The sequence below is a fragment of the Anastrepha ludens genome, chromosome 3 (assembly GCF_028408465.1).
Source record: "Anastrepha ludens isolate Willacy chromosome 3, idAnaLude1.1, whole genome shotgun sequence".
Classification (NCBI taxonomy): domain Eukaryota; kingdom Metazoa; phylum Arthropoda; class Insecta; order Diptera; family Tephritidae; genus Anastrepha; species Anastrepha ludens.
This window is the reverse complement of record NC_071499.1, coordinates 119,824,050-119,896,138: the sequence shown is the minus strand read 5'-3', so window position 1 is coordinate 119,896,138 and position 72,089 is coordinate 119,824,050.

Sequence of the window (72,089 nt, the reverse complement as noted above, 5' to 3'; positions counted from 1 at the left end):
AATTGAAAACGAAAGCAAGGTAAGGAGAGAAATGGGGAGAGGTTGGAGAAAGAATCAAGAATGAGGAAGAGATGAATGAATAAGTAATTAAGAAAGTATGAGAAGGATCAAGAAAGATAAAGAAAGGATGAATAAGGGAAAAGGAGCTAATATGAAAAAAGAAGGAAGAAGAAGGTAGATGGGAGGCTGTTGACAGCAAGAAAAGGATTGAATGAAGAAGGATGAAAGATGAAGAAAGAAAGCAAAAGGTAGATGAAAAGAAAGGAAGGAAGATGAAAGAAGAAGAAATTGGAATGAAGTAAGAAGAGAGAGGACTAAAACATAAATTAAGAAGAACGGTGAAGGAAGAAGGAATGAAGACAAGAAAGAATAAAGACAGAAAGAGGGAAGAATGTGAGACAACGAAGAATAAAGATTTCAATAAGAAGGAAGAAGATGGAAACATTAATTAAAAACCAAGAAGAAAGAGTGAGGAGGGAAATGGGAAGAATGAATAAGACCGAAGAAAGCAGGAATACGGAAGAAGAACGAGGAAAGGCTGTAGAAAGAGAGAAAAGAGAGAATACTCGTTGGTTCGAATCTCTGTGAAAGCAAAATTAATAAAAACATTTTTCTAACAGCGGTCGCCCCTCGGCAGGCAATGGCAAACCTCCGAGTGTATTCCTGCCATGAAAAAGCTCCTAATAAAAATATCTGCCGTTCGGCTGTAGGTCCCTCCATTTGTGGAACAACATCAAGACGCACACCACAAATAGGAGGAGGAGCTCGGCCAAACACCTAACAGAAGTGTACGCGCCAATTACCTACTTACTTAACAGGAACAAGAATGGCGAAAAAGGAATATAGAAAACGAAGGGTAGATGGCAGGCTAATGACAAAAGAAAAAAATAAAGGGTGAACAAAGAAGGTAGAAGGAAAAAAAACAAGAAACGAAAGAAGGGAGATAAAAGGAGGAATATGAAAAGGTAGAATTAGGAAGAAAAGAGGATGTAGGAAGAAGGAAGCAGAAAGCAGGAAGAAGAAAGAACGAAGTAGTGGAATAGAATAAGAAATAAGGAAGGAGGAAAGAGGAAAGAGGAAAGAATAATGAGGAAGGAGGAGAGAAGAGGGAAAAGAACGAAATAGTGGGACAGAATAAAAAATAAGGAAATAGGAAAGAGAAGGAGGAGGGAAAAGTAGGAAGAAGGAGGGAGAAAGTAGGAAGGAGGAGGGAAAGAGTAGAAAGGAGGAAGGATAAGGAAATGAAAGGGAGGAATAATGTAGGAAGAGAAAAAATTAGAAATAATAGGTCTATTTATAAGTTCGTGCGGTTTTACAACAGATGGCGTAACTTGATTATTATTCCATCGATCCACATTTCCAAACATTCATTGGAGAGCTACTGTCGTAAGGCACAAACGTCAGTATAAGTTTTTTATTTGAAGCGTAAACAACAATATTTTTACCACACTTGAAAATGTCGAATTTCGTGCCAAATAATGTGTTTTTGCGGGGAATTCTTCTTCATTATTTTAATATGAAGAAAAAAGCAGCCGAAAGTCATCGTATCTTGGTGGAAGTTTATGGTGAGCATGCTCTATCTGAGCGAACGTGCCAGAAGTGGTTTGCACGCTTTAAAAGTGGTGATTTTGGCTTGGAAGACGAAGAACGCGAGGGTGCGCCGCCAAAGTTCATGGATACCGAATTGGAGGAATTGCTCGATCAAGATCCGGCTCAAACGCAAGAAGAGGTTGCAAAAACTTTGGGAGTTGATCAATCAACCATTTCCAAACGTTTAAAAGCCATGGGAATGATCCGAAAGGTAGGCCATTGGGTGCCGTATAAATTGAAGCCAAGAGACGTTGAACGCCGTTTTATGGCATGCGAACAACTGCTTCAACGGCACAAAAGAAAGGGTTTTTTGCATCGAATTGTGACTGGCGATGAAAAGTGGGTCCATTACGACAATCCAAAACGTCGGGCAACGTATGGATACCCTGGCCATGCTTCAACATCGACGTCGGCGCAGAATATTCATGGCCTGAAGGTTATGCTGTGTATCAGGTGGGACCAGCTGGGTGTTGTGTATTATGAGCTACTGAAACCGAATGAAACGATTACGGGGGATGTCTACCGACGACAATTGATGCGTTTGAGCCGAGCACTGCGAGAAAAACGGCCGCAATACGCCGATAGACACGACAAAGTTATTTTGCAACATGACAATGCTCGGCCACATGTTGCACAAGTGGTCAAAACATACTTAGAAACGCTCAAATGGGATGTCCTACCCCACCCGCCGTATAGTCCAGACCTTGCGCCATCCGATTACTATCTCTTCCGATCGATGCAACATGGCCTGGCTGACCAGCACTTCCGTAATTACGATGAAGTCAAAAAATGGATCGATTCGTGGATTGCGGCAAAACCGACCGAATTTTTCACAAAGGGAATCCGTGAATTGCCAGAAAGATGGGAAAAAGTAGTAGTAAGCGATGGACAATATTTTGAATATTAAATTTGTAACCATTTTACGTTAATAAAGTTTCAAATTTCGAAAAAAACCCACACGAACTTATTCATAGTCCATTAGAAGCTAAACAAAAATAAGAAGGATCGAAAAACACAGTCTAGAAATTCTGCTCAAAGCAGCCGGTTTCTGTAGTTTTAGTTAAAAGTCAGAAATTTAATCGGTGTCGGAGATCATTGCATAAATTTAAACAAAGGTACTTGAAGTACTATTGCGCAAACACGTACTCGATACACATACCCATAAATACATACTCGTACATCTAAATAAATAAAAATGGTATGCTTTTAAATCCACCAGGTATTGTTAACCATTTCTGGCGCTTGTATTACATACTACTTGCCACAAGCAACGGTGCATGCAACAATGGCAAGACCGATAAGTATTGTGATGCTGGCTGAATGAAGTAGTTTTCTTTGTTTCTTACATGCAAACCTACAAACAAACGCATACACATTCACAAAAACAATGTCTACATGTGGCGTTTGAAGCACACAAGATTAGCGAGATGCACGCACACATCCGGACACATTTATTGCAAGTATGTTTGGTTGCTTTGGCACATCTTGAATACCTTTTGGCTCCTAACTTGACTCTAAATGCCGTATTTAAGCCATTTTTAGCGAACAAATCGTAAAGTTGTTTGTAAGCTATACTCGTACGTGGCTATGCCGCTGACTGTGTGTGTGTGTGTGTATTGTTCGCATAGCATTGATGGGCATGCAATATAACATGTTGATGTCAATATCTATGTAAGTAGCTACAATTTCTGAAAAATTGCAGTCTAAATAACGGTTTCGCATTTGGGGAATTTTCGCTTGATTGCCTCCAATGCACGCCAATATTTTTGGTTTTTTTTTGGTACTTTCAAGTTGTAAATTTATTTGATCTTACATGCTAATATTTCTAGGATGTCGATTGCCTGCAAACAGGTAAGTTTGAAAATATTTCTGAAGATTACTTCTGAGCCTGAAACTGGCTCCAAGTGCTTGGCAAAGGACTTACTTATTTAATTCAGAACAGGATTTCATGAAGCCCACCCTCCATTTGTGGGTTATGTTCTTCATGAAATCCTATGCTGCATTAAATAAGTAAGGCAAACCCACCCTCAATTTGTGGGTTACGTTCTTCATGCAACACTATTTAATGTCACCTCCGAACAGCAAATGATTTTAAAAGTAGCTCCTATGGCTAAAAAAGACACCCTTTTATATATGATACTTCAAACCCACCACTTGTTTCTGTTTCTCTCACTTGATAACCAACCTCACCTTTATCTGATATCAAACCCACTCGAACACGATTTTGTCTAGCCCAGGAAGTACAGTCGAAAAGCCAAAATATAGAGCATGACAGAATAAGACCGAAAGAGCTCTTTTCGATATCGCATAACACGACTTCTTTAGTGCATGACTGCTTTCTTAGCCATTTGACTTCAAATGAAATAAGCGATTTTGGTCGAGTTTAACAAAGCGCGCCAATCGTCTTTCTCGTGTTAACCAGCTCCAGTTGAACACATGAAGTGAAGTCCAAGCCCATCCAGTCCTTCCATCCCAGAGGAGGAATCTTCGTCTGCTATCACCCGATGGTACTGCATCGAATACTTTCAGAGCCTGAACGTTTGTATCCGTTCGGACGGCATGACCCAGCCAGCGTAGCCGCTGGATCCTTTATTCCGTGTGATTTGTCTATTTCGTCGTAAAGCTCATGCAGCTCATTGTTCCCTTGCTTACGATACTTGCCGTTGGCCAACGTGCAAAGGTCTAAAAATCTTTCGTTCTCTCAAATACTCCAAGGGGCGCCTCGTCGTCCATCAATTCCACTTAGTGTCGAACTAAATGAATGCCTAAAACTTTTTCACATAGGGATCCAAACCTTTTCGTGGATGGGTCACAATGAAGGCGTCTTACTGTAAGAATAAAAGAATTGCATTACAAGTGAATTATAGTACATCACAAGCCTAGAATGTCTTTGATGATATCGAAATATTCAAAATTGTAGTTCTCTTTGCTTGGCGTCAGATTCACAGATCCCTTTAGAATGGAAAACCATCTACACACCCTTGGGATATGATTCACTGTGGGCCCTGTCGTTTTGGCTACCAATCCGCGGAAAACCCAGTACACCTTCTTCTCGAATGTGATGTTACAGCGAAAAGAAAGATAAAACATCTCGGCCAGATGTGGCCGGAAGGTAGACACATACGCTCTGCCTAGCCCAGCTCCAATCTTCGGGTTATTGAGAGAGCTGGGTTCGGATGAGATACTGCGATGAGTAGAAGGCAGAAAAGACCTTGGGGTTGAAGTGCAAAACCTGAATATCATTCATTCATGCTTTACTCCTTGCCGTGTTAAAATATTTAAAGCTTCGCTTTGCAAAATAAATGAAAAATCCAGCAATTCAAGTGCTACTTTAAAATTAGCTAACCTAGCGCCTCAATGCCATGTGGAAGAGAATTTGTTCACTACAAAAAACTAAGATTATGTTGGTGGTATACAAAAAATTGAATGCAGCCATCGCTCGTAGTCCGTGTCGTCTGAGCAATGGCCGATTGGACGAGTGCGTAACTATGTGTGAAATGAGCGAGCAGAATTCTATTGCCGAATCCGTTTGACGTGACAGCCAAAATTGCTCGTACAATTATGCTTCGAAAGACCGAACCTTGTAATCTATCCTGCATCAAACCTTGTAATCAACAACACTTCTCTCAATATCATTACGAGCTCAGCGGCAGTTCGGCGGCAAATGATGGCCTGCTGCTGGAAGGAGTTCTTTCGTCTCATTAGGTTAAAAATGAAGATAACTGCTTGGCTTTCTATTGATATTTATTGAATTCCATTTGTTGAAGGTTTACTATCACTAACCGTTGTTTAGCATTACTGTTTTATTAAAATGAGTCTTATCCAGTGGTGTATAATTTCTGAAGACGCCACCAAATCCTTATTAACGGAATGCTGCATTTCTATTGAAATCCCCAACTTCTTCCTTTCATCTAGTTCACCAACGAATTCCCATTCCAACAGCGATCTTAGCTGCCGTACAGCGCAATTACCGTAGAAAAAACTTCCAACTACCTACAGAAAAACTACTGACTTCAAGTGGCAATGAAAATGAATTTAGTTTTTTCTCATTTGTATGCAAATTTTTCTGTTTTTTTATTTTTTTGTACTGTGGACGTAACTTATTGGCCACGAAAGCTGTGCAATTGCCACTAATGAAAGCAATCAACATTGATTTCTTTAACGCTGAGAACTAAAAGGAAATTAAATTGAGGTTAACATCTAACAGCGCCCTTCGCGGTTAACCGCAGGTATTTACCACGTTTTTTTTGCAATCACTCAAATGGCGCGAGTTTTGCTTTATTTTTGCAATTTTCACCACTTTATATTTTTGCAATTGATTACTAATGGGATTTTAGAAATTTCCCTGGCATTGAAAGTGCAGAGTGAAGGGTGAGCTACAAAGTGAAACTGTGTGAACAAGGGGAAATATGTGGCGCAGTTGAGAAGCTAAGAAGGGTAAGCGGTAAGGAGACGAGGTAGGCAAAGTTTAGAAGAGGTAGCGCGGTAAATTAAGACAGTAAAACGAAGGGGGAAATAAACAATCTGGAATATATTGGAGAGTAAAAGAGAGTAGCTAAGTAGAGTAAATGTTTGAATAGCCCCGAACAACTCGGCTAATTAAGGCGACAAGGCGACGAAAAAATACGCAAACAACGACAAACTGGAGAGTGATAAGGAAGCCGAGCAGAATACATAATGCAGTAGTAAGATGCCAAGGAAACATAGCGTACCGCTTTTGATAGTAGTCAAAAATTCTATTCAAATTCTGCGCTTTACCGGATTGTTATTTGAAAGTACCACCTAAGCGATTCTCGTTATAGTATGTAGTAGGGTGTCTTCCTTAACAAAGTTTTGAGTAACAGCTTTTGTTTGAGATAGGGAAGGTAATCGCTTTAGAAATTTCTAAGTAATGATTCAATTCAGATTAGGAAGGTTATCCCCCAAACGAAGGAGTACATATTTTAGGAGCTTAAGCCAGTTCGACTTATAAGATAACAAGACGTCGAGGATGCAAGCAATCTAGAGCGAGCTAGTGAGTGACGAAAAGTAAGCCAACAGAGAAAACACACAAGCTGGGACAAAGTGAAGAGTGACAGAGATAAGGAAGCCAAGTAGAGTAAATAATTGAGTAGATTGAGAGTGGGAATCGACAAGGAAATCCCATGTCGGAAACCCCCTTTGGAAACAACCTAGTAACTGGCAAAAAATGTCTGCCGAGCTCTCTGCTTTGCCACAATAACATCTATCGAGTAATCAAAATTCTGAGTAATAATTTTCGATTGACGTGGGAAAGGTATCCCGCTAAAGAAGCTCTAAGTAATGATTTTCGATTGAGATTAGAAGTGTTTCATCGTCCATGTTTGGTAGTTGACTTTACAACCAGGGCCAAACCTGAAAAGAAACTTCCGGCCAAGCTCTCGCTTAACAAGATTGGTACCTGGTGATTATATCCAAGATTTCCCCTGTTGTTCCATAAGGTCACAGTTCTGAGTAACGATATTTGATTCAGATAGGGAGCGTATCCCTTTAATCAAAGGTGTTTACATTTTGGCACGTACACTTCTGTTAGGTTTTTGGCCGAGCTCCTGCTCATATTTGTGGCGTGCGTCTGTCTATGTTGGAGAGACCTACAGCTTTAAGCCGACTCCGAAATGCAAAAGGTTTTTTATGAAGAGCTTCTTCATGGCAGAAATACTTGCCATTACCTGCCGAGGAGCGATCGCTATAACCTTTTTCTATAATTTTCTATAATTGTTTCATGCACGAAGATTTTAACCTACGCACTCCCGAATGGTAGTCACGCATCAATTCATTCGGCTACGGCGGTCGCCTACTACACAACTAGGGTATCAAAAATCGGAACTTAGCCCAAAGAGTTACAGCGGCCTAGCCAAATGGCGCTTTTAGCCACCCGATACTTTCTCTGTATTCTTCTTCTATCCACCCAACTTCCATTTAAGAGTAACGCGGGTAAACTGATGTATTCAGCCGCCAAGCCGACGAGGAAAGGAGAGAAAGGCATGCAGACAAGGCAAGTGCGCCAATGAGCTGAAAGCACAAGCATTTCAGTCTAGAGCTGGGAAGTTGAAGCGAACTGCAGGCAATACGAAAGCTGAAGCAGCTCCCGCAAGTGCGCAACAACACTATAAACCGAATATTCCACACCAACCTAAACAATTGAGTTGTTCCCAACGCTAGCGCAACTAAAGTTCGTCCGTTCATTCGCTTAAGTGGTGTTTATGAAGCTAAAGGCTCATCACCGTCGCAGAAAATGAACATTCAATACTCTCCTAAAGGTAACACCAGGTAGTAGCAAGGGCTTATGATTTGTAGCCGCAGGATGGGAAAGTTGTATGCAGTTAAACGCAGCCAATAAGCTGATGGTGAGCCTGCTTTAGATGTGACTAACTTCGCTGCAAGTGCGCCATAGTTGCCGGACAGCGCTCATTTGGTGGCTTAATGAAGCCTAAAATAGAATTTGCTGATTGACTAACTCGCCGGCTAACTAGCAAAGCTCGAGGGCGGTTAGTATCAGCAATGGCTGTTGGCTCTTTGACTGCTAGCTACTACCAGGCTACGCTGTCTTGCGCTACTTTGCACTGTGCTGTAGTTAATTTGGTTTGACGCTTTGATTGGCGGAACCGAAAAACCGCAAGTCGACAACCGACAACGATCGACCGAGCACGGCCTTTGGCTGCCTAGAACGGATAATGTATGACTACGCAAATTGGGCGCTGGCGTAAGTAACCTTTTTTTTAGCACAAGCATAGCTAATTGTTTGACTGTCGGCGGCCGAGAACGGGTAATTTGAAATTCTCATGGGCACCCACTTATCGCAATGCTGGAATGTGGAAAAGCACAGGGATAAAAATATAAGAACATAGTAAGGAAAAGGAAGAAATTGCAGAGAAGTGTACAACAAACAGCGCGAACAGCAAATTCATAGCAGCCAAGCAACATACCGTTTGCGACACCAACACCACTGATTGCCGGCTGTCGACTGTTGCCCATTGTTGGCTATGGCTTTCTTTGTCTATTCGACAATAATCGTGGCGGCTTTGCTTAGCGACCCATAAAATTATGAATTGCCGACAATTTGTATGATTGATGAAGGCAAGCTACAGCAGGCAGCCAACTTGGCGAGCGCATGAGTGTAGTGGGAACGCCTTGTGGCACAGTTGAGTGCGGTGCGCAAACGGCTGTCGACGACGGACTTAACGATACGGACAATCCTCACGTGGTTTTCAACACTGCAATGCCCCTCCAACCGAATGCTCGTACGGCGCTTGCCACAGCACTCGCACGTTCGCTTGATAATTTACGCTGTCAGCGCGCACGATCGCCGCCAAGCATAGATGCGCGCCAAAGTACATACTTACATTCGCAATATAACAATAGCAAATCACGAGATACCATGAGCTAGAAAAAAAGGGAAAACAAACTCGGTCGAGTGGAAGAATAAACGCCGGCCGTAACAACATCATCATCAACCATGAAAGCTAGATGTCAGCGCGAAGTTGCTAGGTGTGTAGTTGCCTCAACCCGAGCCAATCAGCGGGACATCAACGTCAGTGATTTCGCTAGCATCCCTGCTATGTGCGGTGCCCGCTGTGTTCTCGGCACTCTTTCCTACTCCACTTCGCAGTTGTCTTCGAGTCTCGAGCTTGCTTTTGAATTTGTTATCATGGGTGCTATTGTTGACTTGGTCTGTCAATTAATCAAGGTTCACACCATTTTGGACATAGCGAAATTGAATGCGGAAAATCGAAATATGCACGTCTAAAATTAGTTCGAAAGGAACGAACTCACTGAACGGCGACGACTAGAAATTATGATGCAGAAGCGAATAAGTAGTGAGGCGACGTCAAATAAAGGTGATCGAAGGTGAGACTGGGCGTATGGGAGATGGAGAGAATAATGGGTATCGATGCAGACAGGTAATGAGATGAGTATGGGAGGAAGTGGATTGCTGTAGATGACAGTGAATCGGAATCTTGTTGAGGCGAGCATCTGACAAAACAGATGTAAATGTAAGAAATGCGCTTCAAAGATTAATTTCAGTTGTCTGCTGATATGCAACAAAATCGATGGCTTTTTGTCATCTCAACTTTTCTCCCTCTGCTCGAAAGGTGGAATATAATACGAATTTCTTTATGCGCTGGTCTTATAGTATATTCTCGCTTCGACAGACATCCTTTTTATTTAATTTTCTTGCTCTATTGTATCATCGAGCTCATAACAAAAGGTTTAAATGAAAAATCGCATTGGTTCCAAGTCGATCGTAAAGTTATACGATTTGCTGGATTTGCTATTAGATTCCAAAGCTAAACAAACTTGATTTCCTAAGTCGTTAACAAAACGTCCCGCACAATTGAAATATGAAACGGAATCAATCCGGTCTGGATAATTTTCAGCCGTGTTATTAACTTAAATTTTTTGAACGTCTGAAGGGGTAATTTTTTGTTATTCAGAATTTTATCTCGTGCACGCAAGTTATAAGACAATACTAGCTTGTTTAGGCATTTCAAGTATCAGAGTCATCCATTTGTTAGGCACCATTGTGGTGTTCAGTTAAGATTTTCCTATACTTTTGGCGAATATATTCGGTCTCTCTAGAGAGACCGAGCTTAAACTGTTCAGTTTCCTGAAAAGAGGTTTCCGAAAAAATTAGGGTGTAATCTTCTTTCTGTTCGCACAGAAAGTGGTGAGTGAACTCGTCTCCTTTCTCATATCCACAGCTTCTACGTTTTCTCCTTGTCATCCGTAGATCCCGCATAAGTATGAAGTAGCCTGAAAACCTTAAATTTTACGTTTCGTCGTATAAAACACACTTATTGGGATCTTCAAACCAATTTTCAATGATATCGTCATCAAATTATCGAATAACATGCAAACAAAATTATCTTCCAGCAATCCTCACATGATGCCTAGAATGGATCCCTGTGAAGCGATAATGCCGCCTTTAAGTGAAGGATAGCAAGATTGGTGGATATTGATGGATCGAAATTGGGAGATGTTAGTAAGATGTCAAGAATATTTCGGCCAAGCATCCAAATATCCTGAAAACGGGTAACTAACTACCCAAGCAATTTCAAAGCAAAGTATGTATTTGCATTCGGTTGCGTCCACGAATGTCTTTACAGAAACAAAAATAAGATTACAGTTCATATTATGTCAGATAGTCAAGTGACTTTAAAGGCCTTCAAGTCATATGAAATAAAATGATATGGAGGCTCGTAGATGGCGGCAAAGCTCTTCTGAACTAATCTAATATCCATGAAAAGGTAACTTTGTGGCGAGTTTTGAGTTTTGTGGCATGAAGGACATTGTTTTTTTGTTTTTGTCGGACAACTAGCAACAAGTACTGCAATCAGCCAACATTAAGTCCATTGTACTGCATTCGGGTTCCCTTTTTATTTTTTTTAAATCTACCCGACCTCCGAAGAAATCTGCTAAGATCTTGTGGTGCCAAGGAACCAAGGTGGTTGTTTCTTAACACATCAAGCGTAATTCGAGCGAAGGCCGGGCAGACATACAGAAAGTGGTCCGCCTTCTCATCCTCCTCTTCGCAAGCTGGGCAGAGTGCACTGTCTGAGATGCAACCTTTTCCATGTGCTTCGCTCATAGAAAGTGGCCCGTCATCAGTACAACCAGCTGACTGAAGTCCTTCCTGCTGAATGACAGAAGGATCTGCGACAGTCGGTCGAACATGACAGTTAACATCAGTTTTGTTCATCTGCAGCCTCTCTTAGCCTGCCAAACTCGTTTGTGGGTTGTAGTAACCTATTTGCTAACCGTGGCTGACGTGATGAAGGACTTGAGAACAACGGAAGGACGGACAGTCTTGCAAACCGTGTTGTCCACCGATGTCTGCTGGTTCAAAGTACTTTCTACAAAACATCCAAAGGTTTTAATTAGTTCACAAATGTTAAGAGGTTGAGAAATACATATGTATATGAGTTTACTACCCGTTGATGCAATACAAAGCCTAAAAGGCATGGAAAATTGTATTGGCTCCTTCTCAATGAGCATCTGAGCGGTTTCTAGAGCTTCACCGAGTGAGTCCAAGAGCTCTTATCTAATTACTATAGTACTCTGCAGGTTTAGCAACCGTATTGATAAGATGGCTCTCATCCAGGAAACGAACTGCAAGTTTTATGAGTTGGCTGAGAAAACGTGAGAATAAATTTTGTGTGATCGTCAGAGTTAACGAACCATTTTCTGATATACCTTGAAAACGACTTTATTTTCCAGCCAAATATTGCACCTCCGAAAGTGGCTTTATAAACAGGCCAAGGCTGACGTGATATTCTAGAATTTTTGGAATTCAACACTTCCCAAAATGCTTAGTTGCCTGATAGATTATGGCCTTGACATATCCCATTTCAGGGATAAGCGTAAAGGGCCTATTGAGGATTCCTCACGAGTAATTCGTAGGTAAAATACAGCATCCGAGGTGTCTCCCACAGTGAAGTCTTTTTTAATCAAATTATTCTTGACTTCAGTACATTTTATAGTACCAACACCGCCAGTCCTCCAAAAAAGGCAGCGCATATTCATCATATATTGAAATAAAACTTGTATCAGACTCGTAAGCCAAGAGCTCCCTTATAAGTCTTTCCCTCACTATCTTTCTCATTCCCTCTAACAATGTCTGCTACTTGTTGCAATGTTTTTCTTATCAAATTTTTGCATCAGCAGCGTTCCACTTTTAACAGTATTCGTCGCGCTGCATTCGTCGCCCTCATCCGCTACACTCGACCAACGCCTGGCACAGAGACCCACAGACTACATAGAAACACTTTTACTACAAATACAAAAAGAAAAAGTGTTTAACTAACTTGCAACCGCATGTGGAGTTGTAGAGCAGAGCGAATCGGCAAATCAATTGATGCAGTGAAGTTGGCGGCCTCGCGGTGGTATCACTTGTATCGACACTTTTAATCTCTACCCAACAATGATTACCAATAAAAGACGAACTATTTTTTCTTATTTATAAACTCTGCCTTTTTCTCGCTCCATATTTAGTTTGAGGGGGAAAAACAATTAAAATTAAACACAAAAATGAGGGTAATGGCGTATTTAGGCTTACCGATTAAAATCCAGCTCAACCGCGCGGTGGAAAGCAAAGCATGACGAAGGCGAAAAATAGCCGGGGCATGCAATGAAGCAGAAGCATATAAGCCACACCAAGCGCAAAGCGCTACTGTTTGAAGCCACCGTGCACGGCAACATTGCCGCCGCCACTACCATCGCCTCCACAGTAGCCCACACTCGTTACGCCAATGCATTTTGGTGCACAACCATCGGCATCGACATCGCCATCGCCATCGCTATAGCCATTGCCTACACTACCGCCACCAACATTGCCGTCGCCGATCGTTATCGATACCAAATGTAAGATAATTGTACTTTCTGCTTTTGCGGCTTAGAACACAGCGAGAGCGCGTCGCCAGCAACCCAGTGAGTGGCGGATGCATAGGAGCCACCAACAGCGATGGCGATTGCGACAAGCGGCATTGGAGAAAAGTTACCGCAAACGTCCATGCCGCAAGCCGCACACAACAACTTTCCAAAATGATCGAGAGTTGTTGGACGGCGAGAATAGTGTCGAGATCTGCAGGCATTGCTGTTTGCATTCCAGCGCGTTGATCGCAATTGACGGTGGTGGCGGAGGCAATTAGTTGCTGGTGGCAATTATTTGGTGTAATTATCTGTTTTAGTTGAATTTCTAAATGTAAAGATATTGATCGTTGTTTCGTGCGAGCAGTTTCGGCCTTGTGGACTAAAGCTAAGGTGATTTCTCGTAGTTACGCGCTGTCATAGCGTGGGGGAGATTGAAAAAATTCGCCTGAGAAATATTTTTTGTAAATAATTACCAGGAAATTAACAACTTTATAGTATCAACAACATTGCGTGTAAGTGGCTGGAAAATAGCCACACAAATTTGGACTTTCTATGAGGCTAAGTATATTCCACTTTTGGCAAGAACTTAAAAATTCTTTGCAAAGAGAAACTATTTGTTTTGGTGAAAATACAAATTAAGGCCCCTCATCCTCCACATAAGAAACAAATCAGTACTGCAATTCCATCAGAATTATAAAATTTATTACGTGTTAAGGTAGGCAGGTAGGTGAAATGGGTGAAATATCAGAACCTGGTACTCCCCAAGCAGCACTGAAGTGCCGTTTTGATGCCATTATGAGACTTCCAACAGGCAAATATCAATAGCCGGTCAATGTTGATGTAATACAGAAGATTAGTGGATCTTAGAATCTAGACCGGTCTTCCATTAGTACGACCCTGGTTCACTGTTCCAGGTTGTCGAAGAAAGGAGCACCCAGTGGTCTTAAGCTTCTAGCTGCCAACCCCGGACATTTACAGGGAAAGTGCTCCGTCAGCCTCCTTCTCTGTCTGAAAGATCCACACAGGTCCAGCAATGGGAATTAAATGGTCAACCTAGCTTTTTCGCATGTATGCCATTCGTCCAATGACCGATTGACACAGCTACTAGTTTAGAAATTGATTCCCCAGGCTCCCCCATGGAGATACCAGAAGTTTCTGAGTCCTGCGTCTCTTATACTAGGGCAAAAGGGTTTTCGAAATAGCATGTGAAAAAGTGGAGCTTCTGCGCTTTCCTGAGAAATAAGTTGTGCAATACGCCTTTAACAACAGACAAGGGAGGCCGATGACCGCGTAGAGGTCTCTGAGTCAATTCAGTCTGCCCCTTCCTGGCAAGCTCATCAGCAATTTTATTTCCCTCTATGCTCCCACGTCCTGGAACCCAACTCACAGCAATGTTACCTGCACACCCAAGACATTTGATCTCCTCCTAACAGGAGTTAACCAGTTTGGATCTGCACCATGGCTTGGACAGAGCCTTGATCACGGCTTGAATATCGGAAAAAATGTTAATATCTTCCTCGCTCCCGCGTTGCCTAAGTATTTTGCATGCCTGCAGGATCGCAAAGACGTCTGCCTTAAAAACACTAAAACTATTCGGCAATTTTAGGGAAACTGTCTAATTGGCTGATTTAGAGAAAGCTCCTGCTCTGACTCCCGATTCCATCTTGGAGCCGTCAGTGAAGACAGAGGTAACAGCCTCGGCACAAAGTGTCCCCTCGTTCCAATCCCGCCTACTTGGAAAGATTGCGCTGGCTCGACTTGAGATGTGCATCAGTTAAAGAACCTTGAAAACCAACCAAGTTACCTGTTTGTTACGGCAAAAGAGTGAGAATCCTAGTTTTAGGTGAGTAAGAGAAGTCTCAGTTTGAGATTGTCAATTTGGTGGAAAGGTCGCTGTGCGCCGTGAATGTGCTACTAAGCGATTTCCGGAGACAAAACCTCACCATAACAAAGAAAAAAGTGTAAGAAAAAGCCTGACTTAGAAATGGGAAGACCGGAAACTTATACGTTCGTCTCTCAAGGGTCGTAAAAAATCCTCTTCTGCACTGGAAGCTGCCCTGTCGGAAGAAATTGAAAAATCCGTTAGTGCTCGAACAGCTAGAAAAAAACTTTTTGAAGCAGAAAGCCACAAGGTCGAATGTTCTGTGGACTAATGAACCGAGCTTCGAGGTAAACTTAGTTTACATCGTTTTAATATATCAAGACCCATAGCTTCATACCCTGGTCCAATTTCGAGCAAATAATACAGATCTTCCTTTTGTCTTATTCTTAGATCTTATTTTTTTTTTTAATTCCCTACAAACATTTGGAACACCTGGTGTGAGGTTCGTGAGGCGACATGTTGGCGAGGAATACCATCCAGATTGCGTCATTCCCACTGTTAAGCGTGGGGGAGGCAGCGTTGTGATGTGCGGTTGTATGACTGCTGCTAGTGTCGGCGAAATATTCATCGAGAGTCGCACGGACAGTCAAAAGTATACAAATGTATTAGAAACTGTACTTTTCCAACTAGTCTCACTTGACAACCTGAATTGATTTACCATTTGAGACACAGCACAGATCTTACCAAATTGCATACAAAAAAAAAAAAACAAATACAAAAAAACAACAAAACACAAAACATGTTGCCACAAATTCTCTAGGCTACATACTTGTAGAAATTCGGGCCAGTTTGCACGCTTTCCACGAAGATCGCTTACGGTATGCTGCAATCGATCAGTTCTGCGTTCAAAGCGCGTCTTTCCTCCAATAGATTGTCGCGCAATTTCACCGCATTTGCGGTGGCAATTGAATTTCCTACATAAAATTCATTCCCACATACTGATCACCAATGCTGATCGGTCGTCTTGAAGCTTGAAGCGATCGCAGATCGCGCACAACAATCAGTCGATCAGACAATCAACCGATCAACGTTCGCGATTGGCTCTGCTGCATTTGGTGCTTCCGCTGTAGCGCTGCTTATTGTGATACCAATGCGCAGATAAATCTATGGAATCTAATAAAAAAACATAGTAAAAGAAAAACCGGCTTCGACTATGTTCGCATTCTAGTTGTTGAGCGCTTGTCGCCGATTTGCTACCGTACACAATTTGTTTGACTTTTCTGCTTCTATTTTTATTGCATTTATTTTATAAATACATTTTGTGTACATTTGTTTGTGCATTTCAAAGACAAGACAAGAGTCAAAGCAGCGCGCATACGGTGTACAGAATTAAGCCAAGTCACATTTGCCCGCATTACCCAAATAAGCCGAAAACTCTGTGTATTTTCTTTTTCATTGGAACGCTCGAAAATTGCACTGAAGCAAAACGAGAAACTGGTTGGAAATTGCTGCTGCCGCTGCTACTGCGCTTGTGGTTTTACTGAATATGCCAAATTGCTGTTGTTCTTGTTGCTATTGTTGCTAGCTGATGTATACGCTTCTTGATTTGTGGTCATGCCACACAATTTTTATTGTCGCTTCTTGCCGCTTTTATTGTCGCTGCTCCCACTTACTGCCTGGCCGCCTTGGCGTTGTGAATTATGGTTTTGTTCGCAATTTGTGGCTGCATTATTATTGAAGAATGAAAATCGTTTTTAAAATATTGAGGTGTTGCTGAAAGAAGAAATAAAAATTAAGGATTATAAGAAAATAAATCCAAATAGCCGACGAACTACTTACCAATTTCCCAGCGATGTAAATCGTCGCATGACATCCCTGCAGGAAAATGGCCGTGCCGAACTGATGCACTTTTAGCAAACTTAGAATCATGACAAGTTCTTTTTCCAATTTTTTACGGTATACAAAAATTGTGACACCTCGTTTACCTCACTTCGAAAGTAGTACTAAATTCCAGATTTGGCATGAAAGATCCAATAAACTCCGAATTCGTGCACGACAGTTATACTAAATTCAGCAAATAATATCTAGTGTCATCTGAGTCCATAATCATTAGTACTAAAATGTACTAAATTCAGCAGATGAGTTTTTGTATGCTCTTCAAGCCTTTTCGAAAGAGCAGAATTAGTACTAAATTCTACAGAAGAGATTTATTACACATTTCAACTGATTTCGCTAGTTCAAAACTAGTACTAAATTCGATAGAAGATTTATGATACATTTTCGAAAATCGGGTGGGCTTTTTTCCCACGGAAAGTAAACAGCATATGTGACACTTTTATATATTAAAGGTTATGATGATTAGAAAAGTGTATATTTTTATTCATATGTAATATGTAAGAACTTATGTAGGAATTCTTTATTATTTAGCAATTATTTACAAAGTTATTAATTATCTTAAAAGTAAATCTATTACATAGTTCATTGTTCATTTAATACCTCCACTATTGAATTGCTCACATGTTCACCACTCCGTTCTCCAATGTCTATTGTATTCTAACATCTGTGGCATCCGTTCAGTTTGATGTTTGTTCGTCGTGTTAGGGTTGCCGTGCAGGGGTGCATTTTATCCTACATTCGGCCATCCTGACAGTCATTCGTCCCGAATGATAGATCCCCATGGCTTCATGAATTCTGCCACCGATATTGTTTTAATAAGCCCTTCGAGTTCCCCTACTTTCTCCAAGCTATATCGGTCATGGTTAAGGATGTCTGTCTCTTTATATGGTCCGAAAAAACGTGGTCTGAGTTTCATGCTCACTTCGAATTGTGTCCTTTTTATGGCAACTAAGTCACTGACCTTATACCTATTTCTTTGCTTTTTGACGGTTTCTGTTTTTCCTAGCTTCGGACCGTACTTGTTCTCTTTGCTCACCTAACTCGTATAATTCTTCATTCTCTAGTAACTCTCGCAAGTCTGGATTTTCAGCAGTTCGCATGTCTAGTCCAGTTAGAATTTTAAAAGCTGTTAGTTTCGTGCTACGCGGAGGAGTATTATTTATTACGCGTTGAACCTCTTCCACACGACGGTACCATTGGGTAGGATTACTCTGACATAGTTTACTAACCATTGGAATGATTATCCTGTGCATGCGTTCAACCAGCCCGTTGCTGCGAGGAACGCCAGTTGCTATCAGGAGATGTTGGATACCTTCATCCGTACAATACTTTTTAAATTGAAGGCTAGTAAATGCTGCTCCTCTATCTGTAGCTATACGTTTTGGATTACCAAAACTAGCTGCTTGTTTGCGCAAACGTTCTATTACTTCTTCGGCACCTGTCGACTTCGTGGGATACAACCAAACAAATTTAGAAAAGCTATCTACAACAACAAGAATGTGGTTATATTGTTTTCGTGTCTCTGACAAAGGACCCACGTGATCTATATGATACGTTCCTAATGGTTCAGAAGATTTGTCAATTGGAGTTAACAAACCTTCCTTCTTCCCAGCCTTCGCATCAGTCACTAGACATTCTACACAGCTTTTCACAACTTTGTTAACCTTGTCACCTAACTTTGGTATGAAATATCGATTTTGTAATAGCTCCTGCGTTTTTATCCCCTATGTGTCCCTGTCGATGTGCTACCAGAAGCTCTTTATTCGGGTCCTTATATAACAGGTGATTTTTTTCATTATATAATCTTTAATATAATATTTAATTGAATTATATTGTTTACAATATTGGACGGACAAACAATACGCTCAATGACCGTAACTGAGTTAAAAGAAAAATTGAAAGAACTAAATTTAGACACATCAGGACGGAAGCAAACTCTTTGTGGCCGGTTGATGGACCATTTAGGGGTAGGTTGCAGTGAGGACGAATCAACAAATTCTGATTACACTGAAGCGACTGCAGGTAAACAACTCAGTAAAAACTATGAAAAGGTTAATTTTACTTTACGTGACATTGAGGATAGCGTAACGTCTTTCTCCGGAGACGATCATTACGATGTAAGCCATTGGGTTCGTGAATTTGAGGATATTGCTGACACTGTAGGTTGGAGCGATCTACAAAAGTTTGTGTACGCAAAGCAGTTGCTGCCTGCAGCCAAGTTGTTTGTAAGAGGTTTAGTAGGAATAAGGAGCTGGCTTTCTCTAAAAGAGAAATTGATTGATGAGTTTGGAAAGCTGTTAAGCGTCTGTTTCCGATAGTTCTAAATTAGTACTACATTAAATAAAATAAAATCTAGGACATTCTGAAACCATTTTCTATAATTCTGAACTAGTTCTAAATTTGGTAGGTAATATTGTATTTAAAATTATTAGTACTAAATTCGGCAAATTAGTTCTTGTATAACCCCACATCACAGGACTGATGTTGTGTATTACATATGTATGTGTGCCAAATTAAAAATGTACACGTATGCACATATTTTGCGGTTATATTTAGCTCAGCGGGTTTGTAAATTGTTTAGTTTTAGTTTGGGTTCACACAAAACACATAAAATGAAATTGAAACGAGAAACGAGATTAAGAAAATCATTGCAAAGGATAGCAGGTGGCATTTAAGTATAAAAAATGTAGCGCATTACAATTTAGCTTAGGAGAACTTCCTTAGTAACCTCTCTTCACCAGTCCACAAAAATCATTGTGCACCTGTAACAACTCTGAACGGATCTTTCAGTGCTCATAATCCAATCAAGCGAGAGTTGAGCGAGAAGTGACATCAAGAATCGGCGGGCACTAATATTATAAAACACAGTGAAATACTATAGAGTCTATAGCCTTTGCAGTTTAGCTCCTCTCTGGTCAAATCGGTAACTTTTTAAAGTAACATCTTCAAGGATAATCCGTAGAAAACTCTTAGACTACCAAGAATCGGAAGCTTCGGCAATGCCTTCAGCTTCACTGTACCTTTTGTTTTTAGATATCTTAAGCCTTGTTTTGGTATATGTACAATATAACCTCTCCTAACGGCCACTTCTAATAGACAAACACTTATTTTCGGCGAACATTTACCAAGTCTTACTTAGGTACCAGAACAACTTGCCCCTTCTTGAGTGGACACCTCTATTAAGCGGACAAAAGCTGACTAACGTTAAATATTCGCCCAAGGGAGGTTTCACTGTATGTATGTAATTGGCGCGAATATTTTTTGTCGGGTGTTTGGCCGAGACCTTGCTCCGATTTATGGTGTGCAACTTCATGTTGTTCCACAAATGGAGGGACCTACAGTTTTATGCTGCCTCTGAACTGCAGTTCGTTTTTACGGGATTGTTTCGTGGCATATGTAAATACACTCGGAGGTTCGCCATTATCTGCCGAGAAGCGACCGCTGTTAGAAAAAACTTGTTTTCTATCATTTGGAGTTTCATGGATACAGTGGGCCCTACCGAGAGATATATAGTCACGCAGCCGCCTATTGAACTGCTTCCATGCCTCTGAGAGAAGTGCACAGAATCAGAAGACCTAGATGTACAATTACCTACATAAAGACCTCTTTGCTTCCTCTAGAGCCTCATTTCTTGGACTGTAGCAACACGTACGAGTACATCAGTTAACAGATTGTGCGCTGCCTAAGTTTCGAAAACAGAGTTAAACTTGGCCTGAAAAATATTTATTAAAATATGTTGGATTGGAACCATCAAGCTTTCGGAACTTTACCCTAAGCTGGCTGGGTTGATGAGATTTCAAAGCGTAAAAGAATGCCTGGGAGGTTGGAAACACGTCAAAATTGATAAGCATGAAACGGAAGGGCGCCTGGAGATTCCCGGCAGTCATAACTGGTTTCTGGTCTGTTGGAGAACAAGCACCCACGGCATGCCTCACAACACACACTGTCATAATTGTAAACAACCGGAGAAAAAGGAAACGATTTCCATTTCCTCTGTGGACATTCACAGCCTTCCATAGGCGAAAGAGAATGTCCACCCTGGGCAAACCACTGTTCTGCCGAAGCGTTAGTTGAGTTCTGGATGAATCACCACTTCAACCAATCAACCAAGAAATATAAGATGCTCTAGAAATCCAAAATGAAACTTAAAAAACTAGAAAATATCTGCAGGAAGCAGGGAAGGAGACTACCAAAGAAATGACACCACAATGACACCACTCCCCATTCGAAGCCTCTAACCTCGAAAAATTTTCAAATTCTCGTAATTCTTTACACTTTCCCCTCAATATCAATGCTGATCAGAGTTCTCATGTGAGCATACAGTCGCGTGTGCCAAGTTTCATAAATGCACATACAAACATAAATACTTATACATAATTCATTTGTGCCGCTTCTGCATTGGAATTGGCACAGATAAATATAATTGCCATAGCTAACGCAAATAATAAATGGCCAATTTTTCCACATTTTTGCGCAAATGTAGAATAGCAAATTAGCAACCACAACTGTGGATTGTTAACAATTAAAGCGTCAAAAATGAAATTAATTCCATTTCACACAGCCAACCACAACTGGCTGACTAACAACGATGTGTTGACCCCATAAGTCACCAAACAGCTGGCTGCTGCCCGAAAAATGAACGATAGAGAGTGGAAAGAAACTATAAAATTTAATAAAAACAAAATCCAGTTAACATGCTGGCTGTCTGGCGAGGCATTTATCAAAACTATAATCATAACTATGGCATAAGTGTGACAACAACAGCTTAACTGGGCTTAAAAGTGTGCGCTCAGGCGAAAAGCTATATTGTAGTGGACACAAGAAAATTGCCCAGTAGGAAAGCAGGGAAAAAGGTGATGATGTGATTGAATTTCAGAAATTTTTTTTTCTCAATTTTATTGAGTTGTCAGTGAAATTAGGAGAGTAGGGTCAATGCAAACCGAGCCATTTACGTTTTCATTAATCGGGCACAATAACTGTAGCTCTCAACAGGCTTGCAAACGAATTTGTGAGACCTCCTCCGTACTTAAACACAATAATGCGCACACGAGTGCAGACCTTGCCCTGTCTAGAATAAAATAGTAAACGAGGTCAACCCGAAGCTTAGACTAACTAGCCTCACTTCTCAATAGAGACTGGGTGCCTCGTACCAGGGCTATGAGATATGCTTTCAGCGGGACACTAATAATTACACTGTCTAACAATTCTACGAAAATGTATCGGACAATTATGAAATAGGATATTACCAGGTTCAACTTTGCCAAAGAAAGTAGTGGTAGTCATCGAAGACAAAAAACCCGTATGAATTAAAGTGCGCCAGAGAGCTTTTTCCGAGCCATATAAAAAATTACTGGGAACGAGATGGCAGATAAATTAGCAAGAAAGCGACGGCCTAAATAAGCAAGTAATAGATAATTGTTCCGAGTACACTCCCGATCCAGTGCCATTATGCATTTTTAAGCCGTCAGTATAAACATGGTGACCACCATCTGGTATGATTCTAGCCTTCCAATCCTTCCTGTCGGGTATTCGTATTTTATAGTTTTTTTCAAATCTATCTTGGGAAGCAGATAGTTTGTTTTCGATGCGTCTTGCAAGTGTTCCACAGCTAGTAGAACTGGTCCATGACGGTGTGTGTTTTCTTCCAACATGCCTGCTGCTTTAATCTCGGAAGCAGATTTGGCAGCTATCGCTTTAACATATATATCAATAGGTGGAATATGTTGGATCCCTTCCAGCGCCGCCTCCCACCACAAGAGAGCTCCATAAGTCAAAATGGGTCTGATGATCGAATTGTACGCCCAGTGGTTTATATATATATCACTTCCTCAACGATCCTTTTCCAAGAAAGTTTTGAACCCAGAATCATGTCAAGATTCTTGGTTTCATTCCCTAAGGTTAGTGTTACTCGATATATGGATGGTAACTGAAAACTCGGTATCTTATATCTTCTAGTGAGCAGAACTAGTTCGGTCTTGGCTGGGTTAACTATTCGAGGTCACCCACTTAGAGATTTCCCTTAACGCTGATTGCATGAGCCCGCTGATAGTCGAGAGGAACTTCCCTGTCATCCCTGGCATCAGGATGATTACATCGTCCGCAAAAGCAACAATCTTATTCATTTTCTTGCTCGTGGCAATTCATGTAAGACATAACAGCGAATTAACGTGTCCCTTTCGTTTCCCAAACATCTAACGTGACAGACAGAAAAAAAGTGATCGACATTGCGTGATACGAATCAGTTCAGCCATAAAAGCCGTTCGAGAAAAAATCCGCAGAAATCCCCTTAGAAAGCAGAAAATCATGTCCAGGGCAATTAATGTATCGACCAGATCCATGTCAAAACTAATTAGAGATGATCTCCACATGAAAGCCTTAGGTCGCTCAACTGGTCATTATTGGACAACGCGCTTGAAGGAAAGTAGGCTCGACAGATGTAAGCAGCTTTTTCGGTGGCACGCGGAAAACGGTCATGAAAATATTCTTTTCACAGATGAGAAAATTTTCACTGTTGAAGAAGTTTTTAATAGGGAAAACGACGTAATCTATGCTAAAATTTCTAAAGACCCAAAACATGTTATTCCAAGGGTTGAGCGTGGCCACCATCCAGCCTCCATAATGGTTTGCTGAGGAGTGTCTTGTAAAGGCGTTACATATCTTCATTTCTGCGAGAAAGGGGTTAAGACCAGGTCAAAAATGTACCACGAAGACATCTCAGAAGGCGTAGTGAAGCAGATGAGCAGTACTCTCTTCAATGGAGAGCGTTGGATTTTTCAACAAGACTCCGCTCCAGCCTATAAGGCAAAAACTACCCAGCCTGGGCTCATAGCCGCAAAAGATTGGCTATCTGGAAGTCCAGATCTGAATCCATTGGCCTACAGTTTGTGGTACGTCGAATAAAAAACAAAAAAAAAACAATAAATAATTGGCGCGGGCACTTCTGTTAGGTGTTTGGCCGAGCTCCTCCTCCTATTTGTGGTGTGCGTCTTGATGTTGTTCCACAAATGGAGGGACCTACAGTTTCAAGCCGACTCCGAACGGCAGATATTTTTATGAGGAGCTTTTTCATGGCAGAAATACACTCGGAGGTTTGCCATTGCCTGCCGAGGGGCGACCGCTATTAGAAAAATGTTTTTATTAATTTTGCTTTCACCGAGATTCGAACCAACGACCTCTCTGTGAATTCCGAATGGTAATCACGCACCAATCCATTCGGCTACGGCGGTACGTCGAATACCTCACAGAAATTTGGAGAGTCTGAAACAATCTTTGATTCGAGCAGCGAAGTCAATATCCATGGAAGGCTTTGAGGCTTTTGTAAAAACAAATGGTGACCATTTCGAATGAAAATATTTTTATTTTTAGATTAAATAGAATTTACTTCATTAAAGAAGTATTATAATTTCATATCTATAAGGAACTCAGCTTGTAACAGAACTTATGGCAGGACTAAGTATATCCAACGAATATTTTTTTCGTTCGTTCGCTGAATATGTATATTGATTTCACATGAGCATTGTTGAATGCCCTTCGATATCCCGACAACTTCGTGGAGTGCTGTTTCTGCAGAGTTACCCTCGGTAAGTCGATACTAAGACGGTATTAAGAGTGCTCTTGATATGTAAATAAATCCGCCTTTCTGATGTTTTAATTAAAAATGAAGAGAGACTAATTAGTATGAAATCATTCGCTTTCTCCGCTTTGTTAATAAAGACCACCCTGACTTTCTTCCATGAGTTAGGGATATATCCTGAAGATAGAGATTCTGTTCCTATGACTTTCCATACGGTCCTCCTGACTTGCAGGGCTGAAAGGAGTTTACCTTACTTTAGTCTCACAGATAATCTCCCTTGTTAGTTCATCCATCTGAATTCCAGAAGGGCTAGAACTTTGTACGAGGTGTGTTCAAAAAATAAGGCGAAATTTCAATTTCTACGTACATTCGATTATTATTTTTTTATTTTGATACACTCTTCTCGAAGATATGTTCACGGTTTTAGCCATATAGCTTGTTTAGTTTGTTTGCGAGAGACATAAATAAGATAAGTATTTTGCGTGTTCGGCGATTTTCTGCTATCGAAAAAATGGATCAAAGAAGTTGCATCAAATTTTGTATAAAAAATGAAATTAAGACCTCAAAATTACTTAAAATATTGACAGTGGCATTCGATGAGAGTACTCTGAGCAAAAAACATGTTTACAAGTGGTGAAAACTTTTCACAGAAGGTCAAGAAGATGTGAACGACGCCACTCGCTCTGGACGCCCCAGCACATCAACAACCGATGAAAATGTTTAGAAAGAGTAGAAAATTGTTATGGAGAATCGTCGAATCACAATTACAGAAGTCGCTGAGAATGTCAGCATATCGGTTGGCTCATGCCATGCAATATTTTCGGAAATTTTGGGTGTGACGCGTGTGGCAGCGAAGTTCGTTCCAAAATTGCTGAATTTTGACCCAAATCTACGTCGCATGATCATCGCTCAGGAATTGTTGAATGACGTCAACGATAATCCCGGTTTGCTTAAAAGGGTCATAACTGGTGACGAATCAAGGGTGTATGATTATGACATCGAAACCAAAACCCAATCGTCCATATGGAACAGCCCAGGAGAGCCAAGACCAAAAAAAGCCCGCCAAGTTCGATCAAATGTCAAGGTTTTGCTCACTGTTTTCATCAATTACCACGGCGTAGTTCATCTGAAATTCTTACCACAAGGTCGTACGGTAAATAAGGAGTATTACCTTGAAGTTATACGCCGTTTGCGTGAAGCAATAGGAAAAACACGCCCAGCCTCCGTACTCACCAGATTTGGCCCTCTGCGACACTTTCCTGTTTCCAAGATTGAAGAGACTTGTGAAAGGATGGCGATTTGCGACGATTGAAGAGATAAAAACCGCATCGCTGAGAGAGCTCAAGGACATACCAAGCAATGCATATCAGAACTGGTTCGAGGATTGGAAAAAACGCTGGTACTAGTGTATTAGTGAGCGTGACTATTTTGAAGGGGATAAAATAGAAATTGTTGAATAAATAAATATTTTTTGAGAAAAATGACGATTCCACTTATGTTTTGAATACACCTCGCACATTGCTCGTCCATTATTGGCATCCGGAAGTGTGTTTGTATGATATACTCAAGTGCTTCCTGCGCTGTTTACAGGGTTCCTTGGAGAGACATTTCCTCAGTCTTGCGAATTTAGATGTGTTCTTCAATTCTTCTCAAAAAGAAATAAACGCCAAACTCAAAAATTTTCGCATTTCGGGTATAAGGCACTCATTTCATTTTTTAAATTTAATTTTAAAAGTTGTAAACTCTGCACAACTACACCTATGTGACGTCACGCACTCTCTATTGGGCGCAAGCTTGTTTCTCGCATTCTTGTTTAAAAACTATTTTCGCATTGGGCCATTTTACCCACATAATAATCGCTTGTGTACCAAATAGTTGCTTGCTGAGATATGGAGCAGCTTAGTTACTTACTTAGCCACTCGTGTCAGTCGTTGGCGATTTGGTCATAAACAAGTTGCTGTCAAGCTCACGCTGAATATGGATTTAAGTGATGGCGTACGTAGGTATGAGTGTGTATGTGTATGTGCCACAGACGGAAACCATAACTGATATGGCACCTGCTTTTCTAAACAGACAAACTAATACAGATGCATAAGCACACATACAGGCATACACATACACATATATGGCTCTCTTCGTACCTCATACTCCTCTTCTTCGCCCATTTAGATGGTGTCTATATGCCATATGCCAACTGCCCCACCACATCGCCTTAACTACTCTCCCAACAACTAACTTTTTGCGCTGCTACACTTGTTGCAGTCCAATTAGCACCGACAGCGGCATAATGACCACTTTTGTTAAGAATCAGTTGAAAAATATATTCTCCACTTTGTCTAAAAGCTCGTTAAACCTTCACTTGCCGCTTGCTCCCCTCCACCTCTCCACCTGGACAGCATATTTACGTAGTTGTTGGTTGCCTTTCACGTCTACCATATTCATATAATAAGACGTGTAGAAGTAGTACGTAATTTGTTTCGTTTTGTGATTCTTTTCATTTCTTTGCGCTTTTTAATTCTGCTTAAATACCAAGCATTTGCAGATGCTTGAAATTTAGTATGAAATTATGATTAAGAAACGTTAGTTGGGCTGCTTCTACCGCCTTTTGTTTGGACGTAACATTTACTTATATCTTCATGTGCATATGTATGGGTATGTATACGGTTTTTGGGTTAAATGAAAGTTACCTTGACGATTGACCCACATTTGCGCGTACAAATATGGGAAGAGGGCCGGACATATGTATGATGGGCGGTAAATAAGATCTGGCTTCCCTATGGAACGTCTCGAAATACTCACGCACATACATGTCTGTATGTGTGTAACGCTCTGACTAGGCAAGATTATTTGTCACTGCAGCACAAAGTGAAACCATTCGAGCAGCCATTCTCCACCCATCCACAGTCGCCGATACTCTGTTTTTGTTTTTTTTTTCTTTTTTTTTTTTTGGTTTTGTTTCTGCACCACTAAAGCTTCATAAAACCGCTTAGTTAGATTACAAGTTAGAGCAGACAAAAGAACTTTTCTTTCTACGTTAGTAGATAGAAATGTCTTTGGGAGACAAAGATTTACTGAAATTGCGTGGATATCAGGTTAGAGACACTTTCACATACTTTTCTTACCCACACGCGAGTTGTCGCGTACAGAAGCCCCAAGAGTAGCAGCGCGCAGTAGCAAGTAAGTTACGGTTAAGAGACTCAGACGGTTGCGGCTTGAAACGAAAGCTGCATTTTTTAGCGCTTACATTACTTCCAGTTTCAGTTTTCGGAAAATGCGCCAAGGTGGTGGGAGGAACTTGGATAGCTCTATATAGGGTCGATCAGTCAATCATACTTTCGCTCACAGGACCAGGCTGAGCAGGTTGAAAGAGTTTGTGAAGACGAAGGCAAAACCCGTGGCAGGATTTGTTACAATTTTCCATTAATGCTCATGAAGAACGCAACCTTAAACCGACTCTGGTCTAAGCAACCTTGACTCGCCCCTCGGCAAGCAATGGCAAACCTCCGAGAATACTTTTGCCATGAAAAAGTTACTCATAAAAACCATCTGCCGTTCGGAGTCGGCTTAAAACTTTAAGTCCCTCCATTTGTGGCCGAGCTCTTCCTTCTATTTGTGGGTTGCGCGCCTCGACATTGTTCCACAAATCGAGGAACCTATGAGGAGCTTTTTCATGGCAGAAATACTCTCAGAGGTTTGCCAATACCTGTCGAGAGGTGACCGCTATAAGAAAATAACGTTTTTCTATAATTTGCTGTTGCATGCCCCAGGTTTCGAAACCGGGCACTTCCTCGGTTGGTAATCTTGCACCAAACCATTCGGCTGCTTCGGTCGAAGATGCCTGGGAAGGTAAACTCTGCGGAAACTTGACTTTTGTTTTCGCGGCAGTCGATTCAAAGTACCCGAAATGAGCCGGATGCGGCCAAAGACTGTCATTTCAGCAATATTTCATAAAAATATAGGGAATATTTGAGTTATTACAACAACATGAAATGACGGCTTTACCTTGAGCGAGCAACTCTTTATGACAGGCAAGATTAACAGCCAACACTAAAACTCAAATTTTCTCTCGCGTACTGAGCCTTTACTTTCCTTAAAGCAGTAGAGATTGTTGAGCTCTAATCTCAGTTACTAAAAGCATCTTTAAGACAAGAGTTCCGCTGGAGGGAGTGAAGGGAAACTTACACAGTTTACACAGATGGCTCCAAAATTAGAAGGGAAGTTTCGTTTCACTACGAAGCCCCAACAAAGGATATGCAAGGCCTGTCTGCAGTTTCAGTGATTATGGAGGCTTGGATAAAAAAATTAACCAGGTGGAGATATATTCATGTTTAGAGATGATCAGACAGCAATTAAAACTCTGATGACTAAATAGAACGGACTCTGCCTCACTTGATTGTATAGGCAACATCGCAGATGAGGTTGTGAGACACAGATTCTTTCTCGCAGATACTTTTCCGAAAACTCATAAATATGAGACGAGCTGGTAAACAATCAAATCAAAATCCAACTGGTCAGATTTTCAAGCAATCGCGGTTAAAATTAGATGTGGTTCGTGATGGTTTCGTGCGTACTGTCTGAGCAAAGAAGATATATTCACTGTCGTTGGAGCTCTAACAAGACTTTGCTTATCAAAAAGGTATGTGGAAAAGCTAGGCGTGATTTTCCGTAGATGCTTCATCTCCTCTGTGGCAGGTTGAAGTCAGCTTCATCATCACCTTTTCTGATTGACCCAAATCATGTGGCAAATACAGACTTAAAATTTCTAATGACAGTCCTCATGTCATCAGTTGTCAGCGCTAAACTGCTCTCCTGCCGACCACAGTCAGCTTGTCGCCGACTTGGTCTTTGCAACGTAGATGAGGGCGTCCTATTTTGCGAATTCTACCAGTACATAGTGAAAAGGGACCTTCTTTGCTAGAGCCTTGTTGTCTATTCGCTTAACGTGATCTAGCCAGCGTAGCCGCTGAATTTTAATACACTTCACTACGTCAATGTCAGCGTACAGCTCGTGGTTCAATTTTATTCGGTATGCATCATTCACGATTCACCATGTGATGCGAAGAACTTTTCTCTCAAAAGCTCCAAGTAACCGTCCATTGGTATTCGTCAATGTCCAAAACTCAGCGCCCTACAGCAAGACCGAGCGGATGAGTGATTGATAGAGCGCCGCTTTTTCGGGCGTAGAGAGAGGGCTTTGGTTTTCAATTGCCTGCTGAGCTTAAAGTAATACCTATTAGCAAGAGTTTTTCTTCGCTGAACCTCTTAGCTGGCATTGTTGTTGGCGGTAAAGTTGAATCTTAGGTAGACAAAGTCTTTAACTACGCCGAACTGGTAATAGTCTATGGCAACCTGCTGTTCAACACTCGTAGAATTTTTGTTTGTTGATGCAAGGTACTTTGTCTTGCCCTCGTGCCCACTCGACGCGAGTATGTTTCCTGACTGGAGAAAGTTGCACTGATTGCCCGTAGACACTATTATAGAAAATAGTTCCGGAGATGTCGATATTGGCGGCGCGAATAATTTTCTCCATCAACAAGTTGAAAAAGTCGCATGATAAGGACTCGCCGGGTCTGAAACCTCGCTTCGTTTCAAATGGATCAGAAAAAGCTTTGCCAATTCTCACTGCGCTGTTGGACTTTTGACACAATTGAAACTATTACGGACTGCATGTGAAGAGGTCTAATGTCTGAATCGGTCAGAGTCTAGATAAATGAGGAAAATATATGCATTTTCCTAATGAGATGCAGTGGTAGACGTTTCTCTAAAGTTGTTAAAGTTCCTTCTCAAGTGCCTGAGGAGCTAGTCATGGCTAAGCGGGCTGTTGTGGAGCTAGATCCTTTGGTGGCATCCTTAGAGTGACTTATTTAAGGGCTGGGAGCAGTGTTCGCTTGCTATGTTTTCATGTCACACGGACCCTGAAGGTTTCTCCGTTTAACGCTAGTTCGAATCCTCGGCGTGACTTGACTGGTGTGGTGCGTATAGTGACAGCTCAGCTGCGTGGCAATGCTTGGCGACTAATATTGAAATGTGTACTTCTTTTATTTAGATGGTAAAACCGGCATGCAATTGAGGGAGTCAGAATGATTTATTTTCCCTCAAAATCTTTTCATTTAATCATATAAACTAAAGCAGAACACGTTTTCAAAATTCTTAGTAGCTCATTTCCACTACGAGTTACTATTTGTGAAGTATCCTTGTAAAAATCATTTATTATCTGGACTAGTCAAGCTTACTAATGAAGCAGTTATCCACTAATCCAATTCGCCATACTGTTTTATATTGACTTTCATATCACTTTTTATTTTAACGGCTATCAGGCAACTGAACAAAACTATTTTTCTCTTCGCCGGCATTTATTTTTATAGTTAGTTGCATACAGTAAGCTCTAAATACTGTAAGCTAATAAAGCAAAAACCTAATTACTTATCGATGTTAAGCAACGACTAGTTGCGGTTGTGCAAAATTAACCGCTCCGCCACCTCTTTGTCGCCAATGGTGCGGCGGCACTGCAAAAGACTTAAGCAACGAATTTCCAGTCAGATTGGTGCTGATATGGATTAACAAATGCAAAAATGCAAGAATGCAAAAATGTATTTTATAATAAAAAAGTCATTAAATGTATAGTAAAGATAAAAATAAGTATTATTAGCTGTAGCTGTAAATTTCATATCATCAATAACGGCACTGACAGAGTGCTTTAGAAAAATGTAACCGGCGGTGAGTTTCCCATTGGAATGCAGTTTTTATTTAAATAATGAATTAGAAAATATGTCAGCAAGTATTTTAGGTGATAGTTCATAAAAAAATGGAACAAATTCTAGGCAAATACGATAGTAATGCGCCTCATGAACGGTTTTATTGCGCTGGAAAATGCACTATCATGCAACAAAAAAAAAATAACTCAAATAGAAAGCGGAAAAATTACTTCAGTAGATCAAATGGGTACCGATTAGGTATCGAATAGCTATCGAATGTGTGCTATATTTAAGCAATAACTGAACTAACATTTTTACAACGTTTATTTGTTGTAATACATGTGTAATAGGAATGAGAGTCTATTGCTGCTTTGAAGAAGTCGTAGTACCTTAAAGGAAAGCAACATATCCAAAAACTTTGTAGGAGTAGTAGTAATTACTTAATGAGAAAATGTTATAAGATTGTGTAAAAATGCAGGTATATACTGTTATGATAGCTTACGGAAAATATGTAGTACAAAAATTATACAAAATTAAAAAACAAAAATTGGAAGTAATTAATTAATGAGGAAAAATTAAAAAATGTGTTATAAAGTAAAAAACGGTAACATAATAAAACATAACATATCATAGCATAACACAAGCCTTTGAACCCATTTGCCTATTGGTAGAATGAGTTTCGCCGTACATCTGGCACTCGGTTCAGTGCCTCATCGGCTTTGCCACCGCAGCATAGTATTTCTTAGCATAGTGTTTCTTATTGTAGTCCCACGCACCCATTTATTATTCCGACTTGTATCTCTCCGCTAATCACAAAGACTGCAGCCCCAGAGACAGTGCGGTACGCGAAGACAACTCTGAATGCCGCTATTCGATGTTTTGCGCTTGGCTTTGCAATTTAGCGTATCTCCTCATACATCGCTGCTGTACAGGAGAATTGAGTTTGTTGCCTTCTTTTGATCTGTGTTGGCCCACCGATATTTGCCATTAATCTACTTAGTATTTCCGTGACTTTTGCTGCTTTGGTAGCCGCATGCTGTATCTGGGCACAGAAAGTAAGCCTACAAGTATTTCACTACTTTTTGGGTCACTAGGAGCGTGTCGCCTAGCTATATCGTTCGCGTATTCCACTAGATATTGATTATGCTCAAGATCTCATCATAGCTCAAATTTCAGAGATCGGGTTCGATACTAGATTCTTGGACTGCGCCAGAGGTTGTCGCTTTTGATTCCTCACCATCTGGTGTGTCGTACATCAGTTCACCCTCCCTCAGATAACTCTGGATTATCCTGGGCAGGTATGCAAGTATTCTAAACCTTTCTCGTAGTGCCTTTGTCATGTCTATCCATCGTAAGCGATTCATACATCAAGCGTTGCCATTACGGGAATACTGTTCGCATAGTGGCATCTGCGTTAAGCGTTGTCTCCTCCTCTATTGCGCCAAGGATTGATTTTCCACATCGGAAACCATATTGCCTTGCTGACAATCCTCCTGCACTCTCAATAGACTCTAAAAGCCAGCGCTGCCTAAGTTTGACAAGCAATCTCCCGAAGCATGCAAAGTGGACGCCATACTATCGGTTGCGCTGGGGCGTCTTTATCCTTACTGATCAACGTCACCTTTTCTATTTTCCTCAGCTTGGAGAAGATTCTTTGAGCTATGCATGCATGGCTTTCAGCCATAAATTTAAAAGCTTCAGCTGGGATGCCACCTGGGCCTTGAGCTTTGTTCCAGTTTTGAGGCTTCTTGCCTTGGTTTTAAGCTCTTCCTCGGTGAAGAGTGGGAGCATATCGTCACTTTTGGGTTCTCGGTCCCCTCACAGCATAAGGTGTGTGGGAACAGTCACTATTTTGCTAATAGTATTACTGTCTAAATGTGGGGCCGAGTTAGCGTGTAGCCTTCCCGTTACAATTTTCTACCCCAGTCCCCAAGAGTTGCTGTTTAGATTCCATTTGGCCTTCTCACAAGCGATGATTGCTTGTTGCAGCGTCTTTCGGGTTTGCTGAGATCATCAGCTTCCGCTCTGCTTCTCTGTATCGTCTGACACTGGTATACCTTATTCTATTTCGGAGGCAGGTTTGTCTGAGCTCTGCGATTTCTGTTGTTCACCAATACACAGATCGTCTTCTTGAGCGTAGTCCCACACAGGGCGCCGATGCATCGCAGTTTTTGGCAATGCGGTGCATCATGGCTCATGGCGTCGCCATTAATGTGCGGTGTGGAATTAGCATCAAACTGAGCTAGGAATGTTTCAATGTTCACTTTGATTATATTCCATTTGCGTGAGCCATTTCTTTTTGGTGTTGGAGCATGGTCAGTTTTTGCAGTGGTCCGGAAAGTGATATATTGCTGATCACTTCCAGTATATTCTTTCAGAAATTTTCCACAGCCCCTTGATTGCCCCAGCCAGGCTATCAGTCACTAGGGTGATATCCGGCGTGGTGTGTTCACATCCCGGTCTTCTGAAAGTGTGGCATTGCCAGTGTTTGCCACTGGAAGCACAGTGTGGCAGCCATGTCCCCGAGGCGCCCCACTCGACAGCTTTGACGTTGAAGTCTCTGGCTACGATGAAGGCGCCACCTATTTCACGAAATTTGTCCTCAATAGAAAAATAAGTTAAAACATATACAATACAAAAAATAAAATATTTAAAAAATTTTAAATATATTTTTTTTAATAATTCATAGAAAAATAAGTTAAAATATATACAATGCAAAAAAAAATGTTTTAAATTAAAACCAAAAAAAAATATTTTTTAAATTTAAATATTTAAATATTTTAACTTAGTTTTTTATGAAATATTTCAAAAATTAAAAACAAAACGAAAAAATTTGTTTGTATTTTTTTCGTACTTTTGTATTTTAACTTATTTTTCTACTTCGTAAAATAAGTGGCGCCTTAATCGTAGCCGGACTATTTATTTATTTACTTACTAAGGCCTTTTTATTGGCTCGGATATCAGAAGTTTTAAGTTTTGAATTAACTGACTTCAACTTAAAATTTAGCCACTTTGCAAATCATAACAAAAACTGCAATGGGTTCATTGACTCACTCACCAGCCGATGAACAGCTGGCGGTCACATTCTCTTATGCCATATTCGATTACCTAAAAACATATGCACGGCTGTATAAACAGGCACAGTGCAACGTAATATTATGCAAACACTTGACTCTTTGACCCAAATTGCAAGCCAACACAACGCCATTTGAACTTTATGCTACCGAGTACCGTAATATAAAATCCAATAGCGCGAAAGTCTTTATTCATCATTTGATTTTAGCTGATGCCAATGAGTGCGAGCGTGGCGCGGTGGAAAAATACTTACATACAAACTTAGAGAAGAAAACACAAACTTCCAATGATGCAAAAAATATTTATTTATACAAAAATTTACGATTGTACGACCGAGTGAGCGGCGCGAATATCGAGTCAATGCCACAAATCGAATGGCAACAAATTAATTGATTAATTAATGGCAGGCCAATAACGAAACCGGTGGTGAGCAGTAGTTGTGGGAAATGCTGTAAAACACCAGAGGTGAAAAAGGTAGAAATAGAATTACATAAAACAGTTATGTTTTTTCGGCAGAAATTCGAAAAAAACTTCATAGATTTTGCATGCGAGCAGAAGGGGGGGCATTGGCAATTTAATGAAGACGTATTGTATGCATACACTTTTGTGCATGTGTTGCGTGTATGTTAGGTATTAAGCAACAACAAGAAGTAAAAAAAAAAACAAAAACTCCAATAAATAAATGTTCTCTTAATTCCACTTACAATAAAATACGAAAATTGTTGCAACATCGAGTGCAACGAAATCACCAAGTTAGCCACCGATGAGTGTGGAAAATTCTTTTGAAGCAAAGTTGCTGCAGAGCGCCTCAAAGTGCTGCGAATGTGATAACAGAGTTGCCGGCACAAGAGAGTATGGAGTAGAATATTTGAAAAGGGAATGATTCCAAGTTCACTTCAGGGTGATTTCAATAACTTGAACTGCAAGGTTAGTCAAAAAGTAGTCGTTCTGCCTGCGAGATCGTTTTAATCCATTTCAAAGGAACCAGAGAGGTCACTCATATAACAAGGTTCTTATACTTCCAATATATTTCCACAGAGTTCAACAGCTTTAAAGGCAATCGACGCGCTCCCAAACTACTCCAAAACTTTATTACATATCGCTCAACAGTTGGCGTTTAGCCTTCCCGTTACAATTTTCTACCCCAGTCCCCAAGGGTTGCTGTTTAGATTCCATTTGGCCTTCTCACAAGCGATGATTGCTTGTTGCAGCGTCTTTCGGGTTTGCTGAAATCATCAGCTTCCGCTCTGCTTCTCTGTATCGTCTGACACTGGTATACCTTATTCTATGTCGGAGGCAGGTTTGTCTGAGCTCTGCGATTTCTGTTGTTCACCAATACACAGATCGTCTTCTTGAGCGTAGTCCCACACAGGGCGCCGATGCATCGCAGTTTTTGGCTCAACATGCATGACCGAGCCGTTTCTTTTCCATCTGGTAATAAATACCAGAGTATCTGGTGGTGAACGAGCACAAAACGAAATATCTCCTGTCATCAAACAAACAGTCGGCGTACTCACGCATCGGCATCCACGTCACGGGTTGCAGTTATGACTTCGAGTTTGTAAGAGATTTCGTTTATTTAGGAACCAGCATTAACATCGATAACACTGTCAGCCTTGAAATCCAAGGGAGAATCTCTCTTGAAAACAAGTGCTACATTGGATGAAGTAGGCAATTGAGTAGTAAAGTCCCTTCTCGACGAACAAAACTAACACTCTATAAGGCTTTCATCACACCCATCCTATTGTATGGCGCAGAAGCTTGGACGATCACAACATCCGATGAGGCGTTCCTTGGAGTGTTTGAGAAAAAAATTATGCGGAAAAATTTTCGAATCTTTGCACGTTAGCGACGGCGAGTATCGTAGACGAAAGAACAATGAGCTGTATGAGCTTTACGACGACATAGACATAGTGCAGCGAATAAAGATCCAGCGACTTCGTTGGCTGCGTCCTGTCGTCCGAATGGATACAAACGCAACGGCTCTGAAAGTATTCGATGCGGTACCACCTGATGATAGCAGAAGAAGAGGAAGGCCTCCTCAAAAAAAGAAGAATGGGTACTAGGGCATAGCGAAATTGCAGGCGAGCTCAAAAATTTGTATGATCACACGCGTGTCTGGCAGATCAATATGTAGTTTGGAATTTAGTTGTGTTCACTGAATTTTTGCATGATTTCTGCTTCACATAGTTATTCAGCAACCGGACAAGCGTACAATGCTGAATATAACCAAAGAAAGCTTCGGGAGAGGAAAAGTGATATCATCTAAAAACATGGAATTGCTGAGTCTGCAGCTCCCACTTACCAAGTTACCAGGCTAGCCAAAGATGATATGACTAAAGAAGTTCAGAATTGAACTGGACGACTGGAGTACCATTGCGTTTTGAAGGAAACTCCAAGTGTGGACCCAGCGCTGGTACACAGATGGATCGAAGACACCAGAAGGCATAGGCGCTGGAATATACTGCCCCAGAACCAAGGGCTCAATGCCTATGGGTAGTTTTCCAAGTATCTTCCAAGAGGAGGTGCATGACATCTATCTATGTACAGAGATCAATTTAGATAGGAATCTGCGGAATGAGCGAATTGCGATTCTGAGTGACAACCAGGCGGCACTCAAGGCCCTGTCATCCTACGAGCCGAAGTCCTCACTAGTCCTTGAGCGTATCCAAAAAGTGAATTTATTAGGAACGCATAATCGCATCCGGCTTATGCAGACCACAGCACACATGGATATAACTGGAAATGAAGTAGCAGATGCATTGGTAACAGAAGATGAGACCTAGTTATTAATAAGGCTCGAGCCCTTCCTTGGTATAGAACAACACACCATCAAGGAGAAGCTCAGAAGTGAAAAACTAAGGCTACGGCAGGTTATTTTTTCGCAGCAATTTAACTCAAAAAATTTCAGCAGTATTGTTTGAGAAACCCTTCCATTGATCCCGACACTTTCGGAATCACGAGATTAGTACCGGGATTTAGATATTTATTTATTATTTTGCACCAACTTAACTCAAACAAACTACATAAGTATTGTTTGAGAAGATTTCCCATTGATCCCGAAATTTCGGGATTTTATTATATAAATTTCGGGATCCCGAAAAAAGTTTCGAAATTTAGATATTTATTATTTCGCAAAAACTTAATTCAAAAAAATTGTATCAGTATTGTTTGAGAAGGAGGAAGGTTCCATGTGTAGAAGTCCACGCAAGTGGGGAAAGTTACTGATCGCCATTCACTTGGGAGTGGCCAGGACGATTCTTCTACATATGGTTCAAGCAGCTCACAACGTCCGGGATTAGCCCACGTATCCTCTGGTTAGCTTCCGAACACCCGTTCGGGAGTGAGCTAACGTGAGAAGGCGAAGCATCCCAGCATAGCTGGTTGTGCGCTGGGTTTGGGACCCGCCACTTAAAAAGCCCCCCCAATGAAAACAGCAACAAAGCCTCGGATGAGAACTTCCAACACTGATGACGACCCCTGCAAACGAAATAAGGAATACGATTTGAGGGCATGCACCTGGAATGTCCGGTCCCTTAATGGGGAAGGTGCCTCTGCCCGGCTGGTTGATGTCCTCGTGAGAGTAAAGGCTGACATCACTGCCATCCAAGAGATGCGATGGACGGGGCAAGGTAAGAAAAACCTAGGACCTTGCGACGTCTACTACAGCTGCCATGTAAAGGAGCGCAAATTCGGTGTCGGATTTGTTGTGGGAGAGAGACTTCGTGGCCAAGTACTGTCGTTCACTCCGGTGGACGAGCGTCTCGCAATAATCCGCATCAAAGCGCGATTTTTTAACATCTCGCTAATTTGCGCCCACGCCCCGACGGAAGAGAAGGACGATGCGACCAAGGATTCTTTCTATGAGCGCTTGGAACGTTCCTATGAGCGCTGCCCCCGCCACGACATAAAAATCGTGCTTGGCGACTTCAACGCCAGGGTGGGCAAGGAGGGAATTTTTGGTCCCACAGTCGGAAAATTCAGCCTGCACAACGAAACATCCGGCAACGGACAGAGGCTGATCGACTTCGCCGGGGCCCGAAACATGGTAGTCTGCAGCACCAGATTCCAGCATAAAAAGATACACCAAGCTACCTGGCTGTCCCCTGATCGAAAAACGCAAAACCAGATCGATCATGTTGTGATAGATGGAAGACACGCTTCTAGTGTATTAGATGTACGTACGATCCGAGGAGCCAACATCGACTCGGATCATTACCTTGTTGCAGCCAAATTGCGCACACGCCTCTGTGCAGCAAAAAACGTACATCTACCTACGCAAAGAATGTTCGACATCGAAAAGCTGCAATCACAACAGACAGCCAGAAGATTCGCCACTCGACTCTCACTCCTGCTCTCGGAGAGCACTGCCCAACACACCGGCATGCGCGAGCAATGGAGCAACATTTCTCGTTCCCTACGTACCGCCGCCGAAGAAGAAATCGGATTCCGGCGAGCCCGAAAAAACAATTGGTTCGACGAGGAAAAGATGCCGCCTATAGAGCCACGCTGCGATCGGGTGCAACGCGAGCCATGTGGGATCGCTACAGAGAGCTGAAAAAGGAAGAGAGACGTATTATCCGACAGAAGAAACGTGAGGCCGAAATACGTGAGTGCGAGGAGCTTGAGATGCTGGCCAATAGGAACAACGCCCGAAAATTCTACCAGAAAGTTCGGCGGCTTACAGAAGGTTTTAAGACCGGGGCGTTTTCCTGTAAGAACAAAGACGGTGATCTGGTGACTGACGTACAGAGCAATCTTAAATTATGGAGGGAACACTTCTCGAACCTGTTAAACAGTGACAGCTGCGCATGTCATAGAGAAAGTGAAGATCCCGATACCCCAATCGTTGACGACGGAATTATCGTTCCGTTACCCGACCATGACGAGGTGAGAATAGCAATATCACGGCTAAAGAACAACAAAGCCGCGGGCGCCGACGGACTGCCGGCTGAGCTATTCAAACATGGTGGCGAGGAGCTGGTAAGGTGCATGCATCAGCTCCTATGCAAAATATGGTCGGATGAAAGCATGCCTGCCGATTGGAATTTAAGTGTGCTCTGCCCAATCCATAAGAAGGGCGATCCTGCAATTTGTGCCAATTACCGCGGGATTAGTCTTCTAAATATCGCCTATAAGGTTCTAGCGAGCGTATTGTGTGAAAGGCTGAAGCCCACCGTCAACCAACTGATTGGACCTTATCAGTGTGGCTTCAGACCTGGAAAGTCTACCATCGACCAAATATTCACAATACGCCAAATCTTGGAAAAGACCCATGAAAGGAGAATCGACACACACCATCTTTTCGTCGACTTCAAAGCTGCATTCGACAGTACGGAAAGGAGCTACCTGTATGCCGCTATGTCTGAATTTGGTATCCCCGCAAAACTAATACGGCTATGTAAGATGACGTTGCTCAACACCAGCAGCGCCGTCAGAATTGGGAAGGACCTCTCCGAGCCGTTTGATACCAAACGAGGTTTCAGACAGGGTGACTCGCTGTCGTGTGACTTCTTTAACCTGATGTTGGAGAGCACCGTACGAGCCGCAGAACTTAATCGCTCAGGCACAATATTTTATAAGAGCGTACAATTGTTGGCGTATGCCGATGATATTGATATCATCGGCCTTAACAACCGCGCTGTTAGTTCTGCCTTCTCCAAACTGGATAAAGAGGCAAAGCGAATGGGTTTGGTGGTGAACGAGGACAAAACGAAGTACCTCCTGTCTTCAAACAAACAGTCGGCGCACTCGCGTATCGGCACTCACGTCACTGTAGACAGTTATAATTTCGAGGTTGTAAAAGACTTCGTTTATTTAGGAACCAGCATTAACACCGATAACAATGTCAGCCTTGAAATCCTACGTAGAATCTCTCTTGCCAACAAGTGCTACTTTGGACTAAGTAGGCAATTGAGCAGTAAAGTCCTCTCTCGACGAACAAAACTAACACTCTATAAGACTCTCATCATGCCCGTCCTAACGTATGGCGCAGAAGCGTGGACGATGACAACATCCGATGAAGCGACGCTTGTAGTGTTCGAGAGAAAGATTCTGCGTAAGATTTTTGGACCTTTGCACGTTGGCAACGGCGAATATCGCAGGCGATGGAACGATGAGCTGTATGAGCTTTACGGCGACATAGACATAGCGCAGCGAATAAAGATCCAGCGGCTTCGTTGGCTGGGTCATGTCGTCCGAATGGATACAAACGCTCCGGCTTTGAAAGTATTCGATGCGGTACCAGCTGGTGGTAGCAGAGGAAGAGGGCGGCCTCCTCTGCGTTGGAAAGATCAGGTGGAGAAGGACTTGGCTTCACTTGGTGTGTCCAACTGGCGCCGGTTAGCACGAGAAAGAAACGACTGGCGCGCTTTGTTAAGCTCGGCCAAAATCGCGTAAGCGGTTATCGCGCCAATTAAGAAGAAGAAGAAGATTGTTTGAGAACCTTTCCTTCCATATAATAAATAGTTAAAACTGGGTTTTAAATTTACTTTTTTGTTTAAAGTGAAAATTATTTCATTATTCATAACAAAACAAAAGGCAATAAATGGATATTAAATATTAATAATAATGTGTACCAGCCTCTTCAATCTTGTAAGCTAATTTTTTTTTGTTGTCCTCGCAAGCCTGAGTGCTTAGTTGGGATTTCTATATTTTTCCCCCATACAACTGGATATATTTTTTACTAATTGCTTGTGCTGGCAACCCTATGCGACTATTGCATATTTAGTGTGTTGATAGATCCCTTTTGCGATTTATAATCGCTGTGCGGCAATTTGCAAACTCAATCGCGATTGTTGCAACTTCTCCAGCGTTGCATTCTTTAGCTGCGGCATGACGTGCGTAATTTCAATTGACGTTGATTACGTTGCTGATGATGATGGTTGCTGGTTGATGGTTGTTGAAGGATGAAAGCTAAAAGCTGAAAGCTGATGGTTGATGCTTGGGTTGTTGTTTTCTCGTTTTGGTTGTTGTTTTATGTTGTGTTGCATTTGTGTTTATTATTGCCATGTATTTATGTTGATCTGTTGGTCGATGGCAGAATGCTTGATTGTTGATGATTTGATGGTTTGATGATGATGGTGCCGTTTCTTGTTGCACATTTGCGCTGAAATCATGGAATTGAAGAAAGGTTTTAGCTGTTGCTGTTGTTGTTGTAGAGAACTGCTTGTTGCTGCCGCTGCATTTTATTGTGCCTAACTGCAGCGCATTATGGTCATTTTTGTTGTTATTTATGTGAGTACGATTTCATTGACTGTCGATTGTTGTTGTTGCGGCTGTCTTTTTCTCCCTTTGCTTGTTTATATGGCATTTTTCCGTTTTATTATTGTTGTTTAGTATATTGGAGTTTTTCTTTTTTGTGCTATGCTCCCTCCATATACATAGCTGCTTGTTGTTGCCATTTATTGCAATTATTGCTGTTGTTGTTGTTGCTGCTGATGCGCAGCGATGTGCAGCAATTGTTGCCGCCTCATATGCCTTGTGCGGCCTCTTCAATACGAACAATGCGTTGGCATGCAGTGTTGTTGTTGTTGCTGTTATTGTTATTTTTTTTTATTGTTGTAGTTGTTGTTGTCGGTTGATTGCAATGATACGTAATTTATTTGCATAGATTTGCAGAAATTGTAATCATCAAGTGCAGCCGCAGAACAAATTCTTTAACGTCTCCGCTCAAGCTGCAAGAGTTGTTTTTTTGCTTTGTTTTTTTTTTTTGTTCTTACAGCTGTGTGGCTTGCTCGCAGATTCTTGCTGCTGTTCATAAAACAATCTTCCGTCTTGTTGTTGCTGCTATTGTTTTTGTTGTTGCAAGCGTATTGCATGTGGCGCGCTTAGATGGAAAGGTTCAAGTGTATGTCAGTTGAATGGCCTGGCAGCCGTGGCGTCATAGAACTGTGCGCGCGATCACTCGCTCGCTCGCTCGCTTGCGCATTGCTGCCATGGCGCAACCAGGCGCAACAGTCAACAAACTTGCAGCTTTTCATGCACACACACACACATATACACATATATATATATACTTACATATATTAGTAAGTACGTGCACTTCTCTGTTACTTTCAAAGTGACTCGTAGCATTGTTGTTTTTTTCTTTTTCGTTCTTTTCTTTTTCATATTTTTTTTTTATTTGTTTTTTGCATTTTCCGCGCCACATTCTAGCCTCACTCACGGCACAAATACTTACTGACATTCAGGCAGCTATACACACGCTCGACCCCCCGACTGTTCACCCAGTTGTTCGCGCTGCTGTTTTGCCTTTGCCTTATCGGCGCTGTTAGTTCATGCCTCTAATGTATAAAAGTTCAATCAACTGAAAAGCAAAAAGTGTACATCCATACACACACACTTGTATATGTCAGCTTTTACCTGTATTTATAACTTTGTATGCGTAATACTTTACAACAACTTCATTGCTATGCAGCAAATTTTTCCATCCAACTCGCATATTTTCCTCCTCATTGTTTTTGTAGATATGCACATAGCGCAAGTGAGCTTGCCTGCTTCCCTGGCGAGTCCCGCAGTCAGCGCGAGCGCTGTGTAACGCCTTCTAGCGCACTGGCCAGCAGCTGGTTGTTGCTATGTTTTTTTTTTCATATTTTTGTTGCATTGCCTATTGATGACTCTGTAAAGCATCTGAGAAATTTGTTTGTATGCGTGCAACCTAAATGTGCCGATGTGATATGACCTTTGCTTTCAATATGGGATATGAAGTGCCCATTGAGTGCTCTAAACTATTCAGTCTGGAGGTTTTTTGCACTTCATGAACGTCTACACTCGAAAGAGCTTCATTCCCAATTTGAGACTGGCCATGTAACTAACTAAGAGGCAACAGAAAGAATCACACGCCTGAATTGCGTTTAAATCTCAGTTCACTTTATATAGAGGTTAGGTTCGAATGCATGCCAAACAAGCCGCAATTCAGCTAGTTGCTCATTCTTAAGAAGTAACTGAACTCAGGCTAAGTTTATGGCAGGATACTGAACGAATTTCTTAAACTAACTGGGTTCCTAAACTAGGTACTACCGATCAAGGTAAGATGAGTAAGATGCACTTCATATAGAGGCAAGGTTCGAATGCTTATCAAACAAGCCACAATTCAGCTAGCCGCTCACCCCTAAAAAGTAACTGAACGCAAGCTAAGCTCATAGCAAGATGCAGGCCAAATTTCTTAAACTGACTGAGTTCCTAAATTAGGTCCTACCGATCTTAAAGTAAAAGGAACAAAAGTATTACTCAGCTCAAGGTAAGATCAGTAAGAGAGACGCTGTTAGGAGAGCCGAGTCTTTCTTTTCATACTCAGATGGTCGGTGACTTCGTATATTTCAACTACTTCGTAATCTTCTTGTACTTTCATTTTCCTAATTTGTATGCCTTGCTTGTTATTTTTGTTGTCGTAGCAGCAAAAACATTTCCCATATAGGTATGTACGGGAAGCGCTGTAGGAGTGACAGTCCTTGGCCAGTTATATAGTAAATCCGGGTCGTTCCGGTACCGTACCAACTGCCTTGGTATTGAAACCTTTTATAAGCCGCCCAAATTTCTTGTAGAATTTTAGGAAGTTTCTCTTGTTGGCCCGCTTCTCAAGCGCATTCACATATTTTGGCCTCTTGTTTCTTCATTCTGATAATATGTCTATCTTCCATTTTCAGCTTCCGGTAGCGATCCCACGTGGCCCGCGTTGCCCCCGATCTCAGTGTGGAACTATAGGCATCATCCTTTCCTTCCGCGGCAGCATGACATTTCTCGTCGTCTTTTTGGACGCACCGAAATCCAATTTTTGTTCGACGAAGGTATGTAAAAAACAAGAAATGCAGCTCCATTGTCCTGCATACCGGATTGAAAAGAAAGAGTGAAAAAAGGACGTTTTTAGGTGACCGAATATAACAGTGATGTATACTCCATCTTGGGATCTCCGTTTACTTTATTCTTCGCGTCTCTTGCAACGTATTTCTAGTTAAGTTGATAGCTATTCCTTTTACTCTCGAGGAAAGATTAGAAAACAAGTACTTTTATATATGCTGATTCTGCCTACGTATGTACATAATTATGATATAGTAGGTGACGGTGTATTTTCATTCATTTTACGATCTCCTTTTACATACGTCTTTGAATCTTTTGCAGCCCATTCCAGCCTGTGCTGATGGATTTCCCTTCTACACTCAAGGAAAGAGTGAAATGGGATGCTGTTAGGAAGTACAGATCTAGCGGCCGTTTGTACACCAACTTGGGATCACCTTTTATTTTCATCTTCGCCAGTCTTACAGCGCTCATAAGGCTAAAGTGATGGGTACTAACAAAGCTGCGACCGTGTTACGATGAGATGAGTTACCAGACGATGACATCTACATTTTCACTAGTGGTTTTTCGGCTATGAATTCCCTCAGAAGACAGTTGAAATCCTCTGTAGGAGCCTTGAAAGTCCGCGCATCTATAGGCAAGATGCAAAGTAATTTCCTCCACAATTTTTTTTAAGTTCTAGGTTTCACTGACAGCTAATTAACTACAAAATCCTGAGCAGTTATCCTCCTCTATAGGAGCTCTGAAGTCCCGAGTGTTTCAGTGATTTCACCCTAAAATAGTATGGGTTTCAGGGTATTATGGCATTGAGCGTACTTCAAGGCCTGATGTATTGGCGCATAGACTTCTATTAGGTGTTTCCCCGAGATCCTCCTCCAAACGGACATAGCTTAGTGTAATAACGTCAGACTTGGAAACGAATTACTTAGAATTACTGTGTAAGGGCTATTTAGGCTGAGGAAGCAAATAAGTAGTAAAGTCTTCCATCACCGAGTTTCAACCTTAAAATCCACCTCAACTTCAATCTCAACCTCAACCTTAGGTTAAGTTAGATTTTAGTGGTTGGCCACTGTGGGATACACTCAGGCTCATAGCCCATTGTAAAGCCGCATAGAAAACTTATTCTGACTTCCATAAAACTAATGTACATATAATTTCCTATGCTTGCGCGAGGGAGCAAAGGGCCACAACAATATTCCTCCGTTCGCCTCTTTCAGAAATATTCTTTTTCAGCGCGTTCCAGCTTTAGTGGCACAAAAGGTGCAACGCCCCGTCCCTTTCTTTCCTTCATTTAGACAACTTCTGCAGAAGTCTTGTGTGCGCTAACCAGTGAGCTAAGACTACGCCTACTTTCGCTCAATAGAGATTCTATGCGTTTAGCATTGAGAGTCGGCCAAAGTTGTCAGGCGATTGTTTTTGTTACGCAAATTTTCGTTCACTAATCCTAAAAATGCCTCATGTCTACTAGGATATACTTGCATCATTGTCTATGTACACGCTATTTGGCGCCGAATCTCGCTAGTTCACCTGTCCTACAATTTCCCTCGACTCAGCTACCACATTAAGAGATATGCGGTATTTCATGGCTATCTTAGAGGTTGACGTCTGTTCTGTAAGGGATTTTATCGCCGCCTACTACCAGACGAAATGAAGATATCAACTTCATGTATCGCATCACACTGTACCAGTCAGCTTTATCTCAATGGCAATTTCCGCCTCAACTTCAATCGCAATCTCAATTGTAATATCCCTCTCCTTTCTTTGAAGGTGGAGGTTTAAATCAAAATGTCAGAAACGTCCCAAAGGTGCCTTCATACCAATGGTGTTTGGGACACGCTCCTACTATTACTATAACAATCCGACCACCTGGGTTAAATTCTACCCTGGGCGTTTATGTCCGAAAAGGCAACAGCTGTCTGCGTCCAGGTTCATCTCCTGCAGATTTAGGAAGGCTATACAACTTTAACATGAGCCTCAGCCTCATCCTCAATCTAAATAAATCTAAATATCAATCCCAACCTTAACATCAGCCTCAGCCTCAGTCTTATTCTCAATCTCAACCCTAACATCAGCCTCAGGCTCAATCTTATTCTCAATCCCAACCATAACATCAGCCTCAGCCTCAGCTTTATTCTCAATCTTAACCTTAACTTAGCCTCAGCCTTATTCTCAATCTCAACCTTAACATCAGCCTCAGCCTCAGCCTTATTCTCAATCTCAACCCTAACATCAGCCTCAGGCTCAATCTTAATCTCAGTCCCAACCATAACATCAGCCTCAGGTTCAGCTTTATTCTCAATCTCAATCTTAACATCAGCCTCAGCCTCAGCCTCAGCCTTATTCTCAATCTCAACCCTAACATCAGCCTCAGGCTCAATCTTAATCTCAATCCCAACCATAACATCAGCCTCAGCTTCAATCTCAATCCCTACCTTAACATCAGCCTCAGCCTCAGCCTTATTCTCAATCTCAACCTTAACATCAGCCTCAGCCTCAGCCTTATTCTCAATCTCAACCTTAACATCAGCCTCAGCCTTATTCTCAATCTCAACCCTAACATCAGCCTCAGGCTCAATCTTAATCTCAGTCCCAACCATAACATCAGCCTCAGCCTCAGCTTTATTCTCAATCTCAACCTTAACATCAGCCGCAGCCTTATTCTCAATCTCAATCTCAACCTTCACCTTACCAAACATCTCAGTCACAACCTTAATATTAACCTCGACCTTAACCATAACCTCCACTGCACCCTAACCTAACCTAATATTTGTCATTTCATATAAAACTAGCATTGATTTCGCCCCGAAGCCGCAGTAAACCATATCTAGGCCACAAACTTTCGAGATATCTCTATAATTTCTCTACAATTGGAAAACATTCTTTATGTGCCTTGAAACCAAATTTTTTCCGCCACTTTTTTCTGGTCAATCATTTACCTATACGTTAATCTAACACACATTCCCGCAATTCACTAGCATACTACTTACATATACATACAAGCATACACACATAGATACATTCATATAATACAAGTGCCATTTTATTCACGCCATTGCGAAGCGGTAATTACACGGGCATCAAAAACCACAGCATAGCAAATGCTATTGGCAATAAATGATTGCCACGGCAAGTGCAATGCAAAACATTGGGAAATAAAAAATGAAATTACCTCAGATGCATTTAATGACGTACATCTTTCACTCAATAAAAATGGCAAATTACTACAACAGGCTCGCATCCAGTCGGCGCGACGGCCTAGCAAGGCAAACGCCAGCTAAAGCAATCCAGCAACCAGTTGATGCATTAAGAATTCGCCAGCAAACTTTGGATTTGAGTGTATTTGATATGCGCAAGTGCCATTTCCGCAGGACGGACGGACGATCGAACGGACAGATCGCACGGACAGGGGAACAAGTGAGTGACGAGACGTACAGGCAAATGTGAAATTTAATTGCAACTTTCCAATAATGTCCAGTAAGGTGGGAAAGAAATAATCGCGCATAAGCATTCGCCATTAATCGAGCTAGCGACAATGTGCCCACTTCTGTTTTTGGCCAACTTATGAAAAGTGTCAATTATGACCATTGCAATATGGTCTGAGCTGAGAAATTCCATATCCATATCTTATTTTTAAATTCTTTCAACCAACAGTGCACATCAGTATTAAAGTGGGTTAAACCGATGGGTTTGTTTGGTGTCTGTTTTTGTGGACACGCTAAATTTTCGTATTGCCAGCATTGTCGACTTTATCAGAAAACACCAATGGGCAAATGCGCATAGGACTAGCGCACTATGCCTCAAGATAGAGAGTAGACGCGTGAAGCACTACTGACAACCTCTAACCGCATTTTGCAGTAGTCGCTGCGCGGCTGTCAAGCGACTACAAACTTCAGTATTGGCTATATGCAGCAACTTGACAGCTTCATTCAATGCAATGCGTAGTGCCCAAAGCGAGCTGACCGAGATGCTGAAAGTGAAGTGTGCAGGTGGATTGAAGAAAAACGTAGGACACATTTAGGTCGGCAAGCAGGTCAACGCCAACAGAAGAGCAAAATGTAAAATGCGTGGGCTTGTAGTGTCATTAATACCAGGTGTATGCCCATGAAACCGGAATTACGAAATAATGCTGAGCAGACACAAATGAAAATCTTTTCTGTATTACAAGGTGCCTTATTTGTTGCAGAAGCCTTACTGAGCGCTGCTTAGATGAATGCTCACACAAGGTCTGTAAGCGAGCTCTTTGAATAGTAGACCCAAAAACAGTGGTCTTCCGATGACATTAGACCGGAGCGGGAGATTCTTTAGATTAGTGAAGATATGAAGCGAACAACGTTCAAAAATCGTGGGCTTCCGACAGGATTAGACCGGAGAGGGAGATGTTTTAGATGAGTGTAGAGATGAAGCGAACAACGTTCAAGAAACGTGGGCTTCCGACGGGATTAGACCGGAGAAGGAGATGCTTTTGATGAGTGTAGAGATGAAGCGGGGATTTTTCACATAAATATCTGGACATACATTTGACAAGTCGTGGCCCTTCCTGGATGAATACGAGGACGGCAAACGCTCCAGAACGAAATTGCGTAAAGTCTTTGGTCATAGTTTATTCAGTGTATGAGGGCATCTATGTCCGCAGTCAGCATTTTAGTTAAATTGAGAGCAAGCATATTAAGTTTACTTGGGATTTTTATTTCTTTTCCAGTGTACAAATCGCCAAACTGTACAATGAATAAATATAAATCAAGCAAACGAATCAAGTTGACACAAACTAGTTTTGTTGCACGTAGCAAACTGGGTCATAAGATGGTCAAAAGACACATGCACAATGCCAATATGGGCAATTCAGATATGCACAGATATACCATAATTTGAGAGACGGCAAAGGAAGGAAAGTGCCACAATAACGGAGGAGTCAAAAGGCATTGGAAGCACAGAAATTTCAGGGGTTGCTAGCTTAGCAAGATTGATGTTTTGGGCAAATGGTGATCCTCTTTCGGTTTCGAAGGAAAAGCGTGGTTGTAGGCGGAAATTAGTACTTAGTAAGACTTTCAATTTTTTTAATATTTGCTCTATATCTCTAAGGCCTCTCCACTTCTCTAACGTCTGTATAGATAATCTGGAAAGACCAATAAGAATGTCAGTGAGCATTATCAGTTTGTTTTCAAAAAGGTTTAGGAGATGTGTAAATCTTTTCAAAAAGTGCTACTTTGGACTAAGTGTGAGTAATAAAGTCCTCTCTCGACGGACAAACTAACACTCTATAAGGTTCTCATCACGCTCCCCGCTCTAACGTATGGCGCAGAAGCTTTGAAAATGGCAATATCCGATGTGGCGTCCTTTGGAGTGTGAGAGAGAAATATTCCGCGGAAAAGTTTGGGACCTTTGCACGTTGGCAACGACGAATATCGCAGGCAATGGAACGATGAGCTGTATGAGCTTAACGACGACATAGACATAACGCAGCGAATAAAGACCCAGCAGATTCGTTGGCTGGGTCATGTCGTCCGCACTGATACAAACGCTCCAGCTCTGGAAGTATGTATTTGACCCGGTACCAGCTGGTGGTTGGAGAGGAAGAGAAAGGCCCCCTCTGCGTTGGAAAGATCAGGTGAAGCGGGACTTGGCTTCACTTGGTGTGTCCAACTGGCGCCGTTTAGCACGAAACGAAAATCGCGTAAGCGGTTATCGCATATATCTAGAAGAAAAAAAGAAGTGAGAAATTTAAGTAGCTTCACAGTTTAGTACCACCTTGAGCTCTTCCACGATAATATGCTGTCTCATGTCCAGAGCCGCAGCCCATCTTGACTAGCTTAAGCATCGGCTCCCTCGGTGATCTTATGCCTCGAGACCCATATAAGCCGGATGGGATTACACAGCTCTAATAAATTTAATCTTCACATGCACTCGAAAACTATTGGGGACTTAGCCTCACTGATGGATGACAAAGTTTTGAGTCGCTCAAAATGCAAGTTTCTTTTCCGTTTTGTCTCTTCACATTGACAGATGGCAAACACTTCCGTCCGGAAGAAACTTTCTACTACCAAAAGGACTCCTCCTTTCCTTATGGAAGCCACGCATTTGATATCTTAATAGCGTGAATGTCTGTTTTTTGCAATCTTCAACAAGAGTTTAAAACAGTGTAACCTCTCCTAACGGACACCTCTATTAGCCGCACACCTCCCTTCAGCGGACATGTTTTTCTATACCAAATCTTATGTAGAAGAGAAAGTTACCCTCTTTTGAAGGAGCACATCTCTTGGAGGGACAAAAGCTGACTGACGGTAAGAGTGCGCCTAAGAGAGATTTCACTGTTATCTTATTCCAACAAGTCGTTTTTAATCAAATCAAACTCTCCGGATAGACTATTTCATGAATCTGCACACACCCAAATTTTTGATAAAGGTAGCTTAAAGAGCTTCATATAAGTGGAAAGCAATTTAAGATATACTATATATTTAAGGGGGATTTCTTTTCCAAGAGTTTATTAATTAAGCGATTTAGTCTATCTCTCTGAAACTTCACTTAACCACACAACGTAGAGTCGGGATTTGGGCAAGCATTTTCTGATTATCATCAAATGAATGGAGCTCTTTCCACCACTAAGTCTCTATAAGTTGAGCGATTTGGTCTTTCTTTCAAAACCTTCACTTAGCCGCACAATTTAGAGTCGGGATTTGGGAAAGTATTTTTGCATCGTCACCAGATGAATGGAGTTCCTTCCCACTACCTTGTTTATGGAGTGCTCAGAAAGCTGTTGATATACTGATTGCAATGCTAAGAAATGCGGTTCCTCTCAAACTCCTTTCCGTTAAGCCAAATTAGTGTGGAGTCTATCTTTCACGCTTTTATAAAAAATATAGGGAAGACTACTGGCATAGCAAGAGAGCTCCAATATTGTTCTAGCAAAAGCAATCAATGAATTCAGAGCTGAAATGGGATCGAAGTCGATTAATCTGCCGCTCGCATAGTACCAGAGAAGTAGCTGCAGAGATGCTAGGTCGGTAGAATCGTCGTTGGTAGCATACTGGAGGATGTAAAGGGAAGGAGTTGCTGAGGAATTACTTAGGCAGCTTGTGAGGAATTTAACATTAGAGGGAAGTTTTTCAGTACACTGTATGAGTACAACCTACACTTGGTAATAAAATTTGCTATTCATAGCGGACTATTTGTTAACCACCTCAAGACGGAGTTCGTCTTATTTGTGAAGAGATATAAGATCCCTAGAGCCCAAACATCTTCATTTGTGAATTATTTCAAGACTATTCCTAGTGAAGTAGCTGACTCTGATCTTAGACAGACAACCACAATGCTTTATGTGCTCTATAAATAAAGTGTTCCTAATTTCACTTCACAGGCGCTTATTGAACCACCCTCGTGTCTCTTTTGCGCTATTCTTTTACGCACCTATCCATGTGAGCCTACATTTCTTTGCTCAATTAGTTGAACACAAATCAATTTGTCTTCCCGTCATTTTTTCAATAGCCCATAGATGGTAATTTCCTTTTGCAAATAAAATATTTTCCTAACGCATTTACCACAGCAGCGGTAATGCATTTTTTCAAACACAATTCTTTAAACGGATGTGTGACAAAAGAAAATCACTTAATGAATAGAATTGAAAATAAGCAGATGTACGCAGAGGTGAATGAGCAAATAATAAGCAGAGAAAATTTGAAAAACAAAAACATTTTTTATCTCCCAAATGGAGCGCCAGAAAGCTGGCAAAGACACTTTTAGTTTCAGATGATCTCAGCTGTTTTCCGGAGACTTTCTAAATATTCGTTTTTCTTCTCGAAACTCACTTAGTCGAGCGAAAAATCTCTGCATTCTGATCAAAAAATTACGTAGGCGAAAAGTGTCCAAGTCGTGGGAACAGAAAAGAGCGGCTAATCAAGGATGATGGACTACCAGTTTTGCTTTTTAGCTATGGTGAAAAAAAACAGTGAAGGGAACTTTGGCTGGCACGTCACTTGGGAGATCTGCCAGCCAAATTCTGCACGATAATTTCACACATATTCATGTTTTTTTCGTAAGCCTAAAGTAAGCGAATGGGTTTGGTGGTGAACGAGGACAAAACGAAGTACCTCCTGTCTTCAAACAAACAGTCGGCGCACTCGCGTATCGGCACCCACGTCACTGTTGACAGTTATAATTTTGAGGTTGTAAAAGACTTCGTGTATTTAGGAACCAGCATTAACACCGATAACAATGTCAGCCTTGAAATCCAACGTAGAATCTCTCTTGCCAACAAGTGCTACTTTGGACTAAGTAGGCAATTGAGCAGTAAAGTCCTCTCTCGACGAACAAAACTAACACTCTACAAGACTCTCATCATGCCCGTCCTAACGTATGGCGCAGAAGCTTGGACGATGACAACATCCGATGAAGCGACGCTTGTAGTGTTCGAGAGAAAGATTCTGCGTAAGATTTTTGGACCTTTGCACGTTGGCAATGGCGAATATCGTAGACGATGGAACGATGAGCTGTATGAGCTTTACGACGACATAGACATAGCGCAGCAAATAAAGATCCAGCGGCTTCGTTGGCTGGGTCATGTCGTCCGAATGGATACAAACGCTCCGGCTTTGAAAGTATTCGATGCGGTACCAGCTGGTGGTAGCAGAGGAAGAGGAAGGCCTCCTCTGCGTTGGAAAGATCAGGTGGAGAAGGACTTGGCTTCACTTGGTGTGTCCAATTGGCGCCGGTTAGCACGAGAGAGAAACGACTGGCGCGCTTTGTTAATCTCGGCCAAAATCGCGTAAGCGGTTATCGCCCCAATTAAGAAGAAGAAGAAGTAACGTTAGCCCATTAGCTGATACTGTCAAATTCACTCAGAGCCGAATAATGGTAGCACCATGCTACGTAGCACTCATCTAAAAATCTTTTCAGCATGGCGACGAATGTCCAATCTCGAAAGCTACTCAGACGCACTTAAAAAGCAAGAACAAAGATTTCTAAATCCAAGCTCCACAGAAGCTGAATAGCTGAATAAAAGATGCTGAGAAGATTCCACTTTATCATCGAGCTACCTCAAACTGCGCTCAAAGTTACGCTGAATCCCACCACAGGGATATTCATCAGAATGTATTGGATGTTTGCACTTTGACCGTAAGACCTTTTGTGTCCATTACTCTGCACAATACCTCTTCCAGACCCAGTTACCTCAATAAATATAGGATTGAACTAAGCTCGTCTAGTCACATTTGCCTCTCTTCCGACTGTACTAGACTGAGATGTTTACTTCCTCTCCTCGCTATGTCATCGGATACCCCATTAACACCCGTCTATCGCAAGTTATACATTGTTATATGCTCCATCGAATGCCTCCGATCTGCTGGAAATAAGAAGAACCTCACGAGCTCGCATGTAAGTTTTCTCATCTTAAATTCACCGAGCCAACTCGTGGTCCACTTTTCTAAACGTACGCATCTAATATTTGCACGCAGATACCGCCTCAAGTTTGACCTATCTATTTCGCTTATCAGCCAGACTGCGTACTTGTTTGCGACCCAACGCGACATCACCTATTCCTAGACTTAATTTGACAATTACTGAGTCTGCTGCCTGGCCCTCAAATAAATGTTTATCTCTATAAAGGGTATTACATCATTCTTCACCAATATATTGCTTCTCTGACAGCAGCTAATTATACCTTGAAAGCTTCGAAGATTCTGTCATTTAGAACTCTAGTATTAGACTTTGTCAAGAATTTCTCACAAAAGACTCCAACAAACTTCCTCCAACAACACAGTGTCTTTCACACTTCAAGTCATCCATGAAGAGGTTCACTAAGCTCTGTTCCCAATTGGAAAATGGCCACAATTGTCTGGAGGTCTAGATTTAAGCTTAATGGACGATTCTTCTGGGCAAAACTCCTTCAACAACATTTCGCTCCCACTTCGAGTCATCCGTGAACAGGTTCCCAGACGTTCTCTCCAAATTTTCCGTTCAGCCCAAGCAATAGATACTAGACCACGTTCAGTCCCAGAAAAGGATACGCTTAGACTCAACCTAGATGTACATTGGTCAGTTAAAACGGGAATGAATCCGTATTTTGCAACAATTTTGGACGGCCTGTAAATTAAGCCAAACCTGTAGTTTGCGCCTTGTATGGTGCCAACATTGGCTAAGCTTCCGTAGGTTCGGCTAGCCTTCCTCTATTATGTACAGGCGTGTAATTTTTCCTTTTTTGTCTTTTTTGATAAATCACTTTAGAGAAGAGATTCCGATAGCTTTCAGTTAGCTTCAGTTCATCAATGTTGTTCGTACTGTTGAAAAAGTAGAATAGATTCCAAGGCCAAAAGTGTAATCTCAAAACGATACCTGAATCTAGAGAGGTATTCATAATAATTTATTGGCAGTGGTTTCTTTGCCCTTTTTGATGATTCCCTAGGTTATAATACAGCATCCTTCCAACGAATTACGAACGATAAGAAATGAGGCGAACTCTAAGTTTAATGCGGAGAAAATGTTGCGTTGCCCTTTTGGCTGCCAGTTACAAGCCTACATGGTGTGAGTGGTGAGTAGGGTGGTGAGTACGCAGCGATAGCCAATTACGCTGTTCAGGTACATGTCTCATGACCTCAACATGCCAGCAAGCCTGCGATGATGTGGGTTGCAACAGCTCTTGCAAGTTTTGCATGGTACCATGGATATGGTATTCTGTTGATGAAGGATCTGTCGAGGATGAATCTGTTGAGAAGGCTTCGGTTGAAGATGCATCAGTTGAGACTGCATCAATTGAAGGTGTATCAGTTCAGGATGTTTTAGTTCATTGTGCATCAATATAGGATGCTTTTGTTAAGCAGACACCAGTTGAGGGATTTGCATTTTGAAACTTAAGTTTTAATTTTTAAGTTTTTAAATTTTGAATTCCTTATTTTCCATATATGCAGTTTTTTATCAAAGATAGAGCTCAGTCCTATTATACGGGAAATGCAACTACAAAAAATTAATGAAGATGGAACTTTCACTAGGGGAAATATCTTAAAGACAGCAATCTTCATTAAAATGGCCTTTAAAATGTATAGACTCATTTGCGGGGTTTTGGTACGGGGGCCTATAAAAATATGATTTATTTTTTTTATTTGAAGAAGAAATAATTATAAGTAATTATTTCACAAAAATTTAACAAAAGCCTGGACTAAAAAATAAAAAAAAATTGTTCTAGCCCTAATTTGTATGCTTCTAAACTCCCTTCGATTCCCGCGCAAACCTTCAAAAATCTACTATTGATCAATTTTGTAATTTACCCTTCATGATTCTATGGGTAGATACTGTACCACTTACCATAACATATTCACAATTTACACTAATAGCTATGGAATCGATTCTAAGTTCCTTTTTTTTTTTTGCAACACTTTTTTATTACTATTTCCGCCAAGCTTTTTCTTGCGCCCATTCTTCACTTCCTGCAGCTCGCGATTTGCTTGCATAATGAACTGTTCACATGTCCATAATATTGACATATTTGATCACTGACGCCTGAACAAGTAAATCTCTAATCGTTAAGCAAATGGCAAGCAGCAAATGGTCCAGCCAGTTTGTCGGTAATTGTACGCGTAGTCGATAAGGAGCTGTGGACTCCAAACGAACAACAGGTTGATGCATATTTGTATACCAAACCATTTACTTTTAATTAATCTTAATTGGGTGAGTGTCCGAGCATTTGAATATAATTCTATAACATACTAATACTTAATTTACTTGGAACGTTTGGCGAATAGTGGTGTGACTAATGCATTTAACTGGCCGCTATTTCCGGACAATCAGGCAATCAATAACAGCACCGTTGAATGGATATTCATATTGATTTGACACAATTTCGTACGGATAGAGCGAAAAAGTAGCAAGATATATACGAAAAAGTAGTAAGAGAGAGAGAGCAACACAATTAGTTCTTTCTAAATAGGGAATGGAAGTGAGTATCAATACCATCGAACGTCGACTGAAGGAGACGAACATAAAAGACATAAAACACAGAAAAGCTGGTTCAAAGCATGAAGAAGATGCCAGGCTGTACTCGACAACGATGGAGACTACACGGCTTATTGAGTAATTGCGACTCGTAATGTTGTTCATACTTTCATGTAAAAAAAAATTTAAATGTATATCTTTTATACTTCATGAATAATCGGGGTCCTTTTTTTCTCATCCAGACTGTACTAGAAATCAGAGAGCATAAGTTTCTTAACTTAAGCTGCTTATTTCCGCTCAGTAGAGTAGAGGTCAAAATTGCTTAAGCGGTTGTCTTCAAGAATAAGAACAGTTTGAAACTCAACGAGAGCACACAAGCAGCTATTTTTGGTAATGGTTTGGGCCGCTGTAACCGCAGATGGACGCTCTCCAATCGTTTTCATCAAGCCTGGCGTCAAGGTAAATGCGAAATATTATCGGGAAAGTGTTCTGGAGGTTGCTTAGAAGCCGTGGGCAGACAAACATTTCGGTGGCAGACCATGGGCGTTTCAACAGGACTCGGCACGGTCTCACAAAGCTCGAGTAAACCAAGAATGGCTTAAAATTAACGTTCCGAACTTCAAACGTCCGCACAATGGCTCTCAAATTCACCAGACGCGAATCCGATTAATTATTCTCTTTGGACCATTTAGGAGAGCAAGGTGCGAAGTAAAGGATTCACCAGTCTCGAGACGCTGGAAAAAGCCATTGTCCACGAGTGGGACAAAATACCTGCAAGTCACATTGAGGTAGCTTGTGATTCGTTGCTCGACCGTCTCAAGGGCCGTCCTTTACCTCTTTTCCCCTCTTGCAATGGTATCACAAAGGATGAACCAAACTTCTTTAGTCCAAGTGGACCCACACTGGGGGCAACCATTACAACCTAACCTAACCTAACCAAGGTCATACTTAAGGCAAAAGGTGGTCATATCGAGCAAAAGTAAATTGACTCTTAATTTTATATTATTTTCACAAATTTTTTACTTTGAATTGAATAAAAGTAATTTTCCAATCTAAATTTATGGCCATTTTAATTGGTTACACTTCGAGTGCCGGATCCTGTAAATCCCGTCAATCTTCTCCATCAAAACGGCGCTTTAGTGCTCTTGGGGAGCGCCAAAGTGAGAAATGAATAAATTAACCAACAATTATTTGTTAACCTTTTTTATTCGCTGTTTATTGATAGCTGATTCCATTCTTTGCAAGCGTAGAGCTCCATACCAAGCATTCTGAACGTTGTGGCTTTCAGCACTTCATTCAGCAAGCAAATCCTATGGTTGAATATAGCGCTGAAAACCACAACACCAAGAATGCTTAGTATGGAGTTTAAGCTTTAGGCTGTGCAAAGCTCTGTACCCTCACTCTGGTCCTAAATCAATGGTTCAGAGTCAAAGCAAAAAACCACTAGGCAAAGCCGCTTGGCTCTGACCCAAATCTAAGATGTGCCGTAAGTCTCATAAACAGAAGAAAATTAATTTTCTTTTGTAATAAATAATATTTCCTTCTTCTTCTTCGAAACCATGCAGCGTGCCCAATTAAACAATCAAGAAAGTATGTTGAAAACTTAAAAATCTAAGCACAAACAAATAACTCCGCAGCTTAACAAATAACTCCATTAATCATAATAGAAGTTCGCTCAATTGAAAGTCTACAAAATTGCAGCTTGCAACAAAACACACTTTACACAAATTCCAAAACCACAGTGCCAGCAATGTTTGTCATTTCCATAGACCAACACTTGACCCACATAACCAACAGAAGTTAATGAATACTGAAATTCCCTTTCGAAACGAGTGCGTGGGTGCATACAAAGGTTCATAAATGGAAGAAGAAGCCACAAATGCAATGCAGAGAAGGTGGTGCGTGCAACGGCGATAATTGTGGCAACAATTTACAATGTTTTGTCAGTTTGGAAAGCGCTCATACAACAACATGCACTGTATGTTGAGGGGAAGAGAGAAAAAAGGCAAAGGAAAAACAAAACAAAGATGAGGAGCAATAAAAGGAAAAAGTGAATGAGCAGCAAAATTAAAGAATTAGAAAGAAAAAAATAAAAGAATTTCAACACCACTTGAAGAAAACGTTAAAAGATAAAAATATAAAGGGTGGGACAAATATTAGTATTTTGTTTAGAGAGTGCGACGTCGGTGAAAAAGCTGAGCAATCATTGGAATCAGTCGAAACATAGACTTGTCAGCAAAAACTGTCGATGCACGTTCCGCAATCATAGGAAGAGGCTCGGGCTACAGGTTGGAGCTCACCTATGGGCTTTTAAGTATTCTAAGAAACTTTAAGCTCATTCCACTGGTGGCTCATCAGTGTACAGACTCACTTGGTCCGATTAGGGCATTCTCCATTCACATTCCATTAAACGAGGCGTGGGCGGTATGCAACATTTGCAGACAAAACCCGATGAACCTGTGCACAGGTGTCTCAAAGTTGGATGGAGGGATTGACGGATGAGTATTTTTCACGGAGCTCCCCATCGAACTCAACTGCAGGTTACCAGACCACTGCAATCAAAGAAGCAGCTGAGTGGTTGCATACCTGTATAATAACTGTAAAGAAAAGTAAATATCGGCTCCGACAGTAAAGTGGCAGTTGGGGTACTGGTGCACTTAGATGATGGCGCACTCGAAACTGGTCGGAAAATGCTTGGCTTCTCCCTCGATTGCAACCGGATTCTTTGATGCTGCGCTCTTTCGAGAAGCATTTCAGAAAACCGCTAGGCCATGGAGTTTGATAGATAGTGAGGTAGTTTCCATGCGAAATGAGAGGATTTTAATGCCCTTGACAAGATGTAGTCTACTTCTGGAAATGTGAGCCTCGCGCAAACTCAACGAATGTTGGGCGAGTAAGCAAACTTGCAACGTCGCGAGATCCTTCTAGTTATGTGTGGATCGGAGGAGCTGGAGGGAGCTTCTAAAGTTAACGAAGCCTTAGCTCTCGAGTTCGAGTGTGCCTTTACCGCGCATTGTCCGCGAGGTATGCATACTGTAAGACTCGGCGTTATTTCGACCAAAATCTACATCCCGTTCGAGCCGCTCTAAGGCCCAAATTGTGAACGCAAAAGGAAGTAGATCAGCATTTACCTAACTCTGCAAAGTAAGTTGGTCCATGTAAGCGCATAGTCTTAGTTCTTTGGTTACAATCCTCATCACGTGGGTTCAAGAGTTATTATACCGTTGAGATCGTTTGCCAGCCATTATTCCTAGATTTATAGCATATTCTCAGCGGCCGTGTATACTTTTATCAGTACACGCCATTCCGCAATTTGTAGAAATCGGCTAGCTTTTGAGATTTCTGGTGTGTACGGATCAACCTCGTTCGATTGGATATAGTCACAGATCAGTTGCTGCGGAAAATTTCACGAAGGCACTGATTGGTGAAAGATTAAGGCGAAGCATAGACAGACGGCTAGTATTTTAAGTCCAGACTCATAGAGGAACACGGATTTTATGTTGGAATTAAACAAAAGGAACTATGTTTTTTTTACGAGGAAGAAGTATCGAAAGTCTAACCCCGTCAGTGTGAACTTTAAACCGAACTAAACCTCCCACCGTCAAACCACAGATGCTCCCGAGTATTTCCTTATGTATTTCTTCGTGAGGCGGTTTGAGCATTAGACTCCACGTCGGTTTCTGTTCGAATGCAATGCGTCGAAAGTATCAGCTGCTTTTAACCACCCATTGTTGGAATCATTTCATGAGAGAGCCACCCCTGTCTTATCAATACATGCCATGTCCTTGTCTATACCATAGAAAGGTAAGTGTCCATGTCTGGTATAGTGAGTTTGCCTGCATTTTCGTGTTTTACAGGCTTTCTTGGCGCTCGCGTTTTTGCCTGCTTGCTGTACCGATTATGCATTATTTCGGCAGCCACTTCTTCAACATCAGTGGCACTAGATTCTCCCATTGCTAAATTTTGTCATTTTGAGGTGTTCATTGGGATCGCACCGCCTCTTCCGAGAGTGTTCTGAAGGCAGAGCAGATGAAACTATGTGTCGATAGACATCTGCGTTGAACTTCAGCTCCTTTGAGCGCTCCAAATGCCGTTTGTAACATATCTCATTGGAGCTTGAGCGTCAAGGCAGCGCATGATTCACAAAGAACATTGCATTTGGACCGCCCTGTAGCATTAAGTGAACAACGACAAAATATTGAGGCATAAAAGTGAAAAATGTGAGAACTGCTGTAGGTGTTGGGGCACGAAAAACAAAAACACAAAAAATATGAAAATAAAGAAATAAAAAGAGAATAAACTCCACTACCTTAGGTCGCTTCCAAGATGGCTTTGTAGCGAAAATTAAACCATAAAACTGGCATTTTTTGTTGTTACTTCCCATGAATTGGAGTGCGTTCGCTATGCGCTGCGTAGCACAGTGGCAGTAACTGTATGTTCGTGCAATCGAAATTGGGTTATAGGGGCGTGTGCCAAGGCATATTAAATATCAGAATGTGGTGCTTGCCCCTCCATTCTCACACACACATCGTAACATTAACAATGGAGTGGCACAATGTCACAGCCGCAGTAGGTAAAAAGCAAGCAAGGCAACAACAACAACGCGAACGACATTGGCATGCTCCCCACACAAGCACACACACACACACTTACACATGTATGCCACAAAGTCATTTAAATTCAAAACTCGACCGTACGACCCGCCGAGTGGCCAACCGAATGGCACTGCCCACAAAGCATAACAAACAATTTCACTGCCGCACCGCAGGCCAATATGCAACATATTTAAAAATACATACCTACATATAAAAAACACTTTTTGTGCCAACCGCTGCATACCCAGTTTATCGATCCATTGTTGTTGCTGCCACTATGTGGGCAGTAGCAGCTGCGGCACACAAGAAGCAAGCCAGCCTGCCGCCTGTCTGCCTGGTCATCTGGTCAGCCATTCAGCTGTGTAACATGCCACAGTCTCAGTGTTGCATGCCACACTGCCGAAAGCAACGTGAAAAGAAGTTTATTGTAGTGTTTTCTGGCAATCTCAGCGCGATCTATGCCAGATTGCGGCGAAACAGCAAATGGCTTGCTGTGCATCCGCCGCGCGTCCCTTGTCTGTAGCGCTGGCGGTCAGCAGCGGTGTACGCGCGCGCGCACGTCAGCGTTGGCCGCATGCAGTGCGTTTCGAATTTTACGTGTTTTGCGGCGTTTTCGCGTTATTTTTTATGATTTTCCATTTGCTTGATTTCCTTTCTCACTTTGCTTTGTTTCATTTCGTTCTTATCGGTGTGTTTTGTTTACATTTATTTTTTGTTGCTTTTTTTGTTTTATTTTGGTGTGTTTGCGGCATTGTTGGCTCACTGTGGTCCAAGTCAACTGTCACGTTTGATTTTAACCTTTTGCAGCACGCCATTTGCACCGTTTGCATCATGCCACAAACCACCCCCGGACACCCCGTTCATGTTTTTGACCGTATTGTTTGCATTTTCAGCTGCCTTTTCTGTTCGTAATTGTTGTTTGTGTTGTTTGTGGTCTGTGCTGGGTTTGCATGTTCGCATAGTCAACTCGACATGACCCATTGTGTTGGCTGTGAATATTGAATTATTTCCTACTTTTGGTTTTAACTTTTTTGCTGTTCGCTTTGTGGTTTTGTTATTGTTTGTTTTTTCTGCAGTGTGGCATCTTCTAACGGTGTCGCTTGTGCCATTTCTGGCAGTGCATGCGCAACTCCCGCACACAAATGACCAGCCATGCTTCCGAACCTCCCACCATCCATCCATCCATGAATCCACGCATTCATTCATTCATCTACAAATCTACCCATGCAGTCAAATATTTGTTTATCTATTTGGCTTGGGAAAGCTTTTACCAGGCACTGACAGGATGTTTGACGTTGATGTTGTTTGCGAAATCTCAGAAAACAATGACTTCTTCTTTTCCAACTCTCCCTACTCCAATTCGTGCCAGCCTCTTTGAACTCTCGCCTTAGAAATTTCGTTCAAATTGTTGCGTGTTGTCTTCGGGCCATTAACTTGTGTACTTAAGCAGTGAAGTTCAGTTTCGTGAGTGGATTTTCACAAAAATTGTCGAAAGGGAAATTACATTTTATTCTTTGTAAATATTTAATTGTCTACAATTTTATTTGATTTTTAGTTCCACCAGCAAAAAAAATGTGTTAAGGTTAAAAGATTCAGTGGAAAACCGTTTTGAGGTTAGTGGAGCAAAAGTCTTGCACTGAACTTTGCCAACTAATTTGCTATAAGTGCTTGTGTGGAATCATCTCGAAAAGCCCACATGAAAATCACATCAAAACAATTTAAAACATGGGTTTTACGTTGCCGAACGACAGAGAGGACTGACAGAGAGCGGTTACTTCAGCAGTACTTCCCAAAAATGTATGTAATTGTACAAGTATTACAAAACAACAACAACAACGAATTTAGCATTTGGTTCGTAACTACCATTCGGAGTCGGCTTACAACTTTAGGTACCTCCATTTGTCGAACAACATTAAGACGCACCCCGCCACAAATAGGATGAGGAGCTCAACCAAATTATGATGCAGAGAAAGCTGGGCGTATAAAAGCAGCTATCACAACGTACAGGCAACGCCTACTCCGCCCACCTAACTGAGCTGCACCAACAACATCCCACATCCGAGGGAGCCGATGAATATTGGTGCGCTCAATGCGCACTGCTGCTGAAAAAGTCCTTGGTTACCAGCGCTCTGAGTGCCAGGCGACGAGCGCAAAACGTGGCTTACCAACTCACGCTGCCATCTGGGATAACTCATGCGGTGCGAGGGCGTTGAGAAATGAGGAGAGACGCAGCATCAGACGCAAAACATGGGACAGAAGAAAAGCGCGAGCGAGAGGAAATCGAGATGAGTGACAACTGGAATGACGCTCCAAAAACGAAAATGGTGATTTGGTAACGGATTCGCAAGGTGTGCTGAGATTGTGGAGTAACACTTCTCCAAGCTGTTGGCAGACGCAGAACACAACAATCCTGCCTTTGCAGCTGATATCCCGCAATGCCCAATCAGGGATGATGGAGTGTTTATCCTGCCTCCAAGTCTAACCGAAGAGAAAGTTAAAATAGTTTTTGTATTTGTTTTTTCCTGGTTCACTACCATCGGGAGCATAGGGTCTCAGCAAGACTTGTCTTGCGTTGGTTTCGTTAATCTATTTGATCACTGACAGGATAGGTGATTAGCCTGCCGCTACCAGTCCTAAGTAGTAGGAACAACGCCTTCTTTACTACGTGGGGCGCCATATGTGTTTACCATTTTTCTGCCAGAAGTATCGATCAGATGATTGACGGCTTCGCTAAATTTGGTGTGTCTGTGTGTTTATCTTTATTGGTGCTTGTATTAGCAGCCACAATGCAAATAATGCGCTGACTATTGTGCGGGAGTAAGAATGGAAAGGATAAGTTTTTGGGTTTGAGGTATACGATTTTATGTTTTTAAAACCATTGAAAGTAGGTAAATGTGGAATAGTGCGAAGACCGTGCTTTACGTGGGATTCGAACCCAAAACCTCTGGGATGACAAGCTAGTACACTTACGCTAGGCTAGCGAGGACGCCATATAGAAAGTTACAATACAACGGCTCAAAAACAACAAAGCTCCCGGAGCTGTTGACCTGCCTGGCGAGCTGCTTAAAGCTGGAGGAGAAGAATTAGTAGGGAGCATGCACCAAGCAGAAAGCATGACCGATGATTGGAGTCCCAGTACCCTTTGTACTAGGTGACCGCACGAATTGCGCCAACTATCGAGGAATCAGCCTTATATCCATCGCATATAAAATTCTATCCTACCTGCTCTGTGATAAACTGAAACTTTACGCCCAAACCCCAAGTGCGGTTTCAGACCTAGTGACTCCACCGTCGACCAATTATTCACACCATGACAAATCCTGGAGTAGACCATGAGGACCAAGTTGACACGCGACTTCAAGGCGGCCTTGATAATTTTTTGTGTAGTGCATTTATTTGCGCTCCGCTGCTCTCTATTCTTTATCATATCGGTCATGCATGTGAATATATGACTCGTATTCCTGTGATTGTTTTTTTTCTAAGCTATACCGGTTAATGACCCTCCAATTTACTGAGTACGAGTACTTTTGAGGGTATAGAAATTCTCCGGAAATCAGTTACTTCCTCAATTTGTTCAACTTTTTTTAACAAATATTTAACGGTGCCTTCAAATTCATTTTTCTGCCATTGGCACTAAAGAGATAACAGAGTAATTATTTTCTAGATTTACAGAATTTCCTAAACTCAAATTCAGTTACTGTGAGATTTCTTGGATTAGCAGAAATTAAAATCTCGCAATAAATTTGCAGCTATTTCCATCGAACGGTACTTCAATTCGCCAACAGAATGGAGGTTATACAAAATTATTTTATCCAATTCATACACATACATACATATATTTATAGTTAAGCACACACACACACATACAATATCTCATTTGCCCAAAATGTGCCATCCAAATACAAATCGTACCGTGAAACAGTTGGACAGCCAAGAACAGTTTCACTTGTGGTCAGCGTTGAGAAACCGTTAGTAATTAAATATCGGAAATAAAAAAAAATGTGTCTACATGCATATAAAAGCATGAAAACATAAAAAACCACCGACAAATGTGCTGCCAAATTGACAGAAATCATCACAAATTCGCGCGCAGGCCACCTCAATTAGACTTTGTCATGCAACAGTCGCTTCGCATGTATGGTTGTTGTTGTGCTTTGTAGTAGTAAAGGAGAAACACAATTTACGACATCACCAGATATGAGTTTGATTGCCAATACTTACCCATACACACACATACACAGAGGCGCACACATTTCGTTACTTCCCGTTTTGTCTGCTGTTGTTTTATTTCAATTGTTTCACTTTGTTTTTGTCAAATGGCTAATGTGATTAGTGCTATAGACGCTGCCACGCTGTGGCATAACAATAAATCGCCATTAAATAAGCAACAGAATCAGCAGAAGCGGCAGCCCAGGCAGCAGTAGCGCCTGGCAGAGAACGCAAAAATTGCTGTTAATTCTATTTACCGCTTGCCAGTTGCAAAACTCGAAAAAAAGCACGCAAAGAAAAAATAAAAACAAACAATGTCAGCTACTAGCAAGACAATGCTCACAATTAACAGCATCAACAGCAGCGGCCACCAAAGTTGGTCGGAAAGTAGCGACGTGGCAGCAATGAGTTTGGCGCTAAGCAGAAGCAGAAACAAAAACTAAAGTCGCGACAGAAACGAGTGAACGCAAATTGCTGAGCGTATGTTGCTATACAGTTGTACGAGGGTTGCCCAATAAGCGTCGATTTGGGAACGAAGTACTTCAGTACTACCGTTAACCGCTGCCAGCTGTCTGGCTGACTGACACAGAATTACAAGCAGCATAAACGAATAACCTCTCGTTCATAATTTATAGAGAAACGGGACGGTTTTTTTATTCCCTAACAGATTTTGAATCACCTAAACGTTAGCGAGCGTCGCAATGAAAAAATTATAATTCGACTCAAGATGCATTGGATCACGAAATGGGCGCATTTCCATAGGTGCATGCGACATTGAATCGCACAAGCGTATATGGCAAGCGAAAGGATTCCTATTCTATGAAGGCAGTTCAATCCATCAAAGGGATCACGAGTCGGACCCTGACTCGAGGCTAAATTTAACGCTGTATAGACTCGTATTCAAAAGCAAGGACCTGTGCGGACAACTTACTCCATCAAACTGTCTCGAGCTCTACAGAAATGTGACCGAGAGGCCAGTTAAGGCATTCAATCTGGCGAGTGGGCACAATTAATTTCTCAGAACGCATAGGAGGTTGGTCTAGATCTGATTTTGGACCACCATCAATTACTAATAGATATCGGACATATATGTAGGTATTAGGTACTTTGGAGTTGTGCTGATTGTACAAAAAGATTCATCTGTTGCCACACAAAACATGATATAAACTGCACATAAGTCTTACTTCGCGTATACAAAGTTGATGAAGTCAAGATTACTTTCTAGAAAGCAGAAATTACGAATATACAAAACTGAGACCTACACTTATATACGGGTGCGAAGTCTGGATGCTAAAATCCAATGAAACCGATCAGTTAAATTGTTTTGAAATAAAGGTTCTAAGAAAAATATATGGGCTTGTACGACTTAAAGAAGAAAGAATATCTTCCGGCGACAGAAGAAGAAGAGGCCGGCCGATAAAAAGATATAGCGATGACATTGAAGGCGACTTGGAAGCTATGGGCATATCTGAAATCAACGAAAAGCAGACGACCAAGTGACGTGGAAATGAATTGTAACGGAAGCAATGGTTCACCCCGAACTGTGACCCTATGGTGATGATGATATCGCGCGTTCGAAGAACCTTTCAGTTGTCGCGCCGCTTATTTGTACCGCTAGGTGATATCTTCAAGCTTAAGAATGGAAAAATATGACTAAAATTGCCAAATGAATTGGAAAGATAGCAAAGAGTTCATCTTATTAATTTCAAAAATATAGAACAGATGGCTCAAACTTATTATTAGGTAGGTATCGCATTTTCGCATAGTGAATTCAATTTTCAGCCTTGAAAGTAGAAAACAAGGATTCTTAGCCTTACTGGTAAAGTATGAAGAACAACAGACCATGTTCTACACTCCCAATTTAAGGCTCTCTAGGGACTAAAGGGACTCAGAAATAGATTGAACGGTACATCCAGCGGTCAGTTACCGCCTTTATTATCCACATGGGGGACAGCCTCAGCCTAAGAAGCTCCCGCAATCGCCCCCCTTTGGACTATGAAAAGAAGGACTATACAACACTTATAGATAGTCGTTCGTCCCATTTTTGTTATACTGAACTAAAGCTCAATTATCCAAAAGTAGGTAATTAAAGAAACTCGCACAATTATTTACTTTTCTGAGAGAACTCGCTTCGAGCGTCTCTTCACTAATCAGTTTTTCAGCTAGTCAATTTGCTACAATGTCACCGCAATTTTGCGCCCATATCAGCCAGTTAACGAAGTATTCAGAAGGTACCGAGAGGTAAGCTATTTCCTCACTAATTTTGGGCGCACTTTTCGGGAATCTATGTTCTTAGTTGCCACGAAGCTCTTGAAATTAATTTATTTAGCGAAATTCCACAATAATACATTTCTCGGTAGAGATCCACGGATCCACAAATGGAACTTTTGTCACAGTAGATCCACTTTGTTTATAGTGTCGGAATGACTAGATCCCTCCTCCTTCCTCTAAACTCCATATAATCTAATTAAGCTAGATTTGGTAGCCCATTTGTAAATTGTAAATTTTGCCAAAATGTGCACTCACCATCCATTTGTTCAAAAAATCTACAGTAAGCGAATACGCATGTCAATTTCAAATCTTCTTTAATGAAAACTCAGTACATTTTTTGCTACTCCACTTCACCTGTGAATATCAGAAACCAAGGTAGAGTAGGAGCCAAAATAATGGATTTACGTCAGTGTATTTTGTACGAAGTTGGTTTGGATGGTAGCATCGGTCGGTAAGATCGAAATTTTTGCTACGTGCCGTTACCTGCATATAGACAGCAACAGGATCACAATAAGCAAAGTAGAAGTCAAAATAATGGATTTTCCTTAGTTCATTTGGTCCTAGGACGCCCTAGGTACACTTGGAGGGGGGCTCTCGAAAAAGCTGCAGGGACATCTTACAAAGAAGTCACGGTCATCGCAAAGAATCGTGACCATTGAAAGCGTGACCATTCTAGATGTCTTATGTCCTATCAGGGAGAACTGGAATTAAGAGATTTGGTCTGAAGAAAGCTAGGATGGTAGCACTGACCGGTACAATCATAACTAAGATTTTCTTGGGATTCGAAGTATTCGTTATTCCTGCACTTCATGTAGATAAAGAAGGATGCAAAAGCTATAGTGAAGTATAGAGCCGAAATGATGGAAAATTTAAATGGACATGACATGGATAAAAAATGGAATTCACAACGGCCACGAACCAGAGCTGTTGTTGTGTGCTCGCACTGACTGTCCACTCTTCTTACCCCACCATGAAAGAAAAGCTCGACACGGAAACCTCGGACTTGGGTTCCTTATGAGTTAAACCCAAGGGATATTGAACGTCGTTTTTTTTTTTGCAAAAGGGAATGGTTTTCTTCATCGCTTCGTGGCGGGTGGTGAAAAATGGATTCATTACAGTAATCCAAGGAAAAGGAAGTCATGGGGACTGCCCGGTCATGCTTCTACGTCGTCGCCTCGGCCGAATATTCACGCTATGAAGATTATGCTATGTATTTGGTGGGACCAAGTTGGTGTTATATATTATGAACTGTTAAAACCAAGCGAAACCATCACTGGGGATCGGTATCGACTTCAATTGATGCGATTTAGACGAGCAATGCGCGAGAAGCGAACGAAATGCGCGGAGAGGCATGAAAAAGTGATTCTACAGCAGGCCTCACGTTGCCAAACCCGTTAAAATCTACCTGGAAATAGCCTCAAAAGATGAACAGTTTTACCGCGACGGTATACGAGATATACCAGAAAGATGGGAAAAAGTAGTAGCCAGCGGTGGGCAATATTTTAGAAATCTTACATATTTTCCCCTAATTCAAGTACTTACTGAACAACCCTCTTAATATCTTCGATTAAAGTCATCTGCGGTTGTTGTTAATGCTTTAGTACGTTTTTGTTTTTTCTTCTTTTGTTTCCTGCGCATTCATTGTGGTTACCACCCACAAGCGACAAGCAGAAACTTACGTGCGCCAACACACATACAAACATGTGTAAATACACACAGAAGTGTGTATAAATGACGCCATCTCTCGACGTCGACGTTCGCTAATGTCACTTTTGTACCGCAAGCGGAAAATTCGCATTTGAGCAAATCCGTTAGACTGCGCCGCAAAATGCTATACCATCAAGCTTCGCTTCACTGGCGTACATTTGTTGCCAATTACACTTTCGTATTGTTCTTCATCGAGAGAGTACTACATAGTTAGATGCACACATACATAGATATAAATTTTTCTCAATTTTATGGGGCATCCATCTCATGCATTTTTAGTTCATATAAGAAGATAATGCAATGAAATCTAGTTGTAAGGTCTGGAAAAAATAGATTAGACGAGAAGCATCAGGCAGAAGTAGCCAAAATATATTTTTCATGATTGGATACGGTTCTGAAAATCTAAGCAATAGGGAATAGTACTACAGATTCTACATGATTCCGGTTTTCCGACAAGCAGTTCATTTGTTGACCAGAAAGACTCCTGGTGAAACCTCGTTAGATTTGTATAAGGGAGTTGGTTATTAGAGAATTCAATAGGCAAAGAGCAAATTATGTGGGTTTGTCGCTAGAGCATCCTCGTCAATGCGAGTTCAATAGCCAATACAATAGACGGAGGACTCAGAAAGTCTTGGGGACTCTACGCCATTTAATTTCCAAGTTCTTAAATATATTTACCGGTCATTGCAAAGGAGCTGAAGACCATCCCTTCGTCAGCCTACTAGTTGTGCATGGAGGAATGGGTTAAACGTTGGCACATGTGTGTTGCTTCAAACAGGTCATATTTTAAAGGAGATAAAATAAAATAATTGGCTTCTCTTTTGATTGCTTCCGAATTCTTTGATATTACGCTCATCTTGGTAAATGTTTACAGGAACATTGCAAGAAACTGCTGTGAAGATGAGATAACATTGCTAGACAAGGGATCTGTGAGGTAGTTTCCCCAGTAAATGAAAGAATTGCGATCTCCTTAACTACCTGTCGTCTGCGACTAGAAAGGCGAGCAGCCTACCAACTCAGCGAACTCAAGGCAAGTGCACAAACTTGCAAGATCGCGAGATTCTTCTGTCCACATGTGGATTGGAGACACTCGAGGAAGCTTCTATAGTTACCAAATCTCTCGAATTTTATGTTTTCCCTGATGGGCCATTATCCGCGAGGTATACAGGCTCTGAGATTCGGCCTCGAATCTTTTCTGCACCAGCTGTCTGAAGAATGAAATGCAATCATCTCAGTACCTTTTCTTTGACAGTCCGGCTGTAGCGTCCACGTAGAATCTCTGGTTGGGCAATCAGTTTCCTTAGCCTAATAATAAAACTCACAAATATTTTAAAAATCTGTTCTTTACGCTTCTCGTGCCGTTAGGTAATATTAAAAATATCGGAACATCATTTGATTATGAGTTTTGCTTCACTCCCTATGACATAACGTCAATTAAAAGGCAGAAACACATACATATGTATGTATGTAAATGTACGTGTGCAAAATGGGACTTACATACTTATATCTCCAAATGGCTTCTGTATACATACTAAGTGATTTCTAGTCTCTGATTTATATCAGTATTCGAAATTGAAGCCTAGGCCAACGAACCATTGTTGCAATATCATCATTCGCCTCATTCGTCTCATCGTTTCCTTTTTATTCAATTTTAGCGTGAAATTAGGTGTAGTGCAAATGCATGTATAGTTCCTATGTAAGTGTGTATGTATGTATGTATTTATCTTAAGCACACTGACAGTGCTAAAATCAGGCACTTGTCGCTCTTATACATAACGACCTTCTAGATGGTTGGTTGGTTGGTTAAAGTGGTGATTCTTCCAGAATCCAACTAGCGCTTCCGCGCCATTTTGTTGCCACATCCTCGTTACCAACTTGTTTAACGGTTATTTACTGCATAACTATATCCAGTCTGTGCGGTTAAGGAACCTTATTAGGTTGTTAACGTCTAAGCCAGATAGTTGTTCGAGATTCTCGACAGCGGTTGGCCCAGGGTTAACATTCTGTCCTTCCATAGGGCAGGGCATTCACAGAGGAAATGGAAGATTGTCTCCTTTTTCTCCGGTTGTTTGCAACTGTGACAGTATGTATTGTGAGGGATACCCATTTTGGCTGCTTGTTCTCCGATAGACCAAAAGCCAGTTATGACTGCGGTTAGTCTCCAGGCGTCCCGTCGTTTCATTCTTATTAATGCCGACTATTGCTTGAGGTTGTAGGTGGGCCATAACGTTCTGCTAATTTTGCATTTCGTCTGGATTTTCCACCTACAGTCCGCGATTCGGAGGTATTTTTGGGAAATTGTACTCTTGACTGCGCCTAATGGTGTGAGTACCGATTCTGCAAGAGCGTTATTCTTGGCAGATCCCCCTCTTGCCAGTTCATCTGCTTTTTCATTACCTTCAATGTTCCGATGTCCCGGGACCCAGATTAAGGTAACTTTATGGTTTTCACTCAAGATGGTGAGGCTATTCCTACTTTGTTCCACCACTTTGGAGGTTGTTGTGGCCGAACCCAGTGCCTGGATTGCAGCTTGGCTATCCGAGAGAATAGCGATATTACCCTTAAAAGAGAAATCTGCGATTAGTAGCCTACAGGCTTCCCCAATTGCCAGTACTTCCGCCTGGAAGACACTGCTGGTATTAGGGAGACGCACAGATTTTTCAATTTTAAGTCTGTGAGAGTATATACCAGCTCCAACACCGCAACCCATTTAACTTCCATCCGTATAGACTGTAGTGTCGAAGTTGTTTAGAGAGAATCACTTATTCCATTATTCCTTAGTTGGAAAGAGAGTGGCAAAATTCCTATTGAAAGTTACCGTCGGGGCGATGTAGTCAGTTCTCACCGAGATTAACTAAGTTTGTCGCAATAATAGACTAGCATGACCATAAGTTTTCTCTCTCCAGCGATCCGCTTCGTTTAACCTAAATGCACTCATGGTTGCCGTCTTCTTAATATGTAGGTCTATTGGAATAACGTGTGTCAGTGCATTGAGAGCTCTCTAGGACATGATCTGATTGCACCGACCGTTATTGCACATGCTGATCTTTGTATTCTGCCGAGTAGTTTGGTATTGTACTCTCTCCCTAGAGCCTTCCACCAAACTACCGAACCATACGATAGAATAGGTCGTATAACCGTCTTATACAGCCATAATGTATACTTAGGTTGAAGACCCCATCTTCTTCCAAGCATACGTTTACAGGCATATAAAGCAATTTCTGCCTTCCTTACCCGTTCTTCAACATTTAATTTCCATTTAATTGGAGTCCAGAATTACCCCTAAGTACTTTGCGCTGGGTGATAGTGAGAGAGTTTGTCCGTTAATATTTGGTAGGGTAAAAGTTGGTACCTTATATCTGGTGGTGAAAAGCATAAGCTCTGTTTTACGTGGGTTTAAACCTAGGCCACAGCCTGTGGCCCAAGAGTTAAGCTCGCCTAACGCCCTTTGGATGATCCCACTGATCGTATTAGGACACAGTCCTGACGCCATTAACACCACATCATCAGCGTACGCCACCGCTTTTACCCCACCTCTATTAGGTTTTGTTAAGACTTTG